Source organism: Salmo salar, chromosome ssa08 (genome assembly GCF_905237065.1).
Source record: "Salmo salar chromosome ssa08, Ssal_v3.1, whole genome shotgun sequence".
NCBI classification, from domain to species: domain Eukaryota; kingdom Metazoa; phylum Chordata; class Actinopteri; order Salmoniformes; family Salmonidae; genus Salmo; species Salmo salar.
In genome coordinates this window covers 20,063,435-20,135,523 of record NC_059449.1, presented here as the reverse complement: position 1 = coordinate 20,135,523, position 72,089 = coordinate 20,063,435, and the positions used below count along the sequence as shown (strand labels likewise).

Below are 72,089 nucleotides of genomic sequence, written 5' to 3'. Positions count from 1 at the left end.
GTTACTGTATTTGAGAACAAGTGTGTTAAGATGTCAGAGGGTGTCTATGGAAACTCAGATGGATTTGAAGTCAACAAACAAAATGCAATGAAGAACACAGACATTGATGACCAATTATATGCCAATGTAAGAGCCTTCAAGCCTAGTCTAAGAGATGAAGTTGATGCTTCAGGTAAGATTGCATAACCCCCCACACACACACAATTTATTAAACAGGTGAGGTTACTAAACCTTTATTTGTCCCAATCCTGGATGATACAGTAAAACATATTACCAAAGATCTTTAATAAATTGTGATTCAGTACATTTTCAGTGGTGGAAGAGACCCTCTGGAGTTGCTGCAGTGTGTCTGGGGCTGCTCTGTGTTCTAATAACCTTTGAAAGTCAGTATTTGTTGTCAAGCTACATATAAGCACAATATCAAATGCTCATATTTGATTGTTGTTCCCCTATATGGGCCCCAAAAGAGGGAAGTGAAGTGGATCTTTTCAGTCATTCAACCAGCTGTCACTCAAAATCTCCTCAACCAATCAGGTTAATTAAGTGAGAGTGTGGGAGGTAGTCTAGCGGTTAAGATTGTTTGGCCGAAATGTTGCTGCTTCGAATTCCTGAGCCGACTACGTGAAAAATCTGTCGATGTGTCCTGGAGCAAGGCACTTAAACCTAATTGCTCTTGTAAGTGAATTTGGATAAGAGCGTCTGCTAAATGACTAAAAGGTAAATGTAGAGGAGAGGCCCGTTGGTTGATGTTGTCATCTCATCAATCAAATTAATTTGTAAAACCCTTTTTTGATCGGCCGATGTCACAAAGTGCTGTACAGAAACCCAACCTAAAACCCCAAACAGCAAGCAACGCAGATGTAGAAGCACGATGGCTGGGAAAAAAACCTAGAAAGGCAGGAACCTAGGAAGAAACCTAGAGAGGAACCAGGCTATGAGGGGTGGCCAGTTCTCTTCTGGCTGTGCCGGGTGGAGATTATAATAGAACATGGATAAGATGTTCAAATGTTCATAGATGACCAGCAGGGTCAAATAATAATAACCACAGTGGTTGTCGAGGGTGCAACAGGTCAGAACCTCATGAGTAAATGTCAGTTGGCTTTTCATAGCCGTTCATTCAGAGTATCTCTACCGCTCTTGCTGTCTCTAGAGAGTTGAAAAGGTAGCACGTCCGGTGAACAGGTCAGGATTCCATAGCCGCAGGCAGAACAGTTGAAACTGGAGCAGCAGCATGACCAGGTGGACTGGGGACAGCAAGGAGTCATCAGGCCAGGTATTCCTGAGGCACGGTCGTAGGGCTCAGGTCCTCCGAGAGAAGAGAGAGAGAATTAAAGGGAGCATACTTAAAATTCACACAGGACACCGGATAAGACAGGAGACATACTCCAGAGATAACAGACTGACCCTAGCCCCCCAACACAAACTACTGCAGCCTGAATACTGGAGGCTGAGACAGGAGGGGTCGGGAGACACTGTGGCCCCGTCCGACTATACCCCTGGACAGGGCCAAACAGGCAAGATATAACCACACACACTTTGCAAAAGCACAGCCCCACATCACTAGAGGGATATCTTCAACCACCAACTTACCATCCTGAGACAAGGCTGAGTATAGTCCACAAAGATCTCCCCCACGGCACGAACCTGAGGGGGGAGCCAACCTGGACAGGAAGATCACATCAGCGACTCAACCCACTCAAGTGACGCACCCCTCCTGGGGACAGCATGGAAGACCACCAGCAAGCCAGTGACTCAGCCCCTGTAAAAGGGTTAGAGGCAGAGGAACAAAGTGGAGGGGAACCGGCCAGGCAGAGACAGCAAGGGCGGATCATCACTCCAGTGCCCTTCCGTTCACCTTCACACCCCTGGGCCAGACTACACTCAATTATAGGACCTACTGAAGAGATGAGTATTCAATAAAGACTTGACCTCATAAGGAATAGCCCCTTTTCTTCACTTTTCGCCTAAAATGACCCAAATCTATCTGCCTGTAGCTCAGGACCTGAAGCAACGATATGCATATTCTTGGTACCATATGAAAGGAAACACTTTGAAGTTTATGGAAATGTGAACAGAATGTCGGAGAATATAACACAATAGATCTGGTAAAAGACAATACAAAAAAAACGTTATTTTGTATTTTTTATGTACCATCATCTTTGAAATACAAGAGAAATTACATCATGTATTATTCCAGCCGAGGTGCAATTTAGATTTTGGCCACTAGATGGCATCAGTGTATATGCAAAGTTTTAGACTGATCCAATGAACCATTGCTTTTCTGTTCAAAATTTGGTATCAAGACTGCCCATATGAGCCTAATTTGTTCATTAATAACTTTTCATGTTCAAACAATAGCATGGTATTCTTTCAATGTAATAGCTACTGTAAATTGGACAGTGCAGTTAGATTAACAAGAATTTAAGCTTTCTGCCAATATCAGATATGTCTATGTCCTGGGAAATGTTCTTGTTACTTACAACCTCATGCTAATCGCATTAGCCTATCGTCCCGTGGAAAGGACACCCATCCCGAAGAAGTTTTAATGACGCATGTTTGTAGTCCTGGACCTCCTGAAATTTTGATGGATACTTGGGAGCAAACAGAGTCCAAATCAGCAGAAAGGTGAAAGGAAGGGGGAGTTCTGGAAACTCCTTGATTTATATTGGGGCTGTTACAGATGATATTTAATATATGTTAACAGCTAGCCTTTGTTCTCCACTTCCCCTCTATGATCTATATCTTCCTGATATGATAGTGTCCTGTCCATCATCACAAATAGAGAGTCCCATTTCCTGGGCAGGAGGACTGTGATGAGATATACTCTGGACAAGATGACCATGTAGAGACATGGAATGATTTATATTGTGCTGCAGAAAATGGTTTAACCTGTTGGGGATAGGGGGCAGTATTGACACGGCTGGATAAAAAACGTACCCGATTTAATCTGGTTACTACTCCTACCCAGTAACTAGAATATGCATATAATTATTGGCTTTGGATAGAAAACACCCTGAAGTTTCTAAAACTGTTTGAATGGAGTCTGTGAGTATTACAGAACTCCTATAGCAGGCCAAAACCTGAGAAGATTGCATACAGGAAGTGCCCTCTCTGACCATTTGTTGTCCTTCTATAGCCTCTTTATGGAAAATAGAGGATCTCTGCTGTAACGTGAAATTTTCTAAGGCTCCCATAGGCTCTCAGAAGGCGCCAGAACGTTGAATGATGACTCTGCAGTCCCTGTGTAACGCCCTGGCCATAGAGAGGGGTTTTTTGTTCTTTATTTTGGTGTCTGTGAGTATTACAGAACTCCTATGGCAGGCCAAAACCTGAGAAGATTTCAAGCAGGAAGTGGCCTGTCTGAGAAGTAGTGTTTCATCTTGGCTCTTTTTATTGAAGACTCAGGATCTGTGCAATAACGTGACACTTCCTACGTCTTCCATAGGGTCTCAGAGCCCGGGAAAACGTTGAACGATATCGAGGCAGGCTCTGGCTGAAACACTTTATCGCTTTTGGCAAGTGGCCACTCAGAGTACTATGGGCTTAGGCGCGTGCGCGCTTCGACCGAATGCTTTGTTTTCCTTTGTCTGTTTACCTAAACGCAGATTCCCGGTCGGAATATTATCGCTTTTTTATGAGAAAAATGGCATAAAAATTGATTTTAAACAGCGGTTGACATGCTTCGAAGTACGGTAATGGAATATTTAGAATTCTTTTGTCACGAATTGCGCCATGCTCGTCACCCTTATTTAGCCTTTAGGATAGTGTCTAGAACGCACGAACAAAACGCCGCTGTTTGGATATAACGATGGATTATTTTGGACCAAACCAACATTTGTTATTGAAGTAGAAGTCCTGGGAGTGCATTCTGACGAAGACAACAAAGGTAAGAACATTTTTCTTATAGTAAATCTGACTTTGATGAGTGCTAAACCTGCTGGGTGTCTAAATAGCTAGCCTTGTGATGCCGGGCTATCTACTGAGAATATTACAAAATGTGCTTTCACCGAAAAGCTATTTTAAAATCGGACATATCGAGTGCATAGAGGAGTTCTGTATCTATAATTCTTAAAATAATTGTTATGCTTTTTGTGAACGTTTATCGTGAGTAATTTAGTAAATTCACCGGCAGTGTTCGGTGGGAATGCTAGTCACATGCTAGTCACATGCTAATGTAAAAAGCTGGTTTTTGATATAAATATGAACTTGATTGAACAAAACATGCATGTATTGTATAACATAATGTCCTAGGGTTGTCATCTGATGAAGATCATCAAAGGTTAGTGCTACATTTAGCTGTGGTTTGGGTTTATGTGACATTATATGCTAGCTTGAAAAATGGGTGTCTGATTATTTCTGGCTCGGTACTCTGCTGACATAATCTAATGTTTTGCTTTCGTTGTAAAGCCTTTTTGAAATAAGACAGTGTGGTTAGATTAACGAGAGTCTTATCTTTAAAATGGTGTAAAATAGTCATATTTTTGAAAAATTGAAGTAATAGCATATCTAAGGATTTGAATAACGCGCCACAGGATTCAACTGGCTGTTGAGTAGGTGGGACGCAAGCATCCCACCTAGCCCATAGAGGTTAACAATAATCACTGTAACAATCCCTCACAAGTATACATGCGCACAAGCATGGACACAAGTATGCAAACTTGTTCTATTTTTTGTATTAGCATAACCACAACTACCTGTGTCATTTTGTTGATACTTCCCGAGAGATAACACCTACAGCAGTCACACAGACAGAGACACACAGATGACTCAGAGACAGAGATATCACTAGAAGCAGACTTAATGTATAGAGGGCTTGCAATTGACATACGACGCCTCCTGGTGGCCATGTTGGAAGACCACCACATTAGTTCTGGAAGCAGAGACCTCTTACATCTAGATGTTCCGCTAGCGGAACACCACTCCAATATCCAATGATAGGGCACGGCGCGAATTACAAACACGTCAGAAATCCCAAAACTTCCATTTTTCAAACATATGACTATTTTACACCATTTTAAAGACAAGACTCTCCTTTATCTAACCACATTGTCCGATTTCAAAAAGGCTTTACAACGAAAGCAAAACATTAGATTATGTCAGGAGAGTACCCAGCCAGAAATAATCACACACCCATTTTTCAAGCTAACATATAATGTCACAAAAACCAAAACCACAGCTAAATGCAGCACTAACCTTTGATGATCTTCATCAGATGACACTCCTAGGACATTATGTTATACAATACATGCATGTTTTGTTCAATCGTTCATATTTATATCAAAAAACAGCTTTTTACATTAGCATGTGACGTTCAGAACTAGCATTCCCACCGAACACTGCCGGTGAATTTACTAAATGACTCACGATAAACGTTCACAAAAAGCATAACAATTATTTTAAGAATTATAGATACAGAACTCCTTTATGCAATCGCGGTGTCAGATTTTAAAATAGCTTTTCGGTGAAAGCACATTTTGAAATATTCTGAGTAGATAGCCCGGCCATCATGGCTAGCTATTTTGACACCCACCAAGTTTGGCACTCACCAAACTCAGATTTACTATAAGAAAAATTGGATTACCTTTGCTGTTCTTCGTCAGAATGCACTCCCAGGATTACTATTTTACACCCAATGTTGTTTTGGTTCCAAATAATCCATAGTTGTATCCAAATAGCGGCATTTTTGTTCCTGCGTTCAAGACACTATCCGAAAGGGTAAATAAGGGTTATGCGCCTGACGCGTTTCGTTACAAAAGAATTCTAAATATTCCATTACCGTACTTCAAAGCATGTCAACCGCTGTTTAAAATCAATTTTTATGCCATTTTTCTCGTAAAAAAGCGATAATATTCCGACCGGGAAAGCGTGTTTACGTTCAAAGAGAGAGAAAATAAAAACATGGGATCCCCTCGTGCACGAGCCTCAGTCTGATGGTCCCCTGATAGAGCACTTACCAAAGGCGCTAAAGTTTTTCAGCCAGCGGCTGGAATTACATCATTCAGCTTTTTCCCGGGTTCTGAGAGCCTATGGGAGCCGTAGGAAGTGTCACGTTACAGCAAAGATCCTAAATGTTAAATAAACAGAGCCAAGAAGCCCAAGGAATGGTCAGAGAGGGTACTTTCTGTTTGGAATCTTCTCAGGTTTTTGCCTGCCATATGAGTTATGTTATACTCACAGACACCATTCAAACAGTTTTACAAACTTTAGGGAGTTTTCTATCCAAAGCCAATAATTATATGCATATTCTAGTTTCTGGGCAGTAGTAATAACCAGATTAAATCGGGTACGTTTTTTATCCGGATGTGTAAATACTGCCCCCTAGCCCTAACAGGTTAAATAACAGCCACTCCAGCTCGAGCCAACGGCAGGCTCAGGACTGGAGTCCAGCAAACAATGGCCGCTCCAGTATCAGAAGAAGCTGAAGGTCGATTCATCCACTGGATGAACATCACAGTAGGAATTCTGAGGGAAACACTTGGTGGTCACTGCTTAACTATACAGTAAAGACTGAACTGATGTTAGAAAATCCCTCCTGTTACTTATGTAGTTTGTTTCCACACTCAGCGATCTCCCCATTCTTACAGTATTCAGTAGAGGTCAGCATTAATGACACTCTATGTGCACTACAAGGGCTCTTACTCTAGTAAGGTACCATACTACTGTTCTGATTCTCCAGAAGGGACGGAGTCCCTTGAGAGGGGAATGTGGCAGAAGAATCCAAATTAGTTAGGTAACATTGTTAATTAAGATGTCTTATCAGCATAATATGCTTATATGATATGCTTGTTATTAGGATGTATCCCTTCAGACTCTGGTGTTGGCAGTTGCACTTCCTCCCTCAGTTGGGGCTCAGTCACCTGGGGCCCAAAGAGGGGAGAAGTCAGGCTTGTCTTTCACATGTCCCTGGTGCTATGCAGAATATAAGAAAGAGAAGAGGACAAAAGGGACATTGTCTTCATGTGTGAATGTGTCTTATTCTAAACCATGTGAAGGAATGATGTGATTAATGGGGAACCAATTACTTGTCTCCGCAATGTCTGTGCGCCAGTCACTCCCTCCTTTGGCCTTGGGGGAGATAAGGTTTGAGACAAGATGTGTGGGGTAGTGACTGGAACCATTGTATGTCATCTCTGATGTTGCACCTAACCTGCGATAGTGTATGACCAAGAGGCTCACTCTCCTCATTGAGCTTGTCCAGGCGTGTGGTCAAGAAGGGGTTTTACTTGAGATGGGAGTATCTGGAGTTAACAATTGATTTATGCAATAGAATGAGTTGGTGTTTTTTTGCTGTGAAGTATCAGGAACAAGATCGGAGCCTCGTCTTAGGGGCCAAACTGAACGATAAGAACAGAATTTATGACTCCCACCCATACATTGTATGACTCTATATCATGCTATATGATGTGTGTGAATTCACAGGATCCCAATTTTGGATGTGCTAAAATAAATTGGTATCCTGTTAATTGACACATACACTACATATATCCTGACTGAGTTTACAGCACCCCCAGCCTTCAAATGGAGAGCACATTATGGCTCTCACTCTGTGACTGGTGGTGTAGGAGGAAGTTGTCCCTAAACACTGATCTTGGGTCAGTTTTGCATTTCCACCAGAAATGGTTAAGGTTAGGATCGGGGGAGGGATTGCTGATCATAGATCTACACCTAGGGAATATTCCCCCAGAGTTTGACTGGCCACCGATGACCATATACAGTGCATTCAGAAAGTATTCAGACCCCCAAACTAAGGCTGGCGTGAGTCATATCATGTATTATATTATCAAACTAAGGCTGGTGGGAGTCATATCATGTATTATATTATCAAACTAAGGCTGGTGGGAGTCATATCATGTATTATATTATCAAACTAAGGCTGGTGGGAGTCATATCATGTATTATATTGTCACACTAAGACTGGTGGGAGTCATATCATGTATTATGTTATCACACTAAGGCTAGTGGGAGTCATATCATGTATTATATTATCACACTAAGACTGGTGGGAGTCATATCATGTATTATATTATCAAACTAAGACTGGTGGGAGTCAAATCATGTATTATATTATCAAGCTAAGGCTGGTGGGAGTCACATGGTGTTGTTTTGATTTCACAATTATCATCCAATGTGATGAAGAGTTTCACTACCTAAAGTCACACAGACCCAGGACAGTGCAGGGAGAAGACACAGCTATAGATGTATATTAGAGTTGAGGTTAGAAGTAGAAGTTACTGTATTTGACTACAAGTGTTTTAAGATGTCAGAGGGAGTCCATGAAATCCAAGATGGATTTGAAGACGATGAGCCTGATGCAATGAAGAACACGGACATTGATGACCAATTATATGGCAACGTAAGAGCCTTCAAACCCAGTCCAAGAGATGGAGTTGTTGCTTCAGGTAAGATTTCACGGATGCACGCGCACACACACAAATTACACCCATATTAAACAGGTGAGATAACCTGTCGTACTATTGCTGTATTTGTCCCAATCCTTAATGATAAAGTAAAACATATTAATAAAGATCTTACTTTAATACTTTGTGATTCAGTACATTTTCAGTGGTGGAAGAGACCCTCTGGAGTTGCTGCAGTGTGTCTGGGGCTGCTGTGTGTTCTCCTACTGGCTGGGATCATAGGCCTGTCTGTCTACTGTAAGTTTAGTATGTTGTCACTGAGACTTAAGTAGCCTACTTAATGATACTTAGTCATCAATGCTGTGGTAGTTACATCTTTGATTAACTTTTCACTTTTACAGTTGGAGTCATTGATCATCACGACTCAAACAGAGGGAGACCAGCTACAGGCCAGTTACAACACCCTGACTAAAGAGAGAGACCAGCTACAGGCCAGTTACAACACCATGACTAAAGAGAGAGACCAGCTACAGACCAGTTACAACACCATGACTAAAGAGAGAGACCAGCTACAGGCCAGTTACAACACCATGACTAAAGAGAGAGACCAGCTACAGACCAGTTACAACACCATGACTAAAGAGAGAGACCAGCTACAGGCCAGTTACAACACCATGACTAAAGAGAGAGACCAGCTACAGACCAGTTACAACACCATGACTAAAGAGAGAGACCAGCTACAGACCAGTTACAACACCCTGACTAAAGAGAGAGACCAGCTACATACTAAGAGAGATGTTCTAAGCGGGAGGCTTACCAATCTCAGTGAGTAAACCTACACTAATAAATGATCAGTAACAACACACACCTGATTATGTGTCTGTATTCTTTCATTAAAGTATCCAGGGTGATAAGTTGAACGAAATTCATGTTTTCTTCTTGTAGAACAAACCTGTCCTGAAGACTGGTCTGTATATTATGTAGGACTGTGATGTTCTAACTGTGATGTCTGACTGTTGTTAAACCTGTAGGTACTGGTATTAACCATGATATCTGACTGCGGCTCAGTTGGTAGAGCATGGTGTTTGCAACGCCAGCATGGTGTGTGCAACGCCAGGGTTGTGGGTTCGATTCCCACGGGGGGCCAATACAAAAAACAAAAACAAATTATGAAATGTATGCATTCACTACTGAAAGTCGCTCTGGATAAGAGCGTCTGCTAAATGACTAAAATGTAAATGTATTTGTTAGTGAGGCAGGCAAAAACTATCATACACGGGAGGAGTAAATCATGGAAACACATCACTACGACGCCATGTGTCACAAAACAAGCAATACCTTACAGTGATGGGATGCAAAGAACTGAACTAAATAGTGTGTGATAATGACCTACAGGTGTATGAACAGGTGATTAGAATTGAAGTGATTGGGATCTGGGGAGTGAGCTGCGTTCAGGTGATCTATGTGTTTGAGAGTGTGTGCTGGAAAGTGGGATGGAAAGTGAGCTGTGTTCAGGGGATCTATCTATGTGTGTGAGTTGGAAAGTGGGATGGAAAGTGAGCTGCGTTCAGGGGATCTACGTGTTTGAGGGTGTGAGTTGGAAGCAGACATTACAATAACTGGGCTAATAACTCATCAAGCAAAGAATATCAAGAAATGTGCACACGAGCGACTGCGCTCTGATCTGAACTGATGTGAAATGCGCATTCACTCGCAGGTTATTTAAAGACCACTCGTGGTCAACCCCCTTTCAAGTAAAATTCTACTCCATTGTGCTCTGGGTCTGCCTACAACAAAAACACAGACTCAATCTTGCAAAGTTATATTTGTTTTGGTTTGTTGCGTTGAAAAGAGGCTAATATAATATTGATTCGATCACTGAAAAACGTTGATCTATATAGTGCAAACTAATTGGGCAGAACTCAGCGATGTTCAATCTCTTCCATCTCTGTAGCACGGTGTTTCTTCTGGGCAGCAGTCCTGGAGGAAGTGTGTGGCCATATACTGTTTGTTTTTTTGGGGCATTTCACTTACAGTAGCAATAACAAATTGTGTTTTAACCAGTAGCTATATGTATCAATCATTTCCAGATAACAGATGCATCAAAGACTCTATTTAGAAGCATTTTTCTCTTATATAACCAACATGACTACAGACCAGTTACAATAACCTGACTAAAGAGAGAGGCCATCTCAGTAAAATCAACAGCAATAGTGTGTGTATATATGGGTTTGAGAGTATAACGATACTTGCTGACTTTCTCAATGTGTTCACCTTTGCTCTTCAACAGAGCAGCATTGTCAGGAGGGATGGAGATACTTTGACTGTAGTTACTACTTCCTCTCCTCTGAGAAGAAAACCTGGGGTTCCACCATCCTTCCACCATTTCAAAGTAGTCAAGGTTGTCAACTGGGTTGGGTTTTCTATGGATTTTAGCTATAATGGAACAGATAAAGATGAATCCTCTATCTATCTCCAAGGGTCAAGGTCACAGTAATAGAAGGAAGAAACTGAGCTTGTAGAAAATAGCCAGTAGGGGGAGACAAACACTTATAAATGTAGGTATTATACCCAACATGAGGGACTTTTCTGACCAGCATCACATTGACAAGCAGATTATAGACAAAACCTAAAACTGACCCCTGACTTAACCCAAACCTTCACCTAATTTGAACTAATTCAGAAACTGAACAGATGATGAATGTATGATGAAATAAAATGATGTTCTTAAAGTTTTAAATAAAGCATATTCCTTTATAGATGTCCTGTTGTACTTGTGGTGACCTTATATCCATAGCCTGTGTTTTTAGGACAGATGCAGACAATAAGGCCTACATAGAATGTGAATAATGACATGAAGGGTACATCTCAAATGGCACAATATTCCCTGTATAGTGCACTACTTTTGACCAGAGTCCATCAATATGTAGGAAAAAGGGTTCCATTTGGGATACAGTAAGTTTAGGGAAGTTATTGCTGCAACACCTATTGTATTGTAATTTCAGTTGATTCAGCATGCGTTGCTGTGCCAACTCATATTTAGCCATACCACTGACTTCCTTTAATAACAGCTTCCTGTAGGTGTGTCTGTCTGTCAGTGGTTGGTGGTTATTAGCAGACCTGTGCCACTGTATTTGGGCACACCATAGCAATAGCAAATGAAAACACATTATTCTTATTGGACAGGTACAGTTAGTCCCTCCCTGTTTCAGTTTGCTTTCTTCCGTTTCGTGCCTAATGAATATGACCCACATACTTTAGCTGTGCTTGGTTGACTTTGCCTGGTTTAATGGAACCAATAGAATTGTCCCAAATGTTCAAAGTATTTTACAGATATTAGATCGTTTTTAAACCCAGGTCTGGATATTAGTTATTTTTTAAAGCATTCAGAGATATTATTAAGATGTATACAGCCAATATGTTAATCAGTGATATAGAGTATAAAGAGAGCATATAAGAGGATGTGTGTGTCTGGTCTATGTATTTGTATTTATTATGGATCCCCATTAGTTCCTGTCAAGGCAGCAGCTACTCTTCTTGGGGTCCAGCAAAATTATGGCAGTTATACAATTTTAAAAACAATAGAAGACATTCACAACAGATTTCACCACACATTAAGTGTGTGCCCTAAGGTCCCTACTCTACTACCACATATCTACAACAGAAGATCCATGTGTACGTGTGTTTATAGTGGTGAATGTTATCGTGTGTGTGTATGCATGTGTCTGTGCCTATGTTTGTATGTGGGTGGAACAGTTTGTGGGTGGAACTTCCCCTAGAAGACCAGGCAGTTTCACAGGAATCAGATAACAAGGTGAAAATAAGAAGAAAGTGTCCCAACTATAACCAGCCAGGACATGTTACTGTATAACCAGCAAGGACATGTTACTGTATAACCAGCCAGGACATGTTACTGTGTAACCAGCCAGGACATGTTACTGTATAACCAGCCAGGACATGTTACTGTATAACCAGCCAGGACATGTTACTGTGTAACCAGCCAGGACATGTTACTGTGTAACCAGCCAGGACATGTTACTGTATAACCAGCCAGGGCATGTTACTGTATAACCAGCCTGGACATGTTACTGTATAACCAGCCAGGACATGTTACTGTATAACCAGCCAGGGCATGTTACTGTATAACCAGACAGGACATGTTTCTGTTCCACAAATCCCCATCTACAACAAGGTCAAAAGCAGTCACCTTCAGACTCAAACACTCTGTACTGTGGGCCTCCTCTGGGTGAACGTTTAGTTTTTTACCCAAGCACAACACAGCTGATTCAAATCATTACAGCTTGATGATGAGTTGGTTATTTGAATCAGCTGTGTAGTGCTAGGGTAAAATACTAAATGTTCACTAAGGGGGGCCCCAGGACCGAGTTTAGGAAACCCTGCTTTAAAACTTCTTCGGGAATGGTGTCCCTTCCACGGGACGGTTGAGCTATCTAAGACTAATGCAACTAGCATGAGGTTGTAAGTGACAAGAACATTTCACAGGACATAGACATATCTCATATTGGCAGAAAGCTTAAATTCTAGTTAATGTAACTGCACTGTCCAATTTACGGTAGCTATTACAGTGAAAGAATACCATGCGATTGTTTGAGGAAAGTGCACAATTTTGAACATGAAAAGTTATTAATAAACAAATTAGGCACATTTGTGCAGTCTTGATACAACATTTTGAACAGACATTCAATTGTTCATTTGATCAGTCTAAAAGTTTGCATGTAGACTGATGCCTAGTGGCCAAAATCTGGTGGCCAAAATCTAAATTGCACCTGGGCTGGATACATTATGGCCTTTCTCTTGTATTTCAAAGATGATGGTACAATCTATGCCAAGCCAGATATGACAAATACGTTTTGACAGAGATGGGATGGAGGAGATTGTGGATATCTACATTAGTGCAGACACAGTGGGGGAACAGTGAGATGAGCACCACAACACATCTGCAGAAAGGCTAGCTACATGACAGTTACAACAACCTAACTGAGGAAACTACAGACAAGCTAAAACAACCTGACTGAAGTGAGAGACCAGCTACAGACCAGTCACAACAACTTAACTGAAGAGTGAGACAAGCTACAAACCAGTTACAACACCCTGACTAAACAGAAAGACCACATACAGACAAGCTACAACAAGTTGACTAAAGAGAGAGACCAGCTACAGAGGGAGAGAGATGATTTTGAAGTTTGGTACTACATCTCAACCAAGACTAAAAACTGGACAGACAGCAGACAGGACTGTACCAAAAGAGCCTTGAGGCCTCATTTATCAATACTACTACTACTTAACCTCTTATGGCTAGGGGGCAGTATTTTCACGGCTGGATAAAAAACGTACCCGATTTAATCTGGTTACTAATCCTACCCAGTAACTAGAATATGCATATACTTATTATATATGGATAGAAAACACCCTAAAGTTTCTGAAACTGTTTGAATGGTGTCTGTGAGTATAACAGAACTCAAATGGCAGGTCAAAACCTGAGAGATTCCTTTACAGGAAGTGGCCTGTCTGACCATTTCTGGAACTTCTTTGCCATCTCTATCTTTTACTAAGGATCTCTGCTCTAACGTGACACTTCCTACGTCGTCCATAGGCGCTCAGAGCCCGGGAAAAACCTGAATGTCGTCATCCCAGCCCCAGGCTGAAACACATTATCGCCTTTCTTAAGTGGCCGATCAAGGGACTGTGGGCTTAGGCGCGTGACCTGACCGCCCCCGTCTTTGTGATTTTTTTCCTCTGTTTGCCGAAAAGGAGATTCCCGGTCGGAATATTATCGCTTTTCTACAAGAAAAATGGCATAAAAATTGATTTTAAACAGCGGTTGACATGCTTTGAAGTACGGTAATGGAATATTTAGAATTTTTTTGTCACGAATTGCGCCATGCGCGCGACCCTTCTTTACCATTTCGGATAGTGTCTGGAACGCACGAACAAAACGCCGCTATTCGGATATAACGAAGGATTATTTTGGACCAAACCAACATTTGTTATTGAAGTAGCAGTCCTGGGAGTGCATTCTGACGAAGACAACAAAGGTAATGAAACTTTTGTAATAGTAAATCGGAGTTTGATCAGGGCTAAACTTGGTCGTTGTCTAAATGGCTAGCCGTGATGGCTGGGCTATCTACTGAGAATATTGCAAAATGTGCTTTCACCGAAAAGCTATTTTAAAATCGGACATATCGAGTGCATAGAGGAGTTCTGTATCTATAATTCTTAAAATAATTGTTGTGTTTTTTGTGAACGTTTATCGTGAGTAATTTAGTAAATTCACCGGATGTTTGCGGGGTATGCTAGTTCTGAACGGCACATGCTAATGTAAAAAGCTGGTTTTTGATATAAATATGAACTTGATTGAACAAAACATGCATGCATTGTATAACATAATGTCCTAGGGTTGTCATCTGATGAAGATCATCAAAGGTTAGTGCTGCATTTAGCTGTGGTTTTGTTTTTTGTGACATTATATGCTAGCTTGAAAAATGGGTGTCTGATTATTTCTGGCTTGGTACTCTGCTGACATAATCGAATGTTTTGCTTTCGCTGTAAAGCCTTTTTGAAATCGGACAGTGTGGTTAGATAAAGGAGAGTCTTGTCTTTAAAATGCTGTGAAATAGTCATATGTTTGGAAAATTGAAGTGTTTGTATTTTTGAGGAATTTGTAATTCGCGCCACGCCTATCATTGGATATTGGAGCAGGTGTTCCGCTAGCGGAACGTCTAGATGTAAGAGGTTAACTTCTTTGGGCTAGGGGCAGTATTTTCACTTCCGGATAAAAACGTACCCGATTTAATCTGGTTACTACTCCTGCCCAGTAACTAGAATATGCATATAATTATTGGCTTTGGATAGAAAACACCCTAAAGTTTCTAAAACTGTTTGAATGGTGTCTGTGAGTATAACAGAACTCCTATGGCAGGCTAAAACCTGAGAAGATTTCATGCAGGAAGTGGCCTGTCTGACAAGGTGTTGTTGTTCTTGCTTCTGTTTATTGAAGAGTCAGGATCTTAGCTGTAACGTGACACTTCCTACGGCTCCAATAGGCTCTCAGAGCCCGGGAAAAACCTGAACGATGACGAGGCAGCCTCAGGCTGAAACACATAATCGCCTTTGCCAAGTGGTCTATCAGAGGACAATGGAATTAGGCGCGTGCCCGATTCGACCCTGTGCAGTATTTTCTTTCGGCTGTTTACCTAATTGCAGATTCCCGGTCGGAATATTATCGCTTTTTTACGAGAAAAATGGCATAAAAATTGATTTTAAACAGCGGTTGACATGGTTCGAAGTACGGTAATGAAAAATTTTGAAATCTTTCTTCACGAAATGCGCCGTACGCGTGACCGTTATTTACCATTGGGATAGTGTCTAGAACGCACGAACAAAACGTCGCTGTTGGAACATAAATATGGATTACTTTGGACCAAACCTACATTTGTTATTGAAGTAGAAGTCCTGGGAGTGCATTCTCACAAAGAACAGGAAAGGTAATCAAACCTTTCTAATAGTAAATCGGAGATTGGTGAAGGCTAAACTTGCTGGGTGTCTAAATAGCTAGCCCTGTGATGCCGGGCTATCTACTGAGAATATTGCAAAATGTGCTTTCACCAAAAAGCTATTTTAAAATCGGACATATCGAGTGCATAGAGGAGTTCTGTATCTATAATTCTTATAATAATTGTTATGCTTTTTGTGAACGTTTATCGTGAGTAATTTAGTAAATTGTTAGTAAATTCACCGGAAGTTTGCGGGGGGTATGCTAGTTCTGAACGTCACATGCTAATGTAAAAAGCTGGTTTTTGATATAAATATGAACTTGATTGAACAAAACATGCATGTATTGTATAACATAATGTCCTAGGTGTCACGAATCTCACCGGAGGTGGCTCCCCTGCCTGCTCGGGCGGCGCTCGGCGGTCGTCGTCACCGACCTACTAGCCGCCGCTGATCCTTTTTTCCTTTTCGTTTGGTTTGTCTTATTGTTTGCACCTGTTCCTCATTTGTCTTTTGATTTTGGTTATTTAAGCCTGGTTAGCCCGCCCAGTGTTGTGCGGGATTATTTTAGCGTCAGGTTGTGTTTTTGTCATTGGATGTGCTGGCGATTTACGACTGGTATATTGTAGGCTGGCTGTGCACCTGTTTTGGGCACTTGGCATTTTTTCCACGCCGTTTGTGTTGGCGTTGTTCGTGTTGTGTTTTTGATTGAAATAAACACAAAGCTCCGTACCTCTGCTCTCTGCGCCTGACTCCTACCACCACTCCTAGCAATCGTTGACAGAATCCCGCACCAACTATGGAGTCAGCAGGAGCGGCCTCCCCTCCTCTCCCATCGATGGAGGAACGGGTCCTTCACCATACCACCATCCTCCACCGAATCGGCTCAGCGATGGAGCAGATGATGGAGAGGATGGACCGATGGGAGAGGAGTGGCCTCCCTACCGCATCCCCAGCACCAACTCCCCCTCCACCATCTACCCCTCCACCGACGTCCGGACCCGGAGCCCTACGCCTGGCTCTCCCCAGGGAGTACGATGGAGCGGCGGCTGGGTGCCAGGGGTTCCTGCTACAGTTGGATTTGTACCTGGCTACCGTTCATCCAGCTCCCTCGGGAGAGGAGAGCGTAAGCGTCCTCGTCTCCTGCTTAACGGGACGCCCTGGAGTGGGCCAACGCAGTGTGGTATGGCCCAGACTCGGCAAGGGATCACTACCCTGAGTTCACCCGCCGGTTCCGGGCCGTGTTCGACCACCCAGCGAAGGCCGGGCGGCGGGTGAACGGCTGTTCCACCTGCGTCAGGAGACGAGGAGCGCACAGGACTTTGCTCTGGAGTTCCGGACCTTGGCTGCTGGAGCGGGGTGGAACGACAGGGCCCTGATGGACCACTATCGGTGTAGCCTCCGTGAGGACGTTCGCCGTGAACTAGCCTGTCGGGACACTACCCTGTCACTAGACGAACTAATCGACATGTCCATTCGTCTTGACAATCTGCTGGCTGCGCACGGGCGTCCAGACGGGGCCCTGTTGGTTCCACCTCCAGGTCCTCCAGCTCCCATACCTATGGAGCTAGGGGGGCCGCGTCTAGGGGAACCGGAGGAGGAGGCTCCCCTTGTATCCAGTGTGGTCGGAGAGGACACACTACCGACCGGTGCTGGGGGAGCTCCTCTGGGAATCGGGATGGCAGGCGGAGCACTCCTCGTCCATCTCAGGTGAGTAAGCACCAACCTCACCCAGAGCTCCCTGTTGGTCACATGTTCGTTTTAGTAACTTTCCCCTTGTTTTCTCCCTCTTTCCAGCATAAGGCGCTAGTCGATTCAGGCGCAGCTGGAAACTTTATGGATCGTGGGCTCGCATTAAGGCTAGGGATTCCCCTGGTGTCGTTGGACCAACCTTTCCCCGTGCACTCCTTAGATAGCAGACCATTAGGGTCAGGACTGGTCAGGGAGGCCACGGTGCCACTGGACATGGTAACGCAGGGGGATCATGGGGAACGGATTAGTCTCTTCCTCATTGATTCTCCCGCGTTTCCGGTGGTGCTGGGGATTCCCTGGCTGGCCAATCACAATGCCAATATTTCGTGGAGACAGGGGGCTCTCAGAGGGTGGTCAGAGGAGTGCTCAGGCAGGTGTAAGGGAGTTTCCATCGGTGCGACGACGGTGGAGAGTCCAGACCAGCTTTCCACTGTGCGCATTCCCTCAGAATATGCCGATTTGGCTATCGCCTTCTGTAAAAAGAGGGCGACCCGATTACCACCTCATCGACGAGGGGATTGCGTGATAAATCTCCAGGTAAACGCTGCACTTCCCAGGAGTCACGTGTACCCATTGTCACAGGAGGAGACGTTGGCTAAGGAGACATATGTCACGGAATTTCTGAGACAGGGGTATATTAGGCCCTCCATGTCACCCGTCTCCTCGAGTTTCTTTTTCGTGAAGAAAAAGGATGGAGGGTTGCATCCGTGCATTGATTATCGAGGTCTAAATTCCATCACAGTAGGGTTCAGTTACCCACTACGTCTCATCGCTACGGTGGTGGAATCATTTCACGGCGCGCGTTTTTTCACGAAACTGGACCTCAGGAGCGCGTACAATCTGGTGCGTATCCGGGGAGGAGACGAGTGGAAAACCGCATTCAGTACCACATCGGGCCACTATGAGTACCTCGTCATGCCGTGCGGGTTAAAGAATGCTCCAGCCGTCTTTCAATCCTTTGTTGACGAGATTCTCAGGGACCTGCACGGACAGGGGGTGGTGGTGTATATTGACGACATCCTGATTTATTCCGCCACCCGCGCCGCGCATGTCTCCCTGGTGCGCAAGGTGCTTGGGCGACTGCTGGAGAATGACCTGTACGTCAAGGCTGAGAAATGTGAGTTTTTCAAACGAGCCGTTTCCTTCCTGGGGTATCGCATTTCCACCTCGGGGGTGGTGATGGAGGATGACCGCGTTAAAGCCGTGCGTAATTGGCCGACTCCGACCACGGTAAAGGAGGTGCAGCGGTTTTTAGGGTTTGCCAATTACTACCGGAGGTTTATCCGGGGCTTTGGTCAAGTTGCTGCTCCCATTACCTCACTCCTGAAGGGGGGTCCGGCGCGCTTGCGCTGGTCAGCAGAGGCGAACAGAGCGTTCAGTCACCTGAAGGAGCTGTTTACCGTCGCTCCAGTGCTGGCTCATCCGGATCCCTCTTTGGCATTCATAGTGGAGGTGGACGCGTCCGAGACTGGGGTGGGGGCCGTGCTATCACAGCGCTCGGGCACGCCACCCAAACTCCGCCCGTGCGCTTTCTTTTCTAGGAAGCTAGCGCCGGCGGAGCAGAACTATGACGTGGGGGACAGGGAGTTGTTAGCTGTGGTCAAGGCTCTGAAGGTGTGGAGACATTGGCTTGAGGGGGCAAAGCACCCTTTCCTCATCTGGACTGACCACCGTAATCTCGAGTACATCCGGGCAGCTAGGAGACTGAATCCGCGTCAGGCCAGGTGGGCCATGTTCTTTACCCGTTTCCGGTTCACGATCTCTTATCGGCCAGGTTCACTGAACACGAAGGCCGACGCACTGTCCCGCCTATATGACACCGAGGAGAGGGCCATCGATCCGGCTCCCATTCTTCCGGCGTCGTGTTTGGTAGCTCCGGTGGTATGGGAGTTGGACGCGGAGATCGAGCGGGCGTTACGGTCGGAACCTGCACCATCGCAGTGTCCGGCAGGTGTTCAGTACGTACCGCTTGGTCTCCGTGATCGATTGATTCGATGGGCCCATAATCTCCCCTCTTCGGGTCACCCTGGGATCGAGAGGACAGTGCGGAACCTGAGGGGGAAGTACTGGTGGCCCACCTTGGGTAAGGACGTGCGGTTTTATGTTTCCTCCTGCTCGGTGTGCGCTCAGAGCAAGGCTCCTCGACACCTGCCTAGAGGGAAATTACACCCCCTCCCCGTTCCACAGCGGCCGTGGTCACACTTGTCAGTGGACTTCCTCACTGACCTTCCCGTATCGCAGGGGAACACCACTATCCTGGTCGTTGTGGATCGGTTCTCGAAGTCCTGTCGTCTCATCCCGTTGCCCGGTCTCCCTACGGCTCTGCAGACTGCGGAGGCCCTGTTTACCCATGTCTTCCGGCACTATGGGGTGCCCGAGGACATCGTTTCTGACCGGGGTCCCCAGTTCACGTCCAGAGTTTGGAGGGCGTTCATGGAACATTTGGGGGTCTCGGTCAGCCTGACCTCGGGTTTCCACCCCGAGAGTAATGGGCAGGTGGAGAGGGTGAACCAAGAGGTGGGTAGGTTTCTAAGGATGTATTGCCAGGACCGGCCCAGAGAATGGGCGAGATACGTGCCATGGGCAGAAATAGCCCAAAATTCTCTACGGCACTCATCAACCAACATGTCACCGTTCCAGTGCGTGTTGGGCTACCAGCCGGTCCTGGCTCCATGGCACCAGAGCCAGACCGAGGCTCCTGCGGTGGAGGATTGGGTGCAGCGCTCGAAGGACACCTGGAGAGCCGTCCAAGACGCACTTAATAAGGTGAGTGGACGGCAGAAGAAGAGCGCTGACCAGCACCGCAGTGAGACCCCTGTGTTTGCACCAGGGGATCGAGTCTGGCTCTCGGCTAGAAACCTGCCCTCCGCTTGCCCTGCCGGAAGCTGGGCCCGCAGTGTGTAGGGCATTTTGGACCCCCCACTACTGAGGGAGTTCCACCGCCTTCATGGGGATCACCCTGCGCCTCGTCCTCCGGGTCGCCCTTGAGGTCGGTGGCGGCGCGCTGCGGGAGCCGCGCGTCAGGAGAGGGGTACTGTCACGAATCCCACCGGAAGTGGCTCCCCTGCCTGCTCGGGCGGCGCTCGGCGGTCGTCGTCACCGACCTACTAGCCGCCGCTGATCCTTTTTTCCTTTTCGTTTGGTTTGTCTTATTGTTTGCACCTGTTCCTCATTTGTCTTTTGATTTTGGTTATTTAAGCCTGGTTAGCCCGCCCAGTGTTGTGCGGGATTATTTTAGCGTCAGGTTGTGTTTTTGTCATTGGATGTGCTGGCGATTTACGACTGGTATATTGTAGGCTGGCTGTGCACCTGTTTTGGGCACTTGGCATTTTTTCCACGCCGTTTGTGTTGGCGTTGTTCATGTTGTGTTTTTGATTGTATTATCAAACTAAGGCTGGTGGGAGTCATATCATGTATTATATTATCAAACTAAGGCTGGTGGGAGTCATATCATGTATTATATTATCACACTAAGACTGGTGGGAGTCATATCATGTATTATATTATCAAACTAAGGCTGGTGGGAGTCATATCATGTATTATATTATCAAACTAAGGCTGGTGGGAGTCATATCATGTTTTATATTATCACACTAAGACTGGTGGGAGTCATATCATGTATTATATTGATGGCCAATTATATGCCAACGTAAGAGCCTTCAAGCCCAGTCCAAGAGATGGAGTTGTTGCTTCAGGTAAGATTGCACGAACACACACACAAATTACACACACATTAAACAGGTGAGATTACCCTGTAGTACTAGACCTTTATGTGTCCCATTCCTGGATGAAACAGTGATACAAATGATACATTACCAAAGATTTAGCTTTAATCATTTGTGATTCAGTACATTTTCAGTGGTGGAAGAGACCCTCTGGAGTTGCTGCAGTGTGCCTAGGTCTACTGTGTGTCCTAATAATCTTTGAAAGTCAGTCTTTGTTGTTAAATTACATATAAACACAATATCAAATGCTCATATTTGATTGTTGTTCACCATATGGGTCCCAGAAGAGGGAAGTGAAGTGGATCTTTTCGGTCATTCAACCAGCTGTCACTCAAAATCTCCTCGACCAATCAGGTTCATGAAGAGAGAGGGCGGCAGGACATCTAGCAGTAAAGATCGCTAGGCCAGTAACCGAAAGGTTGCTGGTTCGAATTCCCGAGCCGATTACGTGAAAAATCTGTCAATGTGCCCTGGAGCAAGTAACTTAAACATAATTGCTTTTGTAAGTCACTCTGGATAAGAGCGTCTGCTAAATTGGGGGGTGGCGCAGCTGTCTGAAGCACTGCATTGAAGTGCAAGAGCCGTCACTACAGACCTGTGTTCAATCCCAGGCTGTATAACAACCGACCATGATTGTTAGTCCCATAGGGGGGCGCACAATTGGCGCAGCGTCGTCCAGGTTCGGGGAAGGTTTGGCCGGGGGTAGGCCGTCATTGTAAATAAGAACTTGTTCTTAACTTGCTTACCTAGTTAAATACATTTTTTAATTAAAAACATTTAAAAAAATGACTAAAGGGTAAATGTAGAGGAGAGGCACGGTGGTACCTGTGTTCATCTCATCCTCACTGGTTAAGACTACCCATCCTCACTATCCACTTGGAGCAGTTTGTCGTGTCAAATCTATTGTATGAACATTATAATGACCCATGTTTATAGTCCTGGACCTCCTGAACATGTTGATGTATATTTGGGAGTAAACAGAGGGTCCAAATCAGCAGAAAGGTGAAAGGAAGGGGGAGTTCTGGAAACCCCCTCAAATATCTTGGGGCTGTTACATATGATATTTAATATATGTTAACAGCTAGCCTATGTTCTCCACTTCCCCTATATGATCTATATCTTCCTGGTATGATAGTGTCCTGTCCATCATCACAAATAGCAAGTCCCATTCCCTGGGCAGGAGGACTGTGTTGAGATATACTCTGGATAAGATGACCATGTAGAGACATGGAATCATTTATATTTTGCTGCAGAAAATGCTTTAACAATAACCACTGTAACAATCTCTCACACGCACACATACACATACACACGCTGAAACGGTCGTCTGGAACACAGGACCAAAACGCAGCGGGAATATGAATGCTCATCTTTTTAATTAGAAGAAAAGTGAACACTTACAACAAAACAAAAAAACGACTACACAGTTCCATAAGCCACATAAGCTATACGGAAAACAATCCCCCACAAAAGCCAAAGGAAAAACATGCTCCTTACGTGTGACTCCCAATCAGCAACAACGAACTTCAGCTGTGCCTGATTGGGAGCCACACCCGGCCCAAAACAAAGAAATACAAAAACATAGAAAAATGAACATAGAACGCCCACCCAATGTAACACCCTGGCCTAACCAAAATAAAGAACAAAAACCCCTCTCTATGGCCAGGGCGTTACACACGCACACAAGCACGGACACAAGAATGCAAACTTGTTCTATTTTCTGTATTAGCATAGCCACAACTACCCGTGTCATATTTATGATACTTCCCTAGAGTTAACATCTACAGCAGTCACACAGACAGAGACACACAGATGACTCAGAGATGGAGATATCACTAGAAGCAGAGACTTAACGTATAGAGGGCTTGCATTTGACGTACGACGCCTCCTGGCGGCCATGTTGGAAGACCACCACATTAATTCTAGAAGCAGAGACTTAATATATAGTAGACGTACATAGAAAGAAAGACCCAGGCATTGTTAAAGATGTCAAAGGTCATCTATGCTGAGCCAGATATGAACAAGAAGGTCAAGTTTGACAGAGGTGAGATGGAGGAGATGATTGTGGATATCTATGTCAGTGCAGACACCCTGAGAGATGGTGAGACCAGCAGCAAGAGAGAAGAGACAGCAGACACTGCTTCTAATACTGGACCAGGAGACCAGCACTTGTATAACACACACACACTATACTTTTATGTTTAGTTGAGAAAGAGCCCATAGGTAAGTCTGTCATACCGCTATTTCACCTCTATGGTGACTTCCTCTCTCACTTTAACCACTAGGTGGAATCATCACTTAACCATTCAGCACTGTATTCCACCATCAACATGAGAGAGAGGAGAGAGGAGAGAGAGAGAGAGAGAGAAGAGAGAGAGAGAGAGAGAGAGAGAGAGAGAGAGAGAGAGAGAGAGGATGTTGTCATAGTAGGTTGATTTTACATCACTTTCTCACAGATCCAGTTTTGATATTTGCCACAATTGTAATCATTCCATGTCTTTACAGGGTCATCTAGTCCTATGTTTTTACAGCATTAAAGACACTGTCAAAGATGAGCATACATACCATTATCAACAACAAAAAAATTCACTCTCTCTTTCCATTACATTTTTAAATGCAAGTAGTACTTGGCTTCTATGATACATCTACAGTTCTCATGGAATGACATCCATGAGTCGAAACATATTTTTAGGAACATGATTGGAAACTCTCTCTCTCAGTGTTTTTCTTGTAGTCTAGTAATTACTATGCTGATAAAGTCCGACAGTATGTACTGTAACTGACCACTGTGTATTTCCAACCTGGTCTCATTGCATTTTTTTATTATTCTGAAAGTTAATACGAGTCACTCCATTTAATGTAATATGATAGGTTTCATATGACATGTATCAATTTGTGGATGTCCATGATCCATTTTGTATGTTACAAATTACAATGTCTATGATGTTACGAATTACATTTTGTATGATATGTTACGAATTACAAGTTGTATATGTTACGAATTTGCAAAAGGTACAATATGTTCCGAATGTCCTAAACATATGAATTCTACTAACATTAGCTAGCTGGCTAACATTAGCAAGGCTAGGAGATAACTGTAACTGGTCACTATATTTCCTGTTAATGTGTGAAGCTGTATCTTTAACAACCACAAGTCCCCCTCAACAGGAAGAGAGATGGGGTGAGAAAACATCACTTTAAAGTGTGATTGTGTCTCATTGATGCTATGTACAGTACCTGTGTCCACAGAGCCTGATAGCTCAGGGAAGAGATCCTCCAGAGTAACTGCAGTGTGTCTGGGGCTGCTGTGTGTTCTCCTACTGGCTGGGATCATAGGCCTGTCTGTCAGCTGTAAGTCTTAAGCTACAATTCATACAATTCAACAGCAATTTACCAGATTATCTATTTTATTGATAAACTTTGTTGTTATAACAGATGATGGGGTCTCTAAGAGCTTCTTAGCGTATAAGACCAACTCATCTGCAGAGATAGAACAGCTACAGACCAGTTACAACACCCTGACTAAAGAGAGAGACCAGCTCCAGACCAGTTACAACACACTGACTAAAGAGAGAGACCAGCTACAGACCAGTTACAACACCCTGACTAAAGAGAGAGACCAGCTACAGACCTGTTACAACACCCTGACTGAAGAGAGATACCAGCTCCAGACCAGTTACTACACCCTGACTAAAGAGAGAGACCAGCTACAGACCTGTTACAACACCCTGACTAAAGAGAAAGACCAGCTACAGACCAGTTACAACACCCTGACTAAAGAGAGAGACCAGCTACAGACCAGTTACAACACCCTGACTAAAGAGAAAGACCAGCTACAGACCAGTTACAACACCCTGACTAAAGAGAGAGACCAGCTACAGACCTGTTACAACACCCTGACTAAAGAGAAAGACCAGCTACAGACCAGTTACAACACCCTGACTAAAGAGAGAGACCAGCTACAGACCAGTTACAACACCCTGACTAAAGAGAAAGACCAGCTACAGACCAGTTACAACACCATGACTAAAGAGAAAGACCAGCTACAGACCAGTTACAACACCCTGACTAAAGAGAGAGCCAACCTACAGGCTGAGAGAGATTTTCTTAGCAGGAGGCTAACCAATCTCAGTGAGTACATTTACAGTAATAAATTATCATTAACAATACACAACTGATCATGAGTCTGTGTTCTTTCATTAAGTGTCCAGTGTGATAAATTGAAGGAAATTAATATTTTCATCAATATTTTCAAACCTGTCTTGAAGGCTGGCAGAAGTTTGAATCCAGTTGGTACTTCCTGTCTACTGAGTCTAAAACCTGGAAGGAGAGCAGAGAGGACTGTCTGAAGAGAGAAGCAGACCTGGTGATCATAAACAGTGATAAGGAACAGGTGAGAGGGAGAGGGAGAGGGGATGGGTGTGCAGGGGGTAGATATGATCAAACATAAACATCTGTTTATTTATCTTTCTCAACAACAGACATTTCTCTTCAACCTCAAGAAGAGTGTCTGGATTGGTCTGACTGAATCTGTTAATGAGGGGACCTGGAAATGGGTGGACGGCACCCCACTGACCACAAGGTGAGAGATCATAACTAATCTGTCAACAAAGCTCCTTTCAACCTTTTTCTATGCAGGTTACTGATATTGATGATAGCAGTGAACGCAGTTAACTTTAAGATGAAAAATGTCTACATATTATTTAGTATTATGATGTTGTAACTGTGATGTCTTATTGTTGTTAATCCTGTAGGTACTTGTATTAACCATGATATATGACTGCTTTAACGCTGTAGGTACTGCTATTAACCATGATATATGACTGTTTTAACTCTGTAGGTACTGCTATTAACCATGATATCTGACTGTTTTTAACCCTGTAGGTACTGGTATTCACCATGATATCTGACTGTTGTTAACCCTGTAGGTGATGGTATTAACCATGATATCTGACTGTTGTTAACCCTGTTGGTACTGGAATTAACCATGATATCTGACTGTTTTTAACCCTGTAGCTACTTGTATTAACCATGACATCTGACTGTTTTTAACCTGTTGGGGCTAGGGGGCAGTATTTTCACGGCTGGATAAAAAAACGTACCCGAATTAATCTGGTTACTAATCCTACCCAGTAACTAGAATATGCATATACTTATTATATATGGATGGAAAACACCCTAAAGTTTCTAAAACTGTTTGAATGTTGTCTGTGAGTATAACAGAACTCATTTGGCAGGCAAAACCCTGAGACAGATTCTGACAGGAAGTGGATACCTGATGTGTTGAATTACCTTTAACTCTGTAGGTACTGGTATTAACCATGATATCTGACTGTTTTTAACCCTGTAGGTACTGGTATTAACCATGATATCTGACTGTTGTTAACCTGTTATGGCTAGGGGGCAGTATTTTCACGGCTGGATAAAAAACATACCCGATTTAATCTGGTTACTACTCCTGCCCAGTAACTAGAATATGCATATAATTATTGGCTTTGGATAGAAAACACCCTAAAGTTTCTAAAACTGTTTGAATGGTGTCTGTGAGTATAACAGAACTCATATGGCAGGCAAAAACCTGAGAAGATTTCATGCAGGAAGTGGCCTGTCTGACAAGGTGTCATTCTTCTTGTCTCTGTTTATTGAAGAGTGAGGATCTTAGCTGTCCCGTGACACTTCCTACGGCTGCCATAGGTTCTTAGAAGGCGGCAAAAAGCTGAATCGTGGCTTTGCAGGCTCTGGCTGAAACAAAGTAGCGCGTTTGGGTAGTGGCTGGTTACAGTACTGTGAGACTCAGGCTCGTGCCCGCGTCGACCGAAAGCTTTTTTCTTTCCTCTGTTTAGCTAAATGGACATTCCCGGGCGGAATATTAGCGCTTTTTTTACGAGAAAAATTGCATAAAAATGGATTTTAAGCAGCGGTTGACATGCTTCGAAGTACGGTAATGGAATATTTAGATTTTTTTTGTCACGAATTGCGCCATGTGCACGACCCTTCTTTACCATTCGGATAGTGTCTAGGACGCACGAACAAAACGCCGCTATTCGGATATAACGATGGATTATTTTGGACCAAACCAACATTTGTTATTGAAGTAGCAGTCCTGGGAGTGCATTCTGACGAAGACAACAAAAGGTAATCAAACTTTTATAATAGTAAATCTGATATTGGTGAGTGCTAAACTTGCCGGGTGTCTAAATAGCTAGCCCGTGATGCCTGGGCTATCTACTTAGAATATTGCAAAATGTGCTTTCACCCAAAAAGCTATTTTAAAATCGGACATATCGAGTGCATAGAGGAGTTCTGTATCTATAATTCTTAAAATAATTGTTATGCTTTTTGTGAACGTTTATCGTGAGTAATTTAGTAAATTGTTAGCAAATTCCCCGGAAGTTTGTTGGGGGTATGCTAGTTCTGAACATCACATGCTAATGTAAAAAGCTGTTTTTTGATATAAATATGAACTTGATTGAACAAAACATGCATGTATTGCATAACATAATGTCCTAGGTGTGTCATCTGATGAAGATCATCAAAGGTTAGTGCTGCATTTAGCTGTCTTCTGGGTTTTTGTGACATTATATGCTAACTTGAAAAATGGGTGTCTGATTATTTCTGGCTTGGTACTCTGCTGACATAATCTAATGTTTTGCTTTCGCTGTAAAGCCTTTTTGAAATCGGACAGTGTGGTTAGATAAAGGAGAGTATTGTCTTTAAAATGCTGTGAAATAGTCATATGTTTGAAAAATTGAAGTTTTTGTATTTTTGAGGAATTTGTAATTCGCGCCACGCCTATCATTGGATATTGGAGCAGGTGGTCCGCTAGCGGAACGTCTAGATGTAAGAGGTTAACCCTGTAGGTACTGGTATTAACCATGATATCTGACTGTTTTTAACTCTGTAGGTACTAGTATTAACCATGATATCTGACTGTTGTTAACCCTGTAGGTACTGGTATTAACCATGATATCTGACTGTTTTTAGCCCTGTAGGTACTGGTATTAACCATGATATCTGACTGTTTTTAGCCCTGTAGGTACTGGTATTAACCATGATATCTGACTGTTGTTAACCCTGTAGGTACTGGTATTAACCGTGATATCTGACTGTTGTTAACCCTGTAGGTACTGGTATTAACCATGATATCTGACTGTTGTTAACCCTGTAGGTACTGGTATTAACCATGATATCTGACTGTTTTAAACCTGTAGGTACTGGTGTGCCAAACAGCCTGATAATGCAGGTCCTAATGGGGACGAGGACTGTGCTGAGATACACAAAGATCAGAGTCCTTTGGATGCATGGAATGACATGTCATGTGACAGCAAACTGGATTTGTGAGAAAGTGTTTTAAAATCACCATGACAACATGCTGTAACACATACAGTAGCCTACAGTGCACAGAACTTCCTCCTCCTCTCTGTCGCTCTCTCTCTCTCTCTGTCTTCGTCTCAAACTCATGCACTCAAATGTTGTATTTGTTTGTATTAGTATATTAATAAAAGTTCTACTTGTTTCCTGACATTGTAGCTTCCTGTTTACCCGAGTCAGCATGAAGATAGTACATCAGACTCTGCTATATGGGTTTCAAAAGAAGGAAGTGAAGTTGTTATTTTCAGTGTTTCAACCAGCTGTCACTCAAAACCTCCTCGACCAATCAGGTTAATTTAGAGAGAACAGAACTGCGTCCATTTCTGTTGCCATCTCCTCCTCACTGGTTAAGCCTACCCACCCTCAATATGCACTTGGAGCAGTTTGTAGTCTCAAATTTATTGTATGGATATTGTAATGTCCCATGTGTGTAGTGCTGGACCTCCTGAACATGTTGATGTATATTTGGGAGTAAACAGAGGGTCCAAATCAGCAGAAAGGTGAAAGGAAGGGGGAGTTCTGATATCCCCCTGAATTATCTTGGGGCTGTTACATATGATATTAAAAATATATGTTAACAGCTAGCCTTTTTTCTCCACTTCCCCTCTATATCTTCCTGGTATGATAGTGTCCTTTCCATCATCACATATAGCAAGCCCCATTCCCTGGACAGGAGGACTGTGTTGAGATATACTCTGGACAAGATGACCATGTAGAGACATGGAATGATTTATTTTGTGCTGCAGAAAATATTTTAACAATAACCACTGTAACAATCTCTCACATGCGCACAAGTACGCACACAAGTATGCTAACTTCTTATATTTGTTATATTAGCATAGCCACTACTACCCGTGTCATTTTGTTGATACTTCCCCAGAGTTAACACCTACAGCTGTCACACAGACAGAGACACACAGATGACTCAGAGACAGAGATATCACTAGAAGCAGATACTTAACGTATAGAGGGCTTGCAGATGACGTACGACGCCTCCTGGCGGCCATGTTGGAAGACCACCACATTAATTCTAGAAGCAGAGACTTAAAGTATAGTAGACCTACATAGAAAGAAAGACCCAGGCATTGTTGAAGATGTCAATGGTCATCTATGCTGAACCAGATATGAACAAGAAGGTCAAGTTTGACAGAGGTGAGATGGAGGAGATGATTGTGGATATCTACGTCAGTGCAGACACCCTGAGAGATGGTGAGACCAGCAGCAAGAGAGAAGAGACAGCAGACACTGCTTCTAATACTGGACCAGGAGACCAGCACTTGTATAACACACACACACACACACACTATACTTTTATGTTTTGTGTGTGTGTGTGTGTGTGTGTGTGTGTGTGTGTGTGTGTGTGTGTGTGTGTGTGTGTGTGTGTGTGTGTGTGTGTGTGTGTGTGTGTGTGTGTGTGTGTGTGTGTGTGTGTGTGTCCACAGAGCCTGATAGCTCAGAGAGGAGGCCCTTCCTAGTTGTTGCAGTATGTCTGGGGCTGCTGTGTGTTCTCCTTCTGGCTGGGATCTTTATCTTGTCTGTGTACTGTGAGTTTGTGTCCAAGTTCGTTGCTTATCATCTTGTTGTAAGAAGTGCTGGTTACTACTGTAGACTTATTTACATGGTGTTTTACCTAGTAACTATGTGTTTATACTTTGCAGATAACAGAGCCCTTAAACATTCTGAGGATAAAAGGAACACCTTGACCCAGAGTTTCTCCGTTTATAAAATCAACGCAACTGAAGAGAGAGACCAGTTACAGACCAGATACAACAACCTGACTAAAGAGAGACCAGCTAGAGACCCGATACAACAACCTGACTAAAGAGAAAGACCAGTTACAGACCAGCTACAACAACCTGACTAAAGATTAAGTCCATATTCAGGCAAAGCTTTTTGTGATAGGTGAGATATAACTGTGATTAATTAGAAGTAAAGTCAACAGTAGTTAAATATCAATGGGTTTATGAGTTTAAAGATACTGGCTAAGCTTCTCAATGTGTTCGCCTTTGCTCTTCAACAGAGCCGCATTGTCAGGAGGGATGGAGATTCTTTGACTCCAGTTTGTACTTCCTCTCTACTGAGAAGAAAATCTGGGAGAGCAGACAGGACTGTCTGGAGAGAGTTGCAGACCTGGTGATGATAAACAGCAGAGAGGAACAGGTGAGAGAGAGAGAAAGAGAGAGAGAGGGCGGAGCAAGTATAATTTTCATCAGTACACAAATATATGTGCAGTATTTTGTTTACAGTATTAGACTGTAAACTCTCCTTCCAGACTCACATTAAGCATCTCCAATCCAAAATTACATTTAGAATCGCCTTCCTATTTCGCAACAAAATATCCTTCACTCATGCTGCAAAACATACCATCGTAAAACTGACTATCTTACCGATCCTTGACTTCGGCGATGTAATTTCCAAAATAGACTCCAACACTCTACTCAGCAAACTGGATGTAGTCTATCACAGTGCCATCTGTTTTGTCACCAAAGCCCCATACACAACCCACCACTGCGACCTGTATTCTCTCGTTGGCTGGCCCTCACTACATACTCGTCGCCAAACCCACTGGCTCCAGGTCTTCTATAAGTCTTTGCTAGGTAATGCCCCGCCTTATCGCAGCTCACTTGTCACCATAGCAACACCCACCCATAGCACGCGCTCCAGCAGGTATATTTCACTGGTCATCCCCAAAGCCAACACTTCCATTGGCAGCCTTTCCTTCCAGATCTCTGCTGCCAATGACTGGAACAAATTGCAAAAATCACTGAAGCTAGTCTTATATCTCCTTCTTTAACTTTAAGCATCAGCTGTCAGAGCAGCTTACCGATCACTGTACCTGTACACAGCCAATCTGTAAATAGCACATCCAACTACCTCATCCCCATATTGTTATTTATCCTCTTGCTCTTTTGCACCCCAGTATCTCTACTTGCACATCATCATCATCATCAGCACATCTATCACTCCAGTGTTAATGTTAAATTGTAATTATTTCGCCTCTATGGCCTATTTATTGCCTTACCTCCCTACTCTTCTACATTTTCACACAATGTATATAGACTTTTCTATTGTGTTATTGACTGTACGTTTGTTTATGTGTTACTCTGTGTTGTTTGTGTTGCACCGCTTTGCTTTATCTTGGACAGGTCGCAGTTGTAAATGAGAACTTGTTCTCAACTGGCCTACCTGGTTAAATAAAGGAGAAATAAAAAAATACAAATTATAAATATCTTAAATGTGACATCTTTATCTTTCTCAACAACAGATATTTATCTTCAACCTCCACATGAGAGCCTGGATTGGTCTGACTGACTCTGTTACTGAGGGGACCTGGAAATGGGTGGACGGCATATCACTGACCACAGAATGAGAGATTTGACAATTTTACCTTGTGATATGGAGCAACAACAAACAAAAAAAATACAGTATATTGCTTCCATGTTCATCAAAATGTATGTTTCAACTCATGAATGTCATTCCATGCTAACTATAGATGTATCATAATATTTTTTAGATTAAAATGTCGTTATATAAAAAATAAATATCATCATTAATGGCCAAGTCTTGATAATGGTATGATCATCTCTGAAATCTCCATCCCTAACTACAACATTTTCAGACAAGATAGAACGGCCAAAGGGGGCGGTGTTGCAATCTACTGCAGAGATAGCCTGCAGAGTTCTGTCCTACTATCCAGGTCTGTACCCTGATCTTCTTTGAAAAACCACCTCTTTAAAAACAAGTCTCTCACCGTTGCTGCCTGCTATAGACCACCCTCTGCCCCCAGCTGTGCTCTGGACACCATATGTGAACTGATTGCCCCCCATCTATCTTCAGAGCTCATGCTGCTAGGTGACCTAAACTGGGACATGCTTAACACCCCAGCCATCCTACAATCTAAGCTTGATGCCCTCAATCTCACACAAATTATCAATGCACCTACCAGGTACCACCCCAAAGCCGTAAACACGGGCACCCTCATAGATATCATCCTGACCAACTTGCCCTCTAAATACACCTCTGCTGTTTTCAACCAAGATCTCAGCGATCACTGCCTCATTGCCTGCATCTGTAATGGGTCAGCGGTCAAACGACCTCCACTCATCACTGTCAAACGCTCCCTGAAACACTTCAGCAAGCAGGCCTTTCTAATCGACCTGGCCCGGGTATCCTGGAAGGATGTTGACCTCATCCTTTCAGTAGAGGATCCCTGGTAATTTTTTTAAAAATGCCTTCCTCACCATCTTAACCTCTTGACGGTCGCCTAGGATAGGGGGCGCTACAGCGATTTTTGAAAAAGATTCGTGCCCATTTTAAACGGCCTCCTACTCAAACTCAGAAGCTAGGATATGCATTTAATTAATACTTGTGGATAGAAAACACACTAAAGTTTCTAAAACTGTTTGAATGGTGTCTGTGAGTATAACGGAACTCACAGACAACCCCGAGACAGATCGTAACAGGATGTGGAATTCTGAATTGCGGACTCAACTTTATCACTTTGCCTATAAATCACACCGTGAGCTATGGTTCATTGAGCACTTCCTATTGCTTCCACTAGATGTCCCCAGTCTTTACAAAGTAGTTTGAGTCTTCTACTGTGAAAACGGACAGAATGAGAGTCTGTGGAAAGTGGTCACATGGGGAGGGCCATCACCATTATTACACCGGCGCCCCTGGCTACCCTCCCCTTTCGAAACGTTTAGAAAGACAATGCAACCGTCCCCCTTGAATATTATTGGAGCTCTGGTTGAAAAAGGCCCTAAAGATTTATGTTATACAATGTTTGACATGTTTGAACGAACTTAAATATTATTTTTCTTCCATTTTGGTAAGAGAGGCGTCCTGCGGACGACGGTACTTTTGGTGCAGCCTTCAGAACACGCTAACAACAACAAGCTATTGGGACATAAAGGATTAACTTTTTCGAACGAAAATACATTTCATGTGGACCTGGGATCCCTGGAAGTGCCTTCTGATGAAGATAATCAAAGGTAAGGGATTATTGACAATAGTATACAAGAGTAGATTTGATATGCGATTGTTCCAAGATGGCGCTGACCTGTAACAGTAGCCTATTTTTCTGAGTATCGCATCCCCTTTTATCGCAAAGTGTGATTACCCAGTAAAGTTATTTTTAAATCTGGCATTGCAGGTGCTTTCAAGAGATGTTCATCTATAAATCTTAGAATGACAATAGTACATTTTAAAAATGTTTTTGAATAGTAATTTAGTAAATTGTAGCGCTGTTTCACCGGATGCATTTGAGGGAAAATAGTTAGTCAACGTCACGCGCCAATGTAAAATGCTGTTTTCATATATAAATATGAACTTTATCGAACAAAAGAATGCATGTATTGTGTAACATGATGTCCTAGGAGTGTCATCTGATGAGGATTGTCAAAGGTTAGTGCTGCATTTAGCTGTTTTTTTGGTTATTTGTGATGCATGTGGTTGGTCGGAAAATGGCTATGTGGCTACTTTTACGATATACTCCTCTAACATAATCTAATGTTTTGCTTTTGCTGTAAAGCCTTTTTGAAATCGGACAACGTGGTTCGATTCAGGAGAGGTGTATCTATAAAATGGTGTAAAATAGTCATATGTTTGAGAAATTGAAGTTATAGCATTTATGAGGTATTTGTATTTCGCGCGATGCGATTCCACTGGCTGTTGACTAGGGTGGGGTTCCCAGACAGGTTAAAGGAAGTCAGTGTTATGGCTAAATATGAGTTGGCACAGCAACGCTTACTGAAATTAGCAGAAATTATAATACAATAGGTGTTCCAGCAATAACTTCCCTAACCTTCTGTGTCCCAAATGGAACCCTATTTCCTACATAGTGATGGACCCTGGTCAAAAGTAGTGCACTATACAGGGAATATGGTGCCATTTGAGATGTACCCTTAATGTCATTATTCATATTCCATGTAGGTCTTATGTACTGTATCTGTCCTGAAAACACAGGCCACTTTTCATCCATGGATATAAGGTCACCACAAGTACAACAGGACATCTATAAAGAAAAAGGCTTCATTTTAAACTTCAAGAACATCATTTTATTTAATCATACATTCATCATCTGTTCATTTTCTGAAAAAGTTCAAATTAGGTGAAGGTTAGGGTCAAGGTAAGGGTCAGTTTTAGGTTTTGTCTATTTCCGCTTGTCAATGGGATGCTGGTCAGAAAAGTCCCTCATGTTGGGTATAATACCTACTTTTATAAGTGTTTGTCTCCCCCTACTGGCTGTTTTCTACAAGCTCAGTTTATTCCTTCTATTATTGTGACCTTGACACAGAGACAGCTAGAGGAGTCATCTTTATATCTGTGCTATTCATGCATCTGTGACAACATGGGCAGCACTACTGAGGCTACAACACATAGGAAAACCCATCCAGTTGACAACTTTGACTACTTTAAAATGGTGGAAGGTTGGTGGAGCCCATGCTATCTTCTCAGTTGAGAGGAAGTAGAAACTGAGAGTAACCTAACCAAGGGGGTGAAGACCGAATCTTTCGGACGCTACTGGCGTTTTCTTGAGTCATGGGCTGACAAACACAGCTGTAGCTCTGCCACCTTCCACCGCAGATGTGGACGGGCGAGACTCATCCCATGCCATATCTTGTTAACTTCCTCTTTTTGGTGACAACACCAGAATGAATCATAAATAACCTTCCAAAAACATTCAAAAAAGGAAGAAAGATGTCAGGGAACAGAATGAAAAGGGACGGAGAGGACGTTACACACAACTGTCTGGTCTATAAGTCTGCGTCCCAAATGGCACCCTGTTTCCCTATGTAGTGCACTATATAGGGAATAGAGTTCCATTAAGGACTGTTCAGGTCTGTTTCTTGTTGGTGGATAGAGCCTTGAAACATCCTGTCACCTGCTGTGGTCCACAGACAGAGAACAGAGAGGGAGAGGGTTGTGACCTCATTACACACCATGATGAGTGTGTAGCAGACAGGTCCTCTGGTGCTTGGTGTTGCCATTGGTCACCTACACGTTGTCCCTTGTACAGTGAACGTTGTGTTTCACGGCTTTCATTAGCAATGTTGTTTGTACTCTCTCAGTACTTCTCTGCCCTTGTGTGTGTCCAGCTCAAACTGTTTTAATCATCCAATCACATTCAATTAGGAAGCTGGGAGACCTTGTTAATAAAACATTTTTTCCTTAATTTATTAATCTGTGACTTTGTTATTCATATCGTTAAAGTGATGATCATAGGTTAATAATTGGTCCCACTTTTTGTTTTACTAAGCATACGTCTGTGGCAAATCACATGACGTGATTCTCATAAAAATAATGAAAAATCATTTTCCAGAGTACAATACATCTACATACTCTCCTCTAAATCTAAACACAATATGTTTGATCTCTTCCTAATTCTCTTAATGTTCTATTCCTCCTCAATGTCTCTCTCGGACACTAAGGCTCTATCTCAATTAGACTTTCCTAGATTCCTCTCCTCCTCCCTCCTCCCCTCCTTCTCAACTCTATTAGAGAAGAAGGTTCAAGGTCCCTCCGCTACGATTATATGTGTTTAGAGAAAGAGTCAAAGAGAGAGGATGTGAGGAGGACTCTAGTAAGGTCTAATTGAAAAAGAGCCCTTAGGCAACTCTGTAATGCAACTTGTTCTCCTCTTTGGTGTGTTCATCTCTCACTAACCACCAGGTGAAATCACCACCTAACCATTCATTACTATATGCAACCATCAATATGAGAGAAAGAGAACCATTTGCACATCGTTACAACATTGTATATATCCTCTCTAGGGTAGGTGGCACCAAATCGTCCCACCTACGTAACAGCCAGTAGAATCCTGTGGCGCGTTATTCAAATACCTTAGAAATGCTATTACTTCAATTTCTCAAACATATGACTATTTTACAGCATTTTAAAGACAAGACTCTCGTTAATCTAACCACACTGTGTGATTTCAAAAAGGCTTTACAACGAAAGCAAAACATTAGATTATGTCAGCAGAGTACCCAGCCAGAAATAATCAGACACCTATTTTTCAAACTAGCATATAATTTCACAAAAACCCAGAAGACAGCTAAATGCAGCACTAACCTTTGATGATCTTCATCAGATGACACACCTAGGACATTATGTTATACAATACATGCATGTTTTGTTCAATCAAGTTCATATTTATATCAAAAACCAGCTTTTTACATTAGCATGTGACGTTCAGAACTAGCATACCCCCCGCAAACTTCTGCCGAATTTACTAACAATTTACTAAATTACTCATGATAAACGTTCACAAAAAGCATAACAATTATTTTAAGAATTATAGATAAAGAACTCCTCTATGCACTCGATATGTCCGATTTTAAAATTGCTTTTTGGTGAAAGCACATTTTGCAATATTCTAAGTAGATAGCCCGGCATCACAGGGCTAGCTATTTAGACACCCAGCAAGTTTAGCCTTCACCAAACTCCGATTTACTATTATAAAAGTTTGATTATCTTTTGTTGTCTTCGTCAGAATGCACTCCCAGGACTGCTACTTCAATAACAAATGTTGGTTTGGTCCAAAATAATCAATCGTTATATCCGAATAGCGGCGTTTTGTTCGTGCGTCCCAGACACTATCCGAAATGGTAAATCAGGGTCGCGCGCATGGCGCAATTCGTGACAAAAAAATTCTAAATATTCCATTACCGTACTTCGAAGCATGTCAACCGCTGTTTAAAATCAATTTTTATGCCATTTATCTCGTAAAAAAGCGATAATAATCCGACCGGGAATCTGCGTTTAGGTAAATAGACGAAAGAAAATAAAGCACGGGGTCGACTCGTGCACGCGCCTAAGCCCATTGTCCTCTGATAGGCCACTTGCCAAAAGCGCAAATGTGTTTCAGCCTGGGGCTGCCTCGATATCATTCAGCTTTTTCCCGGGCTCTGAGAGCCTATGGGAGCCGTAGGAAGTGTCACGTTACAGCAAAGATCCTCAGTCTTCAATAAACAGAGACAAGAAGAACAAGATCTTGTCAGAGAGGGCACTTCCTGTAATGAATCTTCTCAGGTTTTTGCCTGCCATATGAGTTCTGTTATACTCACAGACACCATTCAAACAGTTTTAGAAACTTTAGGGTGTTTTCTATCAAAAGCCAATAATTATATGCATATTCTATTTACTGGGTAGGAGTAGTAACCAGATTAAATCAGGTACGTTTTTTATCCGGCCGTGTAAATACTGCCCCCTAGCCCTAACAGGTTAAAATAATTGTTATGTTTCTTGTGAACGTTTATCGTGAGTAATTTAGTAAATTCACCGGAAGTTTGCGGTGGATATGCTAGTTCTGAACGTCACATGCTAATGTAAAAAGCTGTTTTTTGATATAAATATGAACTTGATTGAACAAAACATGCATGTATTGTATAACATAATGTCCTAGGAGTGTCATCTGATGAAGATCATCAAAGGTTAGTGCTGCATTTAGCTGTGTTTTTTTTTTGTGACATTATATGCTAGCTTGAAAAATGGGTGTCTGATTATTTCTGGCTGGGTACTCTGCTGACATAATCTAATGTTTTGCTTTCGTTGTAAAGCCTTTTTGAAATCGGACAGTGTGGTTAGAAAAAGGAGAGTCTTGTCTTTAAAATGGTGTAAAATAGTCATATGTTTGAGAAATTGAAGTTATAGCATTTTTAAGGTTTTTGAATTTCGCGCCACTCGATTTCACTGGATGTTGACTAGGTGGGATGATTTCATCCCACATACCCGAGATAGGTTAACAGATGTACAGGAAGTGGATATATAGGGCAGGAGATGTAATAATGCTCAATGCTTTTCTTTATTGGTTTTAACAAAAGCTGCTGTGCACATGACAACAAATGCAAATTCACTGGCAGAAGAAATATTAACAACATAAACAAACAATGTGGGTATCGTTTATAACAGGACAGATGACTAAGATGGCGCCGGAGAAGAAGGCAGACGTTTTACATGTTTTTTTGTTTGTTTATTTGCATTGTCTGTAACTTATTTTTTACATAATGTTGCCGCTACCATCTCTTATGACTAAAAAAAAACTTCTGGACATCAGGACTGCGATTACTCACCAGGACTGGCAGAATCCAATTTTTCCTTTAACGAGTCTAACGAAGCCAAGGCGAACGATATACTGCTTTCTCGGGAACAGGCCCAGATCTCCGTGATTTGCATGAATAGGTGGAGGAGAAAAAGGGACAGGAGGGCAGGCTGCCTTCTGAGAATTCGTAGGCGATCTAATAAACCCCCACTTCCTTCCATTCTGCTATCAAATGTGCAATCTTTGGACAATAAAATAGTTGATCTACGCGGAAGATTTAACTACCAACGGGACATTCAAACTGTGATATCTTATGCCCCACGGAGACGTGGCTGAACGACGACACTATCAATATACACTGCACCAGCAGGATGGAACATGGTCGGTGGCCTATGTATTTTTGTAAATAACAGCTGGTGAACAATATCTAAGGACGTCTCGAGCTGTTGCTCGACTGAGGTAGAGTATCTCATGATAAAATGTAGACCACACTACCTACCTAGAGAGCTTTCATTTGTATTTTTCCTAGCTGTTTACATACCACCGCAGTCAGAGGCTGGCACTAAAACAGCATTGAATGAGCTGTATTCCGCCATAAGCAAACATGAAAACGCTCACCCAGAGGCGGCGGTCCTTGTAGCCGGGGACTTTAACGCAGGGAAACTTAAATTTGTATTAACAAATTTCTATCAGCATGTTAAATGTGCAACCAGAGGAGAAAAAAAAACTCTGGACCACCTTTACTCCACACACAGAGACGCATACAAAGCTCTCCCTCGCCCTCCATTTGGCAACTCTGACCATAATTCTGTCCTCCTGATTCCTGCTTTCATTTTTGCTTGTAAGCAGGAACCACCAGTGACTAGATCAACAAAAAAGGGGCCAGATGAAGTAGACGCTAAGCTACAGGACTGCTAGCACAGACTGGAATATGTTTCTTAAACCTCATCATCACCCTTCCCCTCTAACCAGGGACTGATTCAGGCCTGGAATACTGATAGAAAATACACCACTTTAATGAATCACAGAGAATAAAGGAAAGCAGCGCTACAGTGAACCCAGTCCAGGGTTTCCCAACCCTCTCATCAGGGACCACCATACATTTCACATTTTTGTTTTAGACCTAATCTGGCACACCTGATTCAGTCTACTATCCATCAACCCCTTGACTAATTGATGCAGATGTGCCAGTCTGGTCATTTCCGAGGACAGGGTTGGAAGGTACCGCACCAAGTATGCAACCCTGGTCCTGGAGTGCTGCAGGCACTTCATGTTTTTCATTTAGCTGACCTGGAAGACCAGGTGTTGAATTTAGGCAATCACTGAACTGATCAATTAGCTAAGTAGCTCAGTATGGTCTCTAGTTGTGACAAAATCCTGCAGTACCTGCAGCTCTCCAGAAACAGGTTTGCCTAGTCAGAGCTTAGTCTGCCAATCATTCCTTTAGCTTGTGGAGTTAAATACTGCCCTCTTCTGGCTGCTGTGCAGAATGAGCTGTGTCAAGTAACTAAAGGCCTCTGGGTAAATTAGTGTGTGTTTGGTTTTCAGTGGTCCTCATCTGACACACCTGATTCAGTCTAGTAATCATCAACCTCATGACTAATTGATGCAGGTGTGCCTGTCTGGTGAAGCCAGAGGAGAGAGCTGGGAAGTACTGCACCTTGTAGGCAGCCGGGGTCCTGGAACGGCGCAGGAACTTCATGTTTTGAATTTAACCGACCTGGAAGACCAGGTGTGTTGAATTTAGGAAATCACGGAACTGACCCCTACTGTGTGAGACTGGTTTTGAATAGCCCTAGTCTAAGTTTTCTCTGTCAATCATGCCTTTAGCTGGTTAAGTGAAATGCTTCCCTCTTCTGGTAACTGTGAAGAATGCTCCATGTCACTGCGGCCTACCTAGACCGAAGCATCTGTCAACCCTCTATTTAAAATGTTTGTTTCCCCAGAATCCAACTCCTAAATAAGTGTGTGGCCCATTTGCAGGTGTGAGACATTCATATGAATTTAAAACCCCCTTTGGCAGATCAATTAAAGATCAATGACTAAAATATATCCTTGATTGTTTTACTATTTGATGTTCATTGTCAACCTCCCTCTTAGGCAAACCACCTAGACTGTGTCTGACATCTGTCTTGAATACTGCTGACTAAAACTGCTGTGTTCTAATCATACTACATACTATTTAGAATGTAGCCTGTCGAGCCGGTCAGATCTCTCACGTTGTTTCGCTATGTCGTGTCATTTGTATCATTAATGCGATGACGATTATTTTATCAACTCAATTAACTACCACGTTCAATTATTACGCAATTAAATTAATCATATAACTAATGAAGTAGTAATCTTGGGGCACCATGGAAGTTTGTTTGTTTAATGATTTACTGTTTCCTGAATTCACTTAATATCAGAATATATCATCATTTTATCATCCATTAATTATTTTTTACCTCATTAGTCTCATTCTTAATGTTGCAAAATTCTTGGATATCTGCACAAACCCTAGCATAAATGTGAATCAGAGATATACAAATTGGCTTAAAAACATTTTACATTGTAAAGGGCTTGACATAAATGTATCTTTTTTATTTGGTCTGTAACACCATGGGCCAAATAGGTAACTGTAAATGGCAATGTATTGTTATGTATTATGCAAGACACCACTCTACAAAATAAAATGTGTTATTACCAGAGAGAATTAGACAATGTAGGGTTCCCCTCTGCCTGTTGGCTTATTTGCATATTCAAACCTGTCTCAAAATACAACATCGCCCCTTTAATTAAGACATAAGCTTTTAACCGTACTGGTTTTTCAAAGACAGCTTGAAATGTATCCTACACATTGTGTGTTCTTGGAGGAAGCAGTAACTCCCCATTACTGACCTACACTAATGCATAACTAATGAACACGAGGGGAGGCAGAGAGCTGGTTTCAAGCCGCAGGGCGCAGCAGGTGTTTATTGCAAAGGACCACAGGAGGAGGCAGGTAGCTGGGTCCAGGGGCAGCAGAAGGTCATACACAGGGGGTTCAAAAAGGCAACAGTAAAGGAAGGGAAATGGCTAGTGACGTAGTCCAGGAGATCAGGAAATAGGTAGGTAACAGGAAATTCAATAGGATAAAGTACATGCAGGGAATAGGCAAAAGGCATTGTTAGTGAGGCAGGCAAAATCTATCATATACAGGAAGAGTAACTCATGGGAAACCCAGCACTACGAAGCCATGTGTCACAAAACAAACAATACCTTACAGTGATGGGATGCAAAGAACTGAACTAAATAGTGTGTGATAATGACCTACAGGTGTGTGAACAGGTGATTAGAATTCAAGTGATTGGGATCTGGGGAGTGAGCTGCGTTCAGGTGATCTATGTGTTTGAGAGTGTGAGCTGGAAAGTGGGCTGGAAAGTGAGCTGCGTTCAAGGGATCTATGTGTTTGAGAGTGTGAGCTGGAAAGTGGGCTGGAAAGTGAGCTGTGTTCAGGGGATCTACGTGTTTGAGGGTGTGAGTTGGAAGCAGACATTACAATAACTGGGCTAATAACTCATCAAGCAAAGAATATCAAGAAATGTGCACACGAGCGACTGCGCTCTGATCTGAACTGATGTGAAATGCGCATTCACTCGCAGGTTATTTAAAGACCACTCGTGGTCAACCCCCTTTCAAGTAAAATTCTACTCCATTGTGCTCTGGGTCTGCCTACAACAAAAACACAGACTCAATCTTGCAAAGTTATATTTGTTTTGGTTTGTTGCATTGAAAAGAGGCTGATATAATATTGATTCGATCCCTTAAAAAAACGTTGATCTATATAGTGCAAACTAATGGGGCAGAACTCAGTGAAGTTCAACCTCTTCCATCTCTGTAGCACGCCGTTTCTTCCTGGAGGAAATGTGCAGCCTGTTTTTTTGGGCCTGTCACTTACAGTAGCAATAAGAAACTGTGTTTTAACCAGTGGCTATATGTATGAATCCTTTCCAGATAACAGATGCATCAAAGACTCTCGAGAGAAGCTTTTTCTCTTATATAAGCAATATGACTAAAGAGAGAGACCAGTTACAACAGCCTGACTAAAGAGAGAGACCAGCTACAACAACCTGACTAAAGAGAGAGGCCATCTCAGGCAAAGCTTTTTGTAATAGGGGAGATATAAACTGTGCTTAATTAGAAGTAAAATCAACAGCAATAGTATGTATATGGGTTTATGAGTATAGAGATACAGACTAAGTTTGTCAATGTGTTCACCTTTGCTCTTCAACAGAGCAGCATTGTCAGGAGGGATGGAGATACTTTGACTGCTGTTCCTACTTCCTCTCTTCTGAGAAGAAAACCTGGGGTTCCACCGTCCTTCCACCATTTCAAAATAGTCAAGGTTGTCAACTGGGTTGGTTTTTCTATGTATTGTAGCTGTAAGGGCACAGATATACAGATGAGTGGATCAAGGTCACAGTAATAGAAGGAATAATTTGTAAAGTGGTTGTTCCACTGGATATCTTAAGGTGAATGCACCAATTTGTAAGTCGCTCTGGATAAGAGCGTCTGCTAAATGACGTAAATGTAAATGCAAGAAACTGAGCTTGTAGAAAACAGCCAGTAGGGGGAGACAAACACTTATAAAAGTAGGTATTATACCCAGCATGAGGGACTTTTCTGACCAGCATCCCATTGACAAGCAGATTATAGACAAAACCTAAAACTGACCCTTACCTTGACCCTAACCTTCACCTAATTTTAACTAATTCAGAAACTGAACAGATTATAAATGTATGATTGAAGGTTAAAATTAAGCCTTTTTCTTTCTAGATGTCCTGTTATACTTGTGGTGACCTTTTATCCATGGATGAAAAGTGGCCTGTGTTTTTAGGACAGATGCAGTGCATAAGGCCTACAAAGAATGTGAATAATGACATGAAGGGTACATATCAAATGGCACAATATTCCCTGTATAGTGCACTACTTTTGACCAGTCCATCAATATGTAGGAAAAAGGGTTCCATTTGGGATACAGTAAGTTTAGGGAAGTTTTTGCTGCAACACCTATTGTATTGTAATTTCAATTGATTCAGCATGCGTTGCTGTGCCAGCTCATATTTAGCCATACCACTGACTTCCTTTAATAACAGCTTCCTGTAGGTGTGTCTGTCTGTCAGTGGTTGGTGGTTATTAGCAGACCTGTGCCACTGTATTAGGGTACACCATAGGAACAGCAAATGAAAACACATTCTTATTGGACAGGTACAGTTTGCTTTCTTCCATTTCTTTCCTAATGAATATGACCCACACACTTTAGCTGTGCTTGGATGACCTTGCCTGGCTTAATGGAATCAATAGAATTGTCCCAAATGCTCAAATTATTTTACAGATATTAGATCGTTTTTAAAACCAGGTCTGGTTATTAGTTATTTATTAAAGCATCCAGAGATATTATTAAGCTGTATATATTCAATATGTTAATCAGTAATATAGAGTGTAAAGAGACCATATAAGAGGGTGTGTGTGTCTGGTGTATGTATTTGTATTTATTATGGATCCCAATTAGTTCCTGCCAAGGCAGCAGCTACTCTTCCTGGGTCTAGCAAAATGATGGCAGTTATACCATTTTAACAACATTACAAGACATTCACAACAGATTTCACCACACATTAAGTGTGTGCCCTCAGGTCCCTACTCTACTACCACATATCTACAACACAAAATCCATGTGTATAGTGGTGAATGTTATCGTGTGTGTGTCTGCATTTGTCTCTGCCTATGTTTGTATGTGGGTGGAACAGTAAGTGGGTGAACTTCCCCCAGTAGACCAGGAAGTTCCTCAGGAATCAGATAACAAGGTGAAAAGAAGAAGAAAGTGTCCCAACTATAACCAGCCAGGACATGTTACTGTATAACCAGCCAGGACTTGTTACTGTACAACCAGACAGGACATGTTACTGTATAACCAGCCAAGACATGTTACTGTATAACCAGCAAGGACATGTTACTGTATAACCAGCCAGGACATGTTACTGTATAACCAGCCAGGACATGTTACTGTATAACCAGCCAGGACATGTTACTGTATGACCAGCCAGGACATGTTACTGTATAACCAGCCAGGACATGTTACTGTATAACCAGCCAGGACATGTTACTGTATAACCAGCCAGGACATGTTTCTGTTCCACAAATCCCCATCTACAACATGGTCAAAAGCAGTCAGCTTCAGACTCAAACACTCTGTACTGTGGGCCTCCTCTGGGTGAACGTTTAGTTTTTTACCCAAGCACTACACAGCTGATTCTAATCATTAAAGCTTGATGATGAGTTGGTTATTTGAATCAGCTGTGTAGTGCTAGGGTAAAATACTAAATGTTCACTAAGGGGGGCCCCAGGACCGAGTTTAGGAAACCCTGCTTTTTTTAAATGTAACTGCACTGTCCAATTTACAGTAGCTATGACAGTGAACGAGTACCATGTCATTGTTTGACGAAAGTGCACAATTTTGAACATGAAAAGTTATTCATAAACAAATTAGGCACATTTGTGCAGTCTTGATACAACATTTTGAACAGATATGCAATTGTTCATTGGATCAGTCTAAAAGTTTGCACTTACACTGATGCCATCTAGTGGCCAAAATCTAAATTTCACCTCGGCTGGAATTATACATTATGGCCTTTCTCTTGTATTTCAAAGATGATGGTACAAATATAATACAAAATAAAGTTTTTTTTGTATTATCTTTTACCAGATCTATTGTGTTATATTCTACTACATTCCTTTCGCATTTCCATAAACCTCAAAGTGTTTCCTTTCAAATGGTACCAAGAATATGCACATCAGTGCCTGAGGATATGAATTTTAGATGAAAATTGAAAAAAGGGGCTAATCCTTAAGATTGTTGAAAATGTCTGAGACAATCTATGACAAGCCAGATATGACAAATACGTTTTGACAGAGGTGGGATGGAGGAGAGGAATGTGGATATCTACATCAGTGCAGACACAGTGGGGGAACAGTGAGATGAGCACCACGACACATCTGCAGAAAGGCTAGCTACATGACAGTTACAACAACCTAACTGAGGAAACTACAGACAAGCTAAAACAACCTGACTGAAGTGAGAGACCAGCTACAGACCAGTCACAACAACTTAACTGAAGAGAGAGACAAGCTACAAACCAGTTACAACACCCTGACTAAAAGAGAAAGACCAGCTACAGAGGGAGAGAGATGATTTTGAAGTTTGGTACTACATCTAGACCAAGACTAAAAACTGGACAGACAGCAGACGGGACTGTATCAACAGAGCCTTGAGGCCTCAATTATCAATACTGCTACTACTTCACCCATCAGAGTCTAAGGCCTGTTTTATCCATAGTTTTCCACCATTTCAGTTCCCTTCACCGTAGAAACGGGCAACAGAACCTGAGGAACCTTAACCGTCCGAGCCACCAACGATCGCAGATTCACTTCTTCCTTCCCTGCCAGCATCTCCATGGTGACTGGGGGCGGTGGGGCCAACAGTACGGTGAGCCTTGTGGCGCCCACCAGCACCTCGTCAGGAACGGATGTAACCCTGTCCGGTGGCAGCAAAGTAAGGGTCTTGTTTCAACACTCTAAAATGGCCTCCTTTTCTCATATTTTCTCTCCCACACAGCCACTGATATGAACGAATTGGTGGCTGTAAGCTACCAGTTGTTATCAGCTACATTAGCTCTTGCTCTCTCTCTCCCTCTCCCTCCTTCTCCTTCCCTTCCTTTCTCTCTCCAGGTGACAGATTTTACCTCTCCCAGTGCGGACTACCAGGCGTCTCCTCCAAGGTACCAGCGTTCCGGTCTAGAAGCCCAGTTTCTATTGCACCTACAGTTTTGTTTTGGTACTGCAGTTTAACGGAGGCTCAGCCCAGAAAGACAATTTTCCATACACGGCCACATTGAGAATCCAAATGATAAAATTCCAAATAAGACGCTTTAGTCATCACATTTGTGCACAAAACATCCATTGAATTATTCAAATATATGTTGCTGAGACCAATGTTTTAAAAACATTTAATCTTCATCCAATGTCTGGCATGTTTTTGGATGACTTAATGACGTTGTTGCTGCTAACACTTTTCCCTGTGCACTGAGTGCTAGTGAACATGTGATATTGGGCAGTGTAAACTTCTTTGCCATCTCTATCTTTTACTAAGGATCTCTGCTCTAACGTGACACTTCCTACGTCGTCCATAGGCGCTCAGAGCCCGGGAAAAACCTGAATGTCGTCATCCCAGCCCCAGGCTGAAACACATTATCGCCTTTCTCAAGTGGCCGATCAAGGGACTCTGGGCTTAGGCGCGTGACCTGGCCGCCCCCGTCTTTGTGATTTTTTCCTCTGTTTGCCGAAAAGGAGATTCCCGGTCTGAATATTATCGCTTTTCTACGAGAAAAATGGCATAAAAATTGATTTTTTGATCAGGGATAAACTTGGTCGGTGTCTAAATGGCTAGCCGTGATGGCTGGGCTATCTACTGAGAACATTGCAAAATGTGCTTTCACCGAAAAGCTATTTTAAAATCGGACATATCGAGTGCATAGAGGAGTTCTGTATCTATAATTCTTAAAATAATTATGTTTTTTGTGAACGTTTATCGTGAGTAATTTAGTAAATTCACCGGATGTTTGCGGGGGGTATGCTAGTTCTGAACGTCACATGCTAATGTAAAAAGCTGGTTTTTGATATAAATATGAACTTGTTTGAACAAAACATGCATGCATTGTATAACATAATGTCCTAGGGTTGTCATCTGATGAAGATCATCAAAGGTTAGTGCTGCATTTAGCTGTGGTTTTGTTTTTTGTGACATTATATGCTAGCTTGAAAAATGGGTGTCTGATTATTTCTGGCTTGGTACTCTGCTGACATAATCTAATGTTTTGCTTTCGCTGTAAAGCCTTTTTGAAATCGGACAGTGTGGTTAGATAAAGGAGAGTCTTGTCTTTAAAATGCTGTGAAATAGTCATATGTTTGAAAAATTGAAGTTTTTGTATTTTTGAGGAATTTGTAATTCGCGCCACGCCTATCATTGGATATTGGAGCAGGTGTTCCGCTAGCGGAACGTCTAGATGTAAGAGGTTAAAACTGAAACTATGGAGATGTTGTCAGAACTTCTGCTTTTTCATTCTGAGTAACTATTCACAGTCAGCATAGATTGAACAAAGACCCCTATATCATCGGTGGCTCGTCACACAACGGGGGGAAGTTTCCCCTTGGTACAGATCTATGATCAGGTTTCTTTCCCCCAATCCTAACTTTAATCATTTGTGGAAGAAATATAAAACTGACATAAGATCAGCATCTAGGGGCATCTTCCCCCTACACCACCAGTCACAGAGTGAGATCCATAATGTGCTCTCCATTTTAAGGCTGGGGGTGCTGTAAACTCAGTCAGGCTATATGTCAATTAACATGATACCAATTTATTTTAGAACATGAAAAATTGGGACCCTGTGAATTCACACATACATCATATAGCATGATATAGAGTCATATCAGGTATTATATTATCAAACTAAGGCTGGTGTGAGTCACATGGTGGCCAGAATTGTGTTGATTTCACAATCTCCCGTTCACTGTGGTTGACTGACAAGGAGTTTCACTACTTAAAATCATACAGACGCAGGACAGTGCAGGGAGAAGACACAGCTACAGACGTATATTAGAGTTTAGGTTAGAAATAGAAGTTACTGTATTTGACCACAAGTGTGTTAAGATGTCAGAGGGAGTCTATGAAATCCCAGATGGATTTGAAGACGAGGAGCCTGATGCAATGAAGAACACGGACATTGATGACCAATTATATGTCAACATAAGAGCCTTCAAGCCCAGTCCAAGAGATGGAGTTGTTGCTTCAGGTAAGATTGCACGAACACACACACACACAAATTACACACACACACACACACACACACACACACACACACACACACACACACATTACACACAATATATTAAACAGGTGACAGTTACCCTGTGTTACTATACCTGTATTTGTCCTGATCTTGGATGATACAGTAAAACACATTACCAAAGATCTTTAATAATTCGTTATTCAGTACATTTTCAGTGATGGAAGAGACCATCTGGAGTTGCTGCAGTGTGTCTGGGGCTGCTGGGTGTTCTAATAATCTTTGACAGTCAGTCTTTGTTGTCAAGTTACGTACAAGCACAACATCAAATGCTCATGTTTGACTGATGTTCCATATGACATTTAATATATGTCAAAAGCTAGCCTTTGTTCTTCATTTCCCCTCTATGATCTACATCTTCCTGGTATGATAGTGTCCTGTCCATCATCACAAATAGCAAGTCCCATTCCCTGGACAGGAGGACTGTGTTGAGATATACTCTGGACAAGATGACCATGTAGAGACATGGAATGATTTATATTGTGCTGCAGAACGTGGTTTAAAAATAACCACTGTATCTCTCTCACACTCACACAACTACATACACAACTACGCACACAAGTATGCAAACTTGTAAAAAAAAAACGTGTTAGCATACCCACAACTTCCATGTTATTTTGTTGATACTTCCCTAGAGTTTACACCTACAGCTGTCACACAGACAGAGACACACAGATGACTCAGAGACAGAGACATCACTAGAAGCAGAGACTTAACGTATAGAGACGTACGACGCCTCCTGGTGGCCATGTTGGAAGACCACCACATTAAATCTAGAAGCAGAGACTTAATGTATAGTAGACCTACATAGAAAGAAAGACCCAGGCATTGTTAAAGATGTCAAAGGTCATCTATGCTGAGCCAGATATGAACAAGAAGGTCAAGCTTGACAGAGGTGAGATGGAGTAGAGGATCCTGGATATCTACGTCAGTGCAGAAACCCTGAGAAACGGTGAGACCAGCACCAAGAGAGAAGAGACAGCAGACACCGCTCCTAGTAATGGACCAGGAGACCAGCACTCAGGTAACACACACACACACACAAAATGTAACAGTATATTGTATGTGTCCACAGAGCATGGTAGCTCAGAGAAGAGACCCTTCCTAGTTGCTGCAGTGTGTCTGTGGCTGCTGTGTGTTCTACTGGCTTGGGTCATAGGCCTGTCTGTCTACTGTGAGTTTGGGTCCATGTTCATTGCTTATCACCTAATTGTAAGAAGTACAGGTTACTAGGCCTATTTACCTGGTGTTTTACCTAGTAACTATAGGTTTACACTTTGTAGATAACAGAGCCATCAAAGATTCTGAGGATAAAAGGAACAACTTGTCACAGAGTTTTTCCCTTTATAAGACCAACACAACTGCAGAGAGAGACCAGCTACAACAACCTGACTAAAGAAAGAGACCAGCTACAGACCAGATACAACAACCTGACTAAAGAAAGAGACCAGCTACAGACCATCTACAACAACCTGACTGAAGAGAAAAGCCATATTCAGGCAAAGCTTTTTGTGATAGGTGAGATATAAGCTGTGATTAATTAGAAGTAAAATCAACAATAATTATATATCAATGGGTTTATGAGTTTATAGATACTGGCTAAGTTTCTCAATGTGTTCACTTTTGCTCTTCAACAGAGCAGCATTGCCAGGAGGGATGGAGATACTTTGACTCCAGTTTGTACTTCCTCTCTACTGAGAAGAAAACCTGGAAGGAGAGCAGAAAGCACTGTCAGGAGAGAGGAGCAGACCTGGTGATGATAAACAGCAGAGAGGAACAAGTGAGAGAGAGAGAGAGAGAGAGAGAGAGAGAGAGGTGGAGCAAGTATCATTTTCATCTGTATACTAATATGTGTGCAGTATTTTATAAATATATTTCAAGTTACAGTTTTTATCTTTCTCAACAACAGACATTTCTCTTCAACCTCCACATGAGAGCCTGGATTGGTCTGACTGACTCTGTTACTGACGGGACCTGGAAGTGGGTGGACGACACATCACTGACCACAGGGTGAGATATTTTACCATTTTACCTTGTGATACAGAGATAAAAAACAACAAAGATATTTTGCTTCCAATCATGTTCATATAAATGTATATTTCCACTCATGAATGTCATTGAAGAGAACTATAGATATTTTATAGAAACGAGGTAATATTTACATTTGAATATAGCAAAATGTGTTGATGGCCCATTCTTGATAATGGTATGATCATCTTACAGAGTGTTTCTTTAAAACTGTAAAAACATAGGACTATGTATATAATTGAGGAGGATGTTTGTACCACAGTGTCTGACTGTCTGGATCTCTGTGTTGTTTAGGTACTGGGGGACAGGACAGCCTGATAATGGTCGTCTGTTCTCTTGGCAGGAGGACTGTGTTGAGATATACACTAGACAAGATGACCTTGTAAAGACATGGAATGATGACATTTGTGGCACAAATCATAACTGGATCTGTGAGAAAGGGATGTAACAATAACCCACAGTAACAAACATTCTACCTGTCTCTCTCTCTCTGTGTCTCTCTGTGTCTCTCTGTGTGTCTCTCTCTCAATTAATTTCGATTCAATTAAACAGGATTTATTGTCATGGGAACATATGTTAACATTGACAAAGCAAGTGAAGTAGATAATATACAAAAATGAAAAACAATAAAAATGAGCAGTAAACATTACACTCACAGAAGTTCAAAAAGAATAAAGACATTTCAAATGGCATATTATGTATATTTACATTGTTGCAACAATGTGCAAATGGTTAATGTACAAAAGGGAAAATAAATAAACATAAATATGGGTTGTATTTACAATGGTGCTTGTTCTTCACTAGTTGCCCTTGTGTGACCTGTTGCCACAAGACATCTTGCTGCTGTGATGGCACATTGTGGTATTTCACCCTGTAGATATGGGAGTTTATCAAAATCTGGTTTGTTTACAAATTCGTTGTGGATCTGTGTAATCTGAGGGAAACATGTGTTTCTAATATGGTCATACATTTGGCAGGAAGTGGAGGTTAGGGAGTGCAGCTTAGTTTCCACCTCATTTTGTGGGCAGTGTGCACATAGCCTGTCTTCTCTTGAGAGCCATGTCTGCCTACGACGGCCTTTCTCAATAGCAAGGCTATGCTCACTGAGTCTGTACATAGTCAAAGCTTTCCTTAAGTTTGGGTCAGTCACAGTGGTCAGGTATTCTGACACGGTGTACTCTCTGTTTAGGGCCAAATAACTTTCTAGTTTGCTCTGTTTTTTGTTAATTCTTTCCAAGTAATTATCATTTTGTTTTCTCATGATTTGGTTGGGTCTAATTGTGTTGCTGTGCTGGGACTCTGAGGTCTGTTTGTGTTTGTGAACAGAGCCCCAGGACCAGCTTGCTTAGGGGACTTTTCTCCAGGTTCATCTCTCTGTAGGTGATGGTTTCATTATGGAAGGTTTGGGAATTGCTTCATTTTAGGTAGTTGTGGAATTTAATGGATATTTTCTGTTTTTTGATAATTAGCGGGTATCGGCCTAATTCTGCTCTGCATGCATTATTTGGTGTTTTAGATTGTACACTGAGGATATTTTTGCAGAATTCTGCATGCAGAGTCTCAATTTGGTGTTTGTTCCATTTTGTGAATTCTTGGTTAGTGAGCAGACCCCAGACCTCACAACCATAAAGGGCAATGGTTCTATAACTGATTCAAGTATTTTTAGCCAGATCTTAATTGGTATTTTAATTTTATGTTCATTTTATGTTCATTTTGATGGCATAGAAGGCCCTTTTTGCCCTGTCTCTCAGAACATTCACAGCTTTGTGGAAGTTACCTGTGGCGCTGATGTTTAGGCCAAGGTATGTATAGTTTTTGGTGTGCTGTAGGGCAACAGTGTCAAGATGAAATTTGTATTTGTGGTTCTGGCGACTGGACCTTTTTTGAAACACCATTATTTTGGTCTTTCTGAGATTTACTGTCAGGGCCCAGGTCTGGCAGAATCTGTGCAGAAGATCTAGGTGCTGTTGTAGGCCCTCTCTCCCTATCTCTCTCTCTCTCTCTCTCGCTCATATAGTTATTATTTCAATAGTTGGAAAAGGTCCTGAATGGTTATCACTTAAAGCTAGGCATCCTGCTAGCCGGACACCTGTCGACAACTTCCGGTGAAATTGGAGGGCACGCAATTCAAATAAATAATCATACAAATTATGGATATTAAACATTTACGTACATACCAGTATCTTATATTGGTTAAAAGCTTAAATTCTGGTTAATCTAACTGCATTGTCTGATTTACAATAGGCTTTATAGCGAAAGCATGCCATGCGATTGTTTGAGAACGGCGCCCCACATCAAAATATTTTTCAACAAGCACAGGCTTCATAAAATCACAAATAGCGATTAAATATTCACTTACTTTTTGAAAATGTCCTCTGATTTGCAATCCAAAGGGTCCCAGCTACAACATATATGGTCGTTTTGTTAGATAAAATCCTTCTTTATATCCCAAAAAGTATGTTTAGTTGGCGCCATCGATTTGAGTAATACACTCGTTCAACATGCAGAGAAAGGAATCCAAAAAGCTACCGTTAATCTTTGTTAAAACAAGTCAAAATACATTTCTATTTAATCCGCAGGTACCGTAAAATGTAATGAAACTATAATTTTTCATATGGAAAGAAGTATGTTCAATTGAAAATCAAAATTAACAGGTGCGCGTCTTCTTCGTCGCACGCGCACAGACTGATTTCCAACTCTGACTCCCAGTACTAAAACAAAAAATTATTTCTTGTTTGGGAAGAAACAAGACTGAAACCCTGAACAAAGACTGTTGATATCTAGTGGAAGCCATAGGAATTGCAATCTATGAGCTGTATTTGTATATGACCCTATACCTTCCATTGTAGGAGCATGGGCTCTCCAAAAAAATGTATCTGGTTGGTTTGTCTTTGGGATTTTCTCCTACCATATCTCTTATAGTCTCATACATTATTTTAACATTTCTACAAACTTCAAAGTGTTTTTTTATCCAATGGTATGAGTTATATGCATATCCTGACATCTGGGCCTGAGTAACAGACAGTACGTCAGTAACAGACAGCACGTCAGTCAGGCGGATAATCAGAAAAAAGGACCCGAGCCTGAAGAAGTGATGATTCCCCCTAGTGGTTAAAGTGAGAGATGAACTCAACCTAGAGGTGAAATAGTGGTATGACAGACTGTCTCAAAACACATTGGAGAATAGAATTCTAGGGGAGGGACCTTGGACCTTCTCCTCTAATAGGGTTGAAAGGAGGAGAGGAGATAGGCGGAGAGGACTCTAGGAAAGACTAATTGAGATAGAGCCTTAGTGTCAGAGAGACAGAGAGGAGGAAGAGAGAAAAAATAAGACAAATAATTGTTTTGTTTAGATTTAGAGGAGAGTATGTAGACATACTGTACTGTGGAAAATAATTTTTCAGTATTTTCATTAGAAACATGTCATTGCTGGAGGCTGAGGAGCGTCACTGGAGGCTCCGGGCAGAGGAGCGTCGCTGGAGGCTCCGGGCTGAGGAGCGTCGCTGGAGGCTCCGGGCTGAGGAGCGTCGCTGGAGGCTCCGGGCTGAGGAGCGTCGCTGGAGGCTCCGGGCTGAGGAGCGTCGCTGGAGGCTCCGGGCTGAGGAGCGTCGCTGGAGGCTCCGGCTGAGGAGCGTCGCTGGAGGCTCCGGGCTGAGGAGCGTCGCTGGAGGCTCCGGGCTGAGGAGCGTCGCTGGAGGCTCCGGCTGAGGAGCGTCGCTGGAGGCTCCGGCTGAGGTGCGTCGCTGGAGGCCTGATGCGTGAGACTGGCATAGGAGGTGCCAGACTAGTAACACACACCTCAGGGCGAGTGCGGGGAGCAGGAACAGGACACCCCGGACTGGGCAGGTGCACTGGAGGCCTGATGCGTGGGACTGGCATAGGAGGCTCCAGACTAGTAACACGCACCTCAGGGCGAGTGCGGGGAGCAGGAACAGGACACCCCGGACTGGGCAGGAGCACTGGAGGCCTGATGCGTGGAGCTGGCATAGGAGGCGCCAGACTAGTAACACGCACCTCAGGGCGAGTGCGAGGAGGCACAGGACGTACTGGGCTCCGGAGGCGTACCGGAGGTCTGGAGCTTAGAGCTGGCACACCCCATCCTGGCTGGATGGTCATTTGAACCAAGCAAGGGCGGAGCGCAGACATAGGACAAACTGGACTGTGCTGGTGAAAGGTGGGTACCGTGCGTAGAGCAGGCGCAGGATAACCTGGACTGAAGAGACGCACTGGAGACCAGACACGCTGAGCCGGCGCACTTCTTCCTGGCTGACGGCCAACTCTAGCACGGCAATGGTGAGGAGCTTGCACCGAGCGCACCGGGCTGTGAGTGCGCACTGGCGACACAGTGCGCATCACCGCATAACATGGTGCTTTCTCGGTCACTCGCTCCCCACGGTAAGCACGGGGAGTTGGCTCAGGTCTTAAAACTGCCTTAGCCAATCTGCCCGTGTGCCCCCCAAAAAAATGTTTTTGGTGCTGCCTCTCGTCCTTGCCTCTTGGTGGATATAGCGCCTCATAGTATCGCTGCTCCGCTCTTGCCGCCTCGATCTTCTCCTTCAGACGGCAATACTCCCCAGCCTGCCTCCAGGGTCCTTTCCCGTCTAATATCTCCTCCCAAGTCCATTTTTCCCGCTGCTCCATTCCACGCTGCTTGGTCCTTTGTTGGTGGGTGATTCTGTCACGTCTGTTCGAATGATCGGACCAAAATGCAGCGTCAGTTTCGTTCTACATATTTATTGGACTGTGAAACTTAATGCGATACAAAATAAACTGAAGGAACAAAACAACAAACCGTGACGCAGGAGGAACAAACACACTCACAAAATATAATCACCCACAAAACACAAGTGGGACAAACAGCAACTTAAATATGACCTCCAATTAGAGACAACGACAACCGGCTGCCTCTAATTGGAGGTCATGACAAACAAAAACCAACCTAGAAATACAAATCTAGAAACTAAACATAGAAATACAAAAACGGACAAACACCCCCTGTCACGTCCTGACCTACTCTATCATAGAAAATAACAACTTGCAATGGTCAGGACATGACACCAACCTCCTGTGACACACACACACATAACTAGACAAACTCTAAAACCATATAATAAAACAACACTAGTGAAGATTTTGATAGATTTTCTTCTGTGCCTCCATTGGTAAAATCATCTCACTGGGCACAGACATCAGTTCAACATCTAGTTTTGATTTGCACTTGGTTCAGTTGTCAGCGTTAGTGATGTAAGATGTGTGTGTGTGTTCGTGTGGGTGTGTTAGTGTGTGTTCGTGCGTGTTCCTCTGCAGATGGAAGAACAAGACTCTACAGGCTGGCTGCTGTGTGTTTAGGAGTGCTGTGTGTTCTACAAGTCACTCTCAACATCTCCCTGAGGCTGGCTTTCTGTGAGTGACGCTGTGTCCCAAATGGCACCCTATTTCTGTTTAGTACACTACTTTTGACCAGAATAGGCTGACAGGAATAGGGTGCAATTTGGAACATAAATGTATTTCATTTTCTCACTACAGAAAGTATCACAAGAGACCAGTTACAGATGAGACTTGACATTACATAGCTAGTGGGACCTGTAGTTTGAAACAAACATAAAAACTGTAGACAACATCAATAGAGAATTGAGATCTAGGACCAACTTCTCCTCCCCCAATTCTAACCTTAACCATTTAGCAGGGAAAAATGCAAAACTGACCCAAGATCAGCATCTAGGGAAAACATTACCCGAATCCAGATGTGTTATTTTAGCCGGCTCCACAGAAGAGAGAGACCAAGTAGAGGCCTGTTACAACACCACTGGCCTGGCGCATGACAGAGACCAGCCAGATACCAGTAGTGGTATCACTGACCTGTGTACAGACAGAAACCAGCTGCTGAAGGAGAGAGATCAGTGCAGGCAGAACAGAAACCAGTTAATGAGTGAGAGAGACCAGTTGCTGAGGGAGAGGTATTTACTGATTGAGAAAGACCAGCTACTTAGGGAGAGAGACCAGTTACTGAGGGAGAGAGATCCGTTACTGAGTGAGAGAGACCAGTTACAGAGTGAGAAAGACCAGTTACTGAGGGAGAGAAACCAGTTACTGAGGGAGAGAGAGCAGATACTGAGTGAGAAGACCAGTTACTGAGGGAGGGAGACCAGTGACTGAAAGACAGATACCAGTTACAGAGGGAGAAAGACCAGTTACTGAGGGGGAGAGACAAGTTACTGAGGAAGAGAGAGCAGTTACAGAGGGAGAAAGACCAGTAACTGAGGCAGAGAGACCAGTTACTGAGGCAGAGAGACCAGTTACAGAGGCAGAGAGACCAGTTACTGAGGGACAGGGACCAGTTACTGAGGGACAGGGACCAGTTAGAGTGAGAGAGACCAGTTACTGAGGCAGACAGACCAGTTACTGAGGGAGAGAGACAAGTTACAGTGGGAGAGAGACCAGTTACTGAGGTAGAGAGACCAGTTACTGAAGGAGAGAGGCCAGTTACTGAAGGAGAGAGACCAGTTACAGAGGGAGAGAGAACCAATACTGAGGCAGATAAAACAAAATCACTGCACTTCAGGCAGATTGCTCACACACACACACACACACACACACTAATTAAACTAATTCAGGAAACTCTAAAGATGGTCTCATCTAACATGGGCTCCTCATAATTGAATGAAACCTCCACCAGGCTCGGCGGTAGATATTTATCGTCCCACTGGTCTGAACTTGGACTCGGTCCGTATCTCACCATCTGCTCCGTTATCGATCTCTCTAGAGTTCTGGTGATTAAACCTTTCATACTTGGCATATACTCATCAATCACACAATATCAACACACTCATAAAGGTGAAAGCAGCCCATAATACAGTTCTTACAACACTTTTCCATTTCCCAAACATGAGCTGTGTTATCAGGAATGTACATACAGCAATGAACCTAATCATTCTACTCACACCGCCCTCTTCTGCCAATAACATATCGAGAGTCAGTCTATTTTACCAAGTCATGAGGGAGGTGGCGGATAATTGGTCAGAGAACCTCTTTACTGCATCCCCGGTTTCATTCATGAATCTCTGTTGATTATAAAAGATGTCATTAATCCAATCCACATTTTTATTTATTGTCACCCACCTAAAAAATGTAGTGTTAAAACCTTCACATATTTGATTCATAGCTTTGTATTCATCTGGAACTTCCCTGAGGATGCCAATAGCATCCATCTAGACAAAGCTACTCCCATCCTGGTCAGAACTCCTCCTGTGCCTACTTTAGCCTCCTATAACTGGCCTCTGATGACTAACTTGAACTGGTTGGATCTATAACCCCAGGGCGCAGGTTCCTAACCACCCTTTGTGGTAATTTCTTTCGTATGCGTCCTTTGCTGGTACTAGCCCACCCTACATCAGTTATAGGTGCTGTGAGGTTAAGAATGTTCTATTCATCTTTCAAACCTAAGTCAGTCACATTACGATTACTTTCCAGCCATTAAAATCATCTAAGTTCTCGGTGCCATTCTTGTATCTATAACACTGGTACTCATCAGGAGTTAAGGTAAACCGAGGTGGGTTGGCTAAGCACTTCTATCTGGCCAACCCCAATTCCTGTACAGTTGTCTGCTTCCCCAGGACATTGTTTAATGTTTACCTTAATTCTACATCTTGATCTTCTTTGATTCCTTATTCTGTATGTCACTCATCAGTGTATTATATAGTTTATCTTCTACTTCTTCTCAATGACAACGGTATCGTATGATTAGTACCGGAAGGTGGTGGATCTGAATGTATCAGAAAGGTTACCAAAACTATGATGCAGCTCAGAGTCTCTACTCTTCCCAAAAACCACCAACCCTCTCCTGCCCTTAGTCTATCTGCTAGGTACCACCCCATACTCACACCTCTAAGAGTACACACAGTGATGAACGGTCGGGATAGGAAATCTTCGTTAAGGAGGTAACCCCCGGACCCTGTTGGTACTCGGTTCTTCTCATAACTCTGTGTGTGATCAGCAGTACGCATATGTGTACATACCTTCTTGCAGTGGATAACGTGGACCTAAGTGACTCTCTCAGCTTCTCTAATGGCAAAGGCAGTGGTTTACCCTGGTATGGGCCTTCCCTACGGGGCTGCTTCCAGTTTTTTCTCCTCAGGAACTGGATCCACACCCAGTCTCCTGATTGGATTGAGTGAATTACCTTCTCCTGTAATTCACCTGTTGGACACAAAATCTTGGACATACGGGTTTGGTTAACAAACAGTCTTCTCATGTGCTCTGCTAGTATTTCTTCAACTTCCATGTCTACCTGTTCTGGTATCTCTAACTCTGGCATTCTATTTGTTCAACCTGATTAGCTAAAATGTCATCCATCATTTAAAGAGCTAGATCCTAGTAAACCAACTCTAGGGATAATATCTTGACCTCATGTTTTAGCTATCATAATCATGTCCAGCAAGTAAGTTGGGAACGCTTCTACCCATTTGCTATACTTATCTATTATTGTTAAACACCCCTTCTTCCCCTCAATTCGGAATAGTTCAATAAGTCAATTTCCAAATGTAGGAATGGATATTCTACAAAAAAATGTTGTTTAAGTAATTATCCTAACCTCTTCTATCGCCTGCCCTACCATACTCCCCTTATTTATACATGGCTCAGCCCATGTATCAATATTGCTGCATATCTAAACAATGTCTTTGGTAAGATTAGTAAATTATCCTTATGTCAGACCTTCTCTTGTAGGATTGCCCCCTTTCATTTTCCACATGTCCAATTCTCCCTGGGGCATTCGTCCTTGGCTATCCTGTAACAATATGTCAAGTGTCTTTTCTGTCTGTCCTGGTATTATTTCTGTCCTCACCTGTTCATAATTTAACTATGCTAGTCTCCCTGGTTGCACTCCTGGATTTTTTGAAAAATCAACCTGTCTAGATATTGCATATCTACTTAACAGAGTCAACATGAAGTTAGTACGTTTTACTTTGTCCACACTCTGCATGCAGTGCATTTTATCATTTCCAGTTCAAATACAATCTTCTTACTTGCTACAGATATTTACATGCTCCAATTTAGATCTGGTGGAAACATTCTCAACAGTACCAAACCACCTTTGCATACACTGTATAGGAGTTGACTGTATCACCAATCAATGAGTGTAGTAGAGATATCAAAGGGTGTCAAAGGATGTTACTTAATAATCTTTGACAGTCAGTCTTTGATGTCAAGTCACATATAAGAACAATATCAAATGCTCATATTTGACTGTTGTTCCCTTATATGGGTCCCAAAAGAGGGAAGTGAAGTGGGTCTTTTCAGTGATTCAACCAGCTGTCACTCAAAAACTCAACCAATCAGGTTCATTAGGAGAGATGTGGGCTGTGGCAAATTATGTTGCCATCTCATCCTCACTGGTTAAGACTACCCACCCTCAAAATCCACTTGGAGCAGTTTGTACTGTCAAATCTATTGTATGAACATGATAATGACCCATGTTTGTAGTCCTAGACCTCCTGAACATGTGGATGTATATTTGGGAGTAAACAAATTGTCCAAATCAGCAGAAAGGAGAAAGGAATAGGGTTTTCTGGAAACTCCCTGAATTATTTTGGGGCTGTTACATATGATATTTAATATATGTTAACAGCTAGCCTTTGTTCTCCACTTCCCCTGTATGATCTATATCTTCCTGGTATGAGAGTCTCCTGTCCATCATCACAAATAGCAAGTCCCATTCCCTGGGCAGGAGAACTATGTTGAGATATTCTCTGGTCAAGATGACCATGTAGAGATATGGAATGATTTATATTGTGCTGCAGAAAATTGTTTAACAATAACCACTGTAACAATCTCTCACAAGTACACGTGAACACAAGCACAGACACAGTATGCAAACTTGTTGTATTTTTTGTATTAGCATAGCCACAACTACCCGTGTCATTTTGTTGATACTTCCCTAGAGTTAACACCTACAGCAGTCCCACAGACAGCGACACACAGATCACTCAGAGACAGAGATATCACAAGAAGCAGAGACTTAACGTATAGAGGGCTTGCATTTGATGTACGACACCTCCTGGTGGCCATGTTGGTTGGAAGACCACCACGTTAATTCTAGAAGCAGAGACTTAATGTATAGTAGACCTACATAGAAAGAAAGACCCAGGCATTGTTAAAGATGTCAAATGTCATCTATGCTGAGCCAGATATGAACAAGAAGGTCAAGTTTGACAGAGGTGAGATGGAGGAGAGGATTGTGGATATCTACGTCAGTGCAGACACCCTGAGAGATGGTGAGACCAGCACCAAGAGAGAAGAGACAGCAGACACTGCTCCTAATAATGGACCAGGAGACCATCAAACAGGTAACACACACACACACACACACACACACACACACACACACACACACACACACACACACACACACACACACACACACACACACACACACACACACACACTTCCTAGTTGCTACAGTGTGTCTGGGGCTGCTGTGTGCTCTCCTACTGGCTGGGATCATAGGCCTGCCTGTCTGTCTACTGTGAGTTTGTGTCCAAGTTCAACTAGTGAAAAGAAGTGCTGGTTACTAGGCCTGTTTACCTGGTGTTTTACCTAGTAACTATGTGTTTATACTTTGTAGATAACAGAGCAATTAAGGATTCTGAGGATAAAAGGAACACCTTGTTTCAGAGTTTCTCTCTCTATAAAATTAACTATAATTAACAATGTATTTGGTCTGTAACTGCAGACAACAACCTGACTAAAGAGAGAGACGAGCTTCAGACCAGATACAACAACCTGACTGAAGAGAAAGGCCATCTTCAGGCTAAGCTTTTTGTGATAGGTGAGATATAAACCGTGATAAATTAGAAGTAAAATCAACAATAATTATGTATCAATGGGTTTATGAGTATAGAGATACTGGCTAAGTTTCTGAAAGTGTTCACATTTGCTCTTCAACAGAGCAGCATTGCCAGGAGGGATGGAGATACTTTGACTCCAGTTTGTACTTCCTCTCTACTGAGAAGAAAACCTGGGAGAAGAGCAGACAGGACGAGAGAGAGGTGGAGCAAGTATAATTTTCATCAGTACATGTCACGGCTGCCAAAAGGAGAGGACCAAGGTGCAGCATGTGTGTAGTTCCACATTTTATTTAATCTGTGAAACTTTGCAATACATAAATAAACTGAGTTGACAAAACAACAAACCGTGACAGGAGAAAGGAGAAACAAACACTACTCAAAAATAATCACCCACAAAACCCAGGTAGAAAGACCCCTACTTAAGTATGATCTCCAATTAGAGACAACGAGGACCAGCTGCCTCTAATTGGAGATCATTCCAAACAAACCAACATAGAAATACAACAACTAGAACCTAAGAACATAGAAATAGAAAACATAGAAAAACACAAAACACCCCCTGTCATGCCCTGACCTACTCTAGCATAGAAAATAACATCTTACTATGGTCAGGACGTGACAGTACACTAATATGTGTGCAGTGTTTTATAAATATATAAAAAGTTACATTATCTTTATCTTTCTCAACAACATTCTTCATTCTTCATTATTTTTATTAGAAACATGTCATGTGATTTGCCATAGACTTATGCTTAGTGAAAAATAATAAAAATTATTAACCTATGATTATCACTTTAATAATAAGAATAACAAAGTCACAGATTTTTGTTAAAGGAATAATGTCCTTTAACAAGGTCTACCAGCTTCCTGATTGAATGTGATTGGATACTTAAAACAGTGTCACCTGGATACACACAGAGGACAGAACAGTGGGAAAGAGGAAACACACACACACTTCCAAAAATATGCTAATGAAAGGTGATAATGACTCGCAACCTTCACTGTACAAGAGACAATGTGTAGGTTACCAATAGCAACACCAATCACAATGCACCTTTGGACCTGCCTGCTACATACCCACACACTCATCATGGTGTCTATCTGCTGTTGTGTCTCTTCCTGGAGGTTGCTGTCTGTTCAAACCACTGGTTAAGGTATGAAGTCCTCCCTACACCTATAACACTGTACGTTCTCAGGCACAACAGACTGTTAAACTAAAGCAGTTGTATAACAGGATATACAACATAATATACTGTTGTATATGCAGATCCATAAAGTACCAAAGTATATTTTAAGGGGGCATTTAGAATGAGCCTTTATATGGAGCAGTCTGAGGAGATTTATGCTAATGTTGACAGGAAGAGCTGTGGACAGGATACGGTGTACAGGAGCTCAAATCAACAATCTGAATCTCAGAACACTGGTAAGTACACTGAAGTCATAGAGACACAAACATGGAAGTTTAAACCAATGGTTATTATCCCTCCACAAGCCACACAAACTATTAACCTTAAGATAATGAGGTTGTTTGATGTCCAATGCCACAAACACAAGTCTTCCAAACTCAACTGATGAAAATAATAAACTGGAACAAACAGATTACTATTTTTTTTTAAATAGAATACAACTTGTCTTCCAAGTGATGGTGTCTTACTTCACAAGGGAAAGGTTTTGAAACAGTCATTAAAATGATTTATTTGTGGATATTGATACATGAAATGCTACATGCTATGTGTCCCAGGTTAAATGTTCTGAAATGTTGGAGGCTCCTAAGGTGTATTTTAGGATGTATACTAACTGCTGAAAGTTATTTCAATGTTCATATAATCCTATTAAACTGGCCACTGTCTACTTCCTGTTGCTGTGAAAACCTGTATGGTTTAACAACCACATGCATGTCCCCTCAACAGGAAGAGAGATGTGGGTGAGAAACCAGCATTTTAAAAGTGCAGCTATTTTTTTTTTCATTAACAGATGATACAGAAGAGAATCTTTAAACTTCACTCATTATGGGGTGAATTCTATCTTCTACTTAAGTCACATTTTAACTTAATGATACTGGGAGACTAAGTGACATTTGACTAAAGCTGAAGTTAGGGTTCACCCCTATATCAATCACTATAGTTCATGTTTGATTGTGTCTTGTTGATGATGCTATGTACAGTACCTGTCTCCACAGAGCCTGAGAGCTCATGGAAGAGACCCTTCCTAGTTGCTGCAGTGTGTCTGGGGCTGCTGTGTGTTTTACTGGCTGGGATCATAGGCCTGTCTGTCTACTGTGAGCAACTCAACTTTATGTTACACTAAACCTCACATAGACTGTGTCATATCAGTATGTGATTTCTCTGGAGCAGTGTATGTTAGTGGTTAGGGCTGTTTGTTTGGTTATTATTCCTCTCCACCAGTGGTGGTCGGTGCCGTTTAAGATAAGGGAGGACGATATTATTTTTCATGAGCATGGCCTTTTTCTATTTCAGAATACTGGATGACTGTCATTCATATTCCATTCACCCAGTTCAATGTAACAGTGATAGGTTTAGGCTACTACATGATACTCAAAATGTCCCTTTACCCATCATGATGTTGCTACGACCTAGCCTATAAATGAAAATGTACAACGTAGGTGCACGCAGGTCGAGAGAACATTTTGAGGTGACAGACACATTCAATACCGCTTTGCACACTCTTGCCTGTATCTAGCTTATCTAGGTTGTACTTATTAGTCCAACAGTTCTGTTGGACAAATTCAGGTATGTTTTTCCCCATTTCTTCCATTTGCTTCCGTTTAAGAAAAATGTTTCAACAGAATCATCAGAATGAATACACCCCTGATCACTTGTAAACACAGTTCACTTTCATATCAGCCACTTTGTATTCCTTCTCGCAACTATGCGCTCTCCTCTTCTCACCATTTCCCTTCGCTTGTGGACTTCAATGCACATCACATCAGCTGTATGTGACCAGCCGAAAAACCTTTCCAAGCCAAACCATATCATAACCGCTACAAACAGCCCACATCGTTGTCACCATATTAGCTAAAGTAACGTCATAGTCAACATCAGTGGTGATTTTGCAATGTAAATCTTGGTGGGAAACATCGAATTCAAACTCCAGCAAATCCAATACAAAACACTACACAACACTAAACAATACATTAATTGGACTATAACGGTGACAAATGGTGCCCACAAATTGTTAGGGCCTACATAAAGCTGTCCCAACAGCAGTCCCAACACCTTACCACTACTACACCTGGCTATCAGCAGAGCCTTGTCTGGCAGTGAAACAGTTAATTTCGCTGGCTCCCCCACCACCACAGAAAGCTCTGAGCTAGGCTGAAACACCTGCAGTTTGGATCTGCCTTACTCAACAAACCATGTTTGTATGCGGCTTTATGAACTCATTGCTTTCTTTTTTACATTGTTTGCAAACTGATATGCAACACGAATGAATGCCACAGTAACACTAACAAAATAGGCCAATTACGGGTCACCACTGCAACAGAGATAGTTTTGTATTGTTCATCTTCAGGACTTGTGTTTGCAGACTGTCTGCTAAAATCTACTTAAACCTGGTCAGACATCTGACTTTACAAGCAGACATGACTACAAACCATGTTCCGACACTGAAACACCACATACTCTCACAAAGTCATACAAACCATGGCTGCACATCAGTGGTGGCTGGTGGGAGGAGCAAATGGATGACGGGCTCATTGTAATGGTTGGAATGGAATTCATGGAACAGAGGCCAACATGTGGTTTCCTTATGTTTGATGTGTTTGATACCGTTCCAGAAATTCCATTCCAGCCATTACAATGAGCCCGTCCTCCTATAACCAGCCTCTTCTGCTGCACATGTACACACACACACACGCACACACGCGCACACACATGCGCACGCGCGCACGCACATACTCACGCAAACACACACACGCACACACACATACTTATGCATGCATGAGAATGTACACAGCTCTACCTTGGTTCACCACAGGCCCATTTCAACTAAAAATGATGCTGCTGAGAAAGAGTTAACTCTCCCCCGTTCTGTCTTTCTGACACTCCCCTCAACCCCAAGTCAACCACTACACCGGTTGGTCAGTTGTCATGGTCACAGTCTCTCGGGTTGTGTGACTGGTAGTGGATGAGTTCTAGCTATTTCTCAGTAACAGGTTTTATTTAAAAATGTTGTGGCAGTATCATAATTTCAATAGAATAACATGGAATATTGTCCATTAAAATATTTTATAAAAATATCACATTAGGTACATATGGAATGATACCAGTCATCAGTCAGTCATCAGGGGGACTTCACTCATAACCTCTGACTGCTGTTTATCTCTTTCCTAGCCTGAGTCCCAGATCTGTTTGTACAGTCTTGATAACTCCTATATTGTTGAAACATCAAACACTGACAGCACATACATTTCTGAGACTCAGGCTAGCTGTTTCCAACTAACAGGTATATTTTTCTGATGTTTTCGAGCTCAGAACCCACATTAAAGTTTGAGGCCCTCTTGTTGGTGTGACACAGTCATCATCAGACTGAGTTTGATACAAACCACAACCACAACACAAACAACCTGACAAAGATACATGTCATTCAGACTCCCAGATGTAACTATGCAGGTGTCATTATTGCTGTAACAGATATAAATGATAATTTCCATCTCTTAGAGATAGTGTGTTTTATAGTAGTGTCAAAGTAACCTGTGGATAGACAGTAGATGTTATGACAGTTAACCTGTGGAAAGACAGTAGATGCTATGACAGTTAACCTGTGGATAGACAGTAGATGTTATGACAGTTAACCTGTGAATAGACAGCATATGTTATGACAGTTAACCTGTGGATAGACAGTAGATGTTATGACAGTTAACCTGTGGATAGACAGTAGATGTTATGACAGTTAACCTGTAGATAGACAGTAGACTCTATGACAGTTATCCTGTGGATAGACAGATGATGTTATGACAGTTAACCTGTGGATAGACAGTAGATGCTATGACAGTTAACCTGTGGATAGACAGTAGATGTTATGACAGTTAACCTGTGGATAGACAGTAGATTTTATGACAGTTCAATGCCACCATATGACCTCTGTTGTCTCTGCTAGTCAGCAAGATGGCTGCTGAAAGCTTCGTTCATAACCAAGTCCAACTTCCTCTCTCCTCCAACCCCACTCATGACAATGGCCACGTTCCAGGCTGGCTACATTGTTGTTGCCTGCCAGATCTCACAACGCCTGAATTGGTGTTTAACACATCAAATCAAATATTATTTTTCACATGCGTTGCCATACCAGGCAGTTTTGCAACCAGTCAGGATGTTCTCGATGGTGCAGCTGTAGAACTTTTTGAGGATCTGAGGACCCATTCCAAATCTTTTCAGTTTCCTGGGGGGGAATAGGTTTTGTCTTGCCCTCTTCACAACTGTCTTGGTGTGCTTGGACCATGATCATTTGTTGGTGATGTGAACACCAAGGAACATGAAGCTCTCATTCTGCTCCACTACAGCCCCGTCGATGACAATGGGGGTGTACTCGGTCTTCTTTTTCCTGTAGTCCACAATCATCTCCTTTGTCTTGATCACGTTGAGGAAGAGGTTGTTGTCCTGGAACCACACGGCCAGGTCTCTGACCTCCTCCCTATTGGCTGTCTCATCGTTGTCGGTGGCCTACCACCGTTGTGTCATCAGCAAACTTAATGATGGTGTTGGAGTCGTGCCTGGCCATTCAGTCATGAGTGAATAGTGAGTATAGGAGGGGACTGAGCACGCACCCCTGAGGGGCCCCCGTGTTGAGGATCAGCGTGGCGGATGTGTTGTTACCTACCCTTACCACCTGGGGGCGGCCCGTCAGGAAGTCTAAGATCCAGTTGCAGAGTGAGGTGTTTAGTCCCAGGATCCTTAGCTTAGTGATGAGATTTGAGGGCACTATGGTGTTGAATGCCGAGCTGAAGTATATGAATAGCATTCTCACATAGTGTTCCTTTTTTCCAGGTGGGAAAGGGCAGTGTGGAGTGCTATAGAGATTGCATCATCTGTGGATCTGTTGGGGTGGTGGGTCTAGGGTTTCTGGGATAATGGTGTTGATGTGAGCCATGACCAGCCTTTCAAAGCCCTTCATGGCTACAGACGTGAGTGCTACAGGTCTGTAGTCATTTAGGCAGGTTACCTTAGTGTTCTTGGGCACAGGGACTATGGTGCTGCTTTGAAACGTGTTGGTATTACAGACTCACTTAAAAAAATAAAGGAGAGCCGCACATTCTAGGAGCTCAGATGCAAAAAAATGTTATGTCCAACGTTTTGAAAGACAAGCTGTCTTCATCAGGGTATTACAGACTCAGACAGAGAGAGATGGAAAATGTCAGTGAAGATACTTGCCAGTTGGTCAGCGCATGCTCGGAGTACACGTCCTGGTAATCCATCTGGCCCCCCTGCCTTGTGAATGTTGATCTGTTGAAAGGTCTTACTCACATCGGCTACGGAGAGAGTGATCACACATTCATCCGGAACAGCTGATGCTCTCGTGCATGTTTCAGTGTTACTTGCCTCGAAGCGAGCATAGAAGTAATTTAGCTTGTACAGTAGTTTGTCTATTTTATTGTCCAATGACGAGTTGGCTAATAGGACCGATGGTAAAGATAAATTACCCACTCGCCTCCAGATCCTTACAAGGCACCCCGACCTTCGTCCTCGATATCTCTGTCTCCTTCTCCTGCGGATGACAGGGATGAGGGGCTTGTCCGGTGTCTTGAGTAAATCCCTCTTGTCTGAATCGTTAATGAAAAAAAACATCTGTCAATACGAGGTGAGTAATCGCTGTCCTGATTTCCAGAAGTTATTTTCGGTCATAAGAGACAGTGGCAGATACATTATGTACAAAATAAGCTACAAATAACACAAAAAAATGCACACAATAGCATTGTTGGTCAGGAAACAGTAAAACATATTGAATAACATTGTCCACATTCCAGGCTGACAGATCTCACAACGCCTGGATTCCTGTTTAACATATCAGTTAACCAAATCATATGGTATAGCAATCAGATGGTCATTGGTTGCTGTGTGCAACTCAACTGCAATATAGTTGGCCTGGAACGAGACCGCTCTCTCCTTGCTGTAGTTGACAGATTGAGCGGGTATGGAGCTCTGACCTCACAAACACAGGAAACTACTAACCCTGCTACTGTTCTCCCTCCCATCTCACTCTGACCTCACAGATACAGGAAACTATTAACCCTGCTACTGTTCTCCCTCCCATCTCACTCTGACCTCACAGACACAGGAAACTACTAACCCTGCTACTGTTCTCCCTCCCATCTCACTCTGACCTCACAGATACAAGAAACTACTAACTCTGCTACTGTTCTCCTTCCCATCTCACTCTGACCTCACAGACACAGGAAACTACTAACCATGCTACTGTTCTCCCTCCCATCTCACTCTGACCTCACAGATACAGGAAACTACTAACCCTGCTACTGTTCTCCCTCCCATCTCACTCTGACCTCACAGATACAGGAAACTACTAACCCTGCTACTTACTGCTATTCCCTCCCATCTCACTCTGACCTCACAGACACAGGAAACTACTAACCCTGCTACTGTTCTCCCTCCCATCTCACTCTGACCTCACAGATACAGGAAACTACTAACCCTGCTACTGTTCTCCCTCCCACCTCACTCTGACCTCACAGACACAGGAAACTACTAACCCTGCTACTGTTCTCCCTCCCATCTCACTCTGACAGCCACAGTTTCCTCTTCTCTCTCTGGTTAGACAGCCTTCTTGTTACTATTTGGCCTCAAGTTTATTTCAAAGCCATGACTAAGTGTTACTTCTCTATAAAACTATGTCTAATGGTTAATCTGAAAGTTAACAATGTGTTTTCTGTATTTGCTACCTGCATGTAAATGGAATGACAGTGTTGATCAGATTAGCCATATAGCTAACTAGGTGAGGTTGTTGCTAGGGGCTGGTGCAGCTGCTGCAGTGAAGTTGTGAAGTTGTTTTTATTGAGATGGAACATATCCTCTGTAGATGGCCTTCTGCGTGGTAACACATAACGGATCAAGAGGACATGAGATGTAATTGTAACATATACACAGGGAGTCAGGAAGGAGGTGCATTAGGTGAGTTTAATAATAAACATCAAGAAAATACACAACAGGAGAAGCGTACTGAACGTAACCAGAACCAATACTGCCTGATGATTGAAGCTTACTGAGAGCTATAGGAAGGGTGTGTAATCAGATTAAGTCTAGGTGTGCGTAATGATGGGGAGCAGGTGTGCACAATGTGGGTTGCCAGGACCGCTGGTTAGTAGACCGGCAACTTCGAGCACCAGAGTAATACCGTCTTTGTTTGTTTCAACACAAGATCCAGTGCACATGATAACCAATCAGAACTTGCCAATATATTATATTTACAAATGGCCAAACAATGTCAAGAGGACAAAATTAATCAATTCAGGTTAAGCCATTTTACACAGTATCTGTCACGCCCTGACCTGAGAGAGACGGTTTATTTCTCTATTTTGTTAGGTCAGGGTGTGGGGTGGGCATTCTATGTTTTATATTTCTATGTTTTGGCCAGGTATGGTTTCCAATCAGAGGCAGCTGCCTATCGTTGGCTCTGATTGGGAACCATACTTAGGCAGCCCTTTTTCCCTCCTTGAGTTGTGGGATATTATTTTTGTACTGCTCGGTAAGCCTGCAAGACGTGACGGTTGTTTACCATTGTTTATTATTTTGTTTAAGTGTTCTGAGTAAAAATAAATATCAAGATGAACACTTACCACGCTGCACCTTGGTCTACTCCTTTGGACAACCGTTACAGAAGATCCCACCACCAAAGGACCAAGCAGCGTGGTCAGGAGGACTGGACCTGGGAGGAAATCCTGGATGGGGCAGGACCCTGGACAAGGCCTGGGGAGTATCGCCGTCCGCAAGAGGAGATAGAGGCAGCGAAAGCGGAACGGCGATACTATGAGGAACAAGCACGACAACAACGGAAGCCTGAGAGGCATCCCCCCCAAATTCTTTGGGGGGGACACACGGGGAGATTGGCAAAGTCGGGGTTGAGAGCTGAGCCAACTCCCCGTGCTTACCGTGGGGAGCGAGTGATGAGGCAAGCACCGTGTTATGCGGTGATGCGCACTGTGTCGCCAGTGCGCACTCACAGCCCGGTGCGCTCGGTGCAAGCTCCTCACAGTTGCCATGCTAGAGTTGGCAGTCAGCCAGGAAGAAGTATGCCGGCTCAGCGTTCCTGGTCTCCAGTGCGTCTCTTCGGCCCAAGTTATCCTGCGCCAGCTCCACGCACGGTACCCCCCGTTCACCAGCATAAACCAGTTCATCCTGTGCCAACGCTCCGCCCTTGCTGGGCTAAAATAAATATCCAGCCAGGACGGGGTGTACCAGCCCTAAGCTCCAGACCTCCAGTGCGCCTCCACGGCCCAGTATACCCTGTGCCTGCTCTGCGCACCCAGTCTCCTGTGCGTCTTCCCAGTCCAGTGAGACCGGTTCCAGCTCCACGTAGGAAGCCTCCAGTGATGATCCATGGCCCGGAGACTGTAGGGATGATCCATGGCACGAAGCCTCCAGTGATAATCCATGGCCCGTAGCCTGTAGGGATAATCCATGGCAAGAAGCCTGTAGGGATGATCCATGGCCCGGAGCCTGTAGAGATGATCCATGTCACGAAGCCTCCAGTGATAATCCATGGCCCGGAGCCTCCAGTGATGATCCATGGCACAAAGCCTCCAGTGATGATCCATGGCGCGGAACCTGTAGTGATGATCCATGGCATGCAGCCTACAGTGACGCTCCCCAGTCCGGAGCCTCCAGCCCACCCGGACCCTCCCCTATAGGTTCAGGTTTGCGGCCGGGAGTCCGCACCTTTGGGGGGGGGGGTACTGTCACGCCCTGACCTGAGAGAGACAGTTTATTTCTCTATTTTGTTAGGTCAGGGTGGGGGGTGGGCATTCTATGTTTTATATTTCTATGTTTTGGCCAGGTATGGTTTCCAGAGGCAGCTGCCTATCGTTGTCAATGATTGGGAACCATACTTAGGCAACCCTTTTTCCCTCCTTGAGTTGTGGGATCTTTTTTTTGTACTGCTCGGTAAGCCTGCAAGACGTGACGGTTGTTTTCCATTGTTTATTATTTTGTTTAAGTGTTCTGAGTAAAAATAAATATCAAGATGAACACTTACCATGCTGCACCTTGGTCTACTCCTTTGGACAACCGTTACAGTATCATTACAATGGAAAGAAAGATAGTAACAAATATCAACAAATTACCTACCTATTAGATTAAATGTAAAAAAAGATATATATTAAATCCCTCCCACCCATCGTTGTACATTGATGGAGTGGAGGGAATCATTAACATAATGATAATTACAAACACAATATTGACAGAGGGAATCAGTAACATAATGGTGAATATAAACACAATATTTATGAGTGGAGGGAATCAGTAACATAATGGTGAAAATAAACACAATATTGATGGAGGCAATCAGTA

General features: G+C 42.8%; 1 protein-coding gene across 1 annotated transcript; it reads left to right on the top strand.

The window, feature by feature from the left end:
• Window positions 1–29,811: 29,811 nt before the first annotated feature.
• LOC123744169 (C-type lectin domain family 4 member E-like) lies at window positions 29,812–51,455 on the top strand. The gene is made up of 4 exons (XM_045722617.1): window positions 29,812–29,926; window positions 30,738–30,877; window positions 50,595–50,695; window positions 51,008–51,455. The coding sequence occupies exons 1-4, from the start codon at window positions 29,812–29,814 to the stop codon at window positions 51,159–51,161; spliced, it is 510 nt and encodes a 169-aa protein (XP_045578573.1). The 3' UTR covers window positions 51,162–51,455.
• Window positions 51,456–72,089: the final 20,634 nt, after the last annotated feature.

Bases quoted from the DNA above. Each gene is read 5' to 3' on its own strand.
- LOC123744169 (XM_045722617.1), top strand. From the start codon at position 29,812: ATGTCAATGGTCATCTATGCTGAACCAGATATGAACAAGAAGGTCAAG. The intron at 30,878-50,594 runs GTGAGAGAGAGA...TCTCAACAACAG, and splicing joins TAAACAGCAGAGAGGAACAG to ACATTTCTCTTCAACCTCCA. The intron at 50,696-51,007 runs GTGAGATATTTT...TGTGTTGTTTAG, and splicing joins GACACATCACTGACCACAGG to GTACTGGGGGACAGGACAGC.